This window comes from Brachycentrus maculatus, unplaced genomic scaffold (assembly GCF_059751285.1).
Source record: "Brachycentrus maculatus isolate JH-2025_06_01 unplaced genomic scaffold, ASM5975128v1 h1tg000404l, whole genome shotgun sequence".
Classification (NCBI taxonomy): domain Eukaryota; kingdom Metazoa; phylum Arthropoda; class Insecta; order Trichoptera; family Brachycentridae; genus Brachycentrus; species Brachycentrus maculatus.
In genome coordinates this window covers 37404-109492 of record NW_028281153.1, presented here as the reverse complement: position 1 = coordinate 109492, position 72089 = coordinate 37404, and the positions used below count along the sequence as shown (strand labels likewise).

General features: G+C 33.5%; 4 protein-coding genes and 1 long non-coding RNA gene across 19 annotated transcripts in view; 2 read left to right on the top strand and 3 right to left on the bottom strand.

Annotated features, from left to right (window-relative positions):
• The window catches only part of LOC148302866 (uncharacterized), a 34302-nt gene extending 19194 nt beyond the window's left edge, over positions 1–15108 (top strand). For 6 of the 7 annotated variants that reach the window (XM_088270921.1, XM_088270919.1, XM_088270922.1 and 3 more), the window contains 10 exons: positions 283–526; positions 1847–1945; positions 3486–3668; positions 4287–4521; positions 6027–6208; positions 7130–13192; positions 13494–13615; positions 14108–14235; positions 14445–14502; positions 14901–15108. In XM_088270921.1, coding sequence (XP_088127047.1) covers positions 283–526; positions 1847–1945; positions 3486–3668; positions 4287–4521; positions 6027–6208; positions 7130–7228 — 1042 coding nt within the window. In that variant the 3' untranslated portion in view covers positions 7229–13192; positions 13494–13615; positions 14108–14235; positions 14445–14502; positions 14901–15108. The remainder of the gene's footprint in view (positions 1–282; positions 527–1846; positions 1946–3485; positions 3669–4286; positions 4522–6026; positions 6209–7129; positions 13193–13493; positions 13616–14107; positions 14236–14444; positions 14503–14900) is intronic. The other variant, XM_088270920.1, reaches the window with a different exon arrangement.
• Positions 15109–18900: 3792 nt separating this feature from the next.
• LOC148302865 (regulation of nuclear pre-mRNA domain-containing protein 1B-like) lies at positions 18901–30635 on the bottom strand. Of its 5 annotated transcripts, none has more exons than XR_015838567.1 (8): positions 30377–30635; positions 29059–29295; positions 27316–27393; positions 23597–23808; positions 22341–22449; positions 21074–21249; positions 19853–20093; positions 18901–19382 (listed from the first exon to the last, which is right to left on the bottom strand). XR_015838567.1 is itself a non-coding variant. In XM_088270928.1 (7 exons), the coding sequence occupies exons 1-7, from the start codon at positions 30525–30527 to the stop codon at positions 19938–19940; spliced, it is 1119 nt and encodes a 372-aa protein (XP_088127054.1). In that variant the 5' UTR covers positions 30528–30635; the 3' UTR covers positions 18901–19937. The 5 variants fall into 5 exon arrangements, 2 of the variants coding, with proteins under 2 accessions (XP_088127054.1, XP_088127055.1); XR_015838568.1 differs by having other exon boundaries at positions 18901–19286; XR_015838569.1 differs by lacking the exon at positions 27316–27393.
• Positions 30636–32589: 1954 nt separating this feature from the next.
• On the bottom strand, positions 32590–34684 carry LOC148302864 (uncharacterized). The gene is made up of 6 exons (XR_015838570.1): positions 34546–34684; positions 34387–34467; positions 33878–34100; positions 33055–33144; positions 32867–32955; positions 32590–32722 (listed from the first exon to the last, which is right to left on the bottom strand). It is a non-coding gene; the product is annotated as an uncharacterized LOC148302864 (long non-coding RNA).
• Positions 34685–38497: 3813 nt separating this feature from the next.
• LOC148302863 (uncharacterized) lies at positions 38498–45489 on the bottom strand. Of its 3 annotated transcripts, none has more exons than XR_015838572.1 (5): positions 43517–43750; positions 43296–43428; positions 41699–41866; positions 39034–39605; positions 38498–38721 (listed from the first exon to the last, which is right to left on the bottom strand). XR_015838572.1 is itself a non-coding variant. In XM_088270933.1 (5 exons), exons 2-5 carry the CDS (start codon positions 43570–43572, stop codon positions 39180–39182), a joined length of 783 nt encoding a protein of 260 aa, XP_088127059.1. In that variant the 5' UTR covers position 43573; positions 45355–45489; the 3' UTR covers positions 38498–39179. The 3 variants fall into 3 exon arrangements, 1 of the variants encoding a protein (XP_088127059.1); XR_015838571.1 differs by having other exon boundaries at positions 38498–38900; positions 43517–43744; XM_088270933.1 differs by adding an exon at positions 45355–45489 and having other exon boundaries at positions 38498–39605; positions 43517–43573.
• Positions 44873–55670, top strand: LOC148302862 (glycerol kinase-like). 3 transcript variants are annotated; one of them, XM_088270930.1, is made up of 9 exons: positions 44873–44925; positions 45760–46000; positions 46330–46500; positions 46864–47011; positions 48610–48746; positions 50539–50787; positions 52553–52722; positions 53465–53600; positions 54318–55670. In XM_088270930.1, exons 1-9 carry the CDS (start codon positions 44912–44914, stop codon positions 54597–54599), a joined length of 1548 nt encoding a protein of 515 aa, XP_088127056.1. In that variant the 5' UTR covers positions 44873–44911; the 3' UTR covers positions 54600–55670. The 3 variants fall into 3 exon arrangements, with proteins under 3 accessions (XP_088127056.1, XP_088127057.1, XP_088127058.1); XM_088270931.1 differs by lacking the exon at positions 44873–44925 and adding an exon at positions 45063–45279; XM_088270932.1 differs by lacking the exon at positions 44873–44925 and adding an exon at positions 45399–45521.
• The last annotated feature ends 16419 nt before the right edge of the window (positions 55671–72089 follow it).

Here is a 72089-nt window from a genome sequence, read left to right as displayed (position 1 = left end):
CCCATAGGTTGGAAAAGTGTGCCCATAGGTCAGCAAAATCTCTTTGGCCTTCTGAGAGCGGCTCCGGCACAAATATCCACGGGAAAGCTCTTCCGCTCCACGTATTCATGCTAACAATTTTTTCATGCATGAACCGTATTAAAAGGAAACTGAAAAATCGTCTTACTGACAAAAACAAAAGCTTTAAAGAACAGGGATTATTCAAAGAGGGATTTTTGCCAGTATACCCAGGAATAATGAATGCGTAGTGGACGAGTGTGTCAGTGAGGTGTCTCTCTCCAGGGTGGAGCTCATCAGGGAGTTCTCGGTGCTGGCGCCGACTGCGCGCTGCCCGCGGGCGGAACGCGGCGCGGACTGCGCGCCCCCCGCTCCCGCGCCCGGCGCACCCCTGGAGCCGGCCAGCGTGCTGCGCGCCCTGCGCGGGGGCCACGCGGGCGGGGACAGCTTCCGCGTGGACGGCCGGCAGGAGGACGCCGAGGAGTTCCTCGGCTGCCTGCTTAACGGGCTCAACGATGAGATGCTCGAGGTATGCCACATTTCCCCACATTTCTAATTTTTTTTTATTTATTTAGTATACCCTAGAACGGGTCTACTTGAACTTTGATATGTTACTTGAGCCCAGTACAAAAAAAAATCTATATTTGCCCGGAATTAAAGTTTTCCCCTTAATTGCGTGTTATTATTTCAGTCCCGATATACTTCAGTACATTTATTACCCGCTTTTACGTTTTTTTCTCCAATTTACGTCTTAAATATTTAAAATATGCGAGTTACGCGCGCTTGACAGTGAGTCTGCGCAGTAGACACATTACTTCGGCCGCGATTGGTCGGCGAGCGACGTTGTGATTGGTCGGCGTACGGCACGCAACGTGGTGATTGGCCGATGTCTTTCAATTTTGACCGTTAAAAAGCTATGATGGTTGTTCTGTCATTCGGTTTTCGACTCAGTTTGTGACGCTTCTTTCTTTTTTACATCATTCGCGATCAAACAAACTTATAATTTTAATTTTGCTGCGCTTCTCTAAAAAAGAGACTGAGCTCTTGTGCTTGGAGAGGGACGTACACTCAAGGTTGATTGTTTTATTTGATTAATGGTATAATTGTCTTTTTCTTTTATTTTATATAATTTTTTTTTTTTTAAATATAATATCTAAGTTAAACCAGAAAAAGGCTTTATTTTTAGAGCCTCCTTTGCAGGTAGGATAGAGAGGGTAAATGTGAAGACAAACACCCAGACCAATTGATTTTATATAAATCTTTCTTGAATTTATTTTGCAATTTCCGATCGAACTCGCAACGCCAGTTTCGCAGTCAGGCGTCTTGAACATAGCTTCTTTCTGTGGTCTCAATCCTGTGGATTATTTTTACACACTGGAAAACGCCTGACATGATTTTTAATTTTTATTCCACTTATAATTTGACCGGATTATTTTATTCACCGTATTCTTGGGGGTCCCAAATCCTTGTTCACAATCTGGGTGTCTCCACTTGAGAGTTATTTTAGTTTTTCAATCAAATCAATGAATTAACTAAAAAACGTGGTCTTTTACGAGTATTTTATTTTTATATTTAAATAATCTAGTGAACACACCCTTCTATGTGTAATGCATAGGAATATAGAATAAATTATAGAGCATTTTTGAGGCTGCAAGATTAAATTTCCTTTGAAGTAGTATCCAGAACGAACAATTAACAGCAGCTTGGTAGTAGAAAAAGTGTAAACCGTTGCCCTGAAACATAATGAAATTGCTATCGGTGGTGTCCACTTTTCTGATTTGTATGCAGATTTTTTCCATTCAATTGTCAAAAGGGTAATTTGAATAATTTGATTTGTTTTTTTCAACAGTTAATCAAACTGGTAGAGCCAGAAGAACCTAAAGATCTCCCCGTTATACCCAATGGAAATGATGTCTCTCCGGAATCTGACGACGATGACGAGTGGAAGGTAACTAACAGCACAATTCAATGCTCAACCACTAACTTCTCAGTCCATATAATAATTGTCTGCGCAAAATTTTGATTCCATCTCATCATGTGTATGAGAAATTTGTGTATTTTAAATTTATTAGAGATTATTAGAGTATTGTCCGCCTCCGTGGTGTAATGGTGTGGCACCGTGTTAAGCTACCGTGCTGGAGGTCCCGAGTTCGATTCCCAGGGGGGTGAAAATAAATATTAGCGATTTTAACTGTAATATTTATTTAATATTACCCTGGACTGGTTCCTGAAGCGCAAGAGTGATCACCTTGCCTTCATGTAAGTGATGATCAAGATAACACTGCGTCAATTTGATGCAGTGCCCTATGCACCATTGGGTGCGGATAAGGGTTATAAGTAAGTAAGTATTAGAGTATAAAGTATAAAGTCATTAATGTTTATTTCCACCACCCCCTGAGAATCGAACTTGGGACCACTAGCACCGGTAGCTAAACGCGCTAACCATTACACCACGTAGGTGGACAAAATTTAATTGATAATTTCACTATAGAAATTGTTTGGATAGCAATAGATCTATACTTAACATTACCTTAGACTTGTCATTGACTGGTTTAAGTGATTACTATACTTGATTTTACTAATGTGCAAAGGCAAAACGCCCCAAGTTAAATACAGTTGTTTCAAAACAACTTTTTTTCTCGTTTCTCTCAACTCGTTTCTCTCAAGAGAAACGAGTTTATAGTTTGTTTTTTAAACTTAAAATTATGTTTTTTTGACAAAACATGTATCAAATTAATACAATTTTGCGGCTATTTGGATAATGAATATCTCGGTAAAGGAAAGAGAAAGAACAAAATCTTAGATTGTATATGATAGAGGCCAGTTATAAGAATGCTTTGAGCCGTGTTACGCTAAACGGCTGCAACCCTAGTTATGGCTAGTTGCCTTTACACATCAGTTTATTGTGTCATAAAATATTTTATATTTTTAAAAATTTGGCACATAAGTCGCTCACTCCTTTCAACAACGTCAAATATCAAAAAACTTGATTTTTCAGGAGATCATATTTAAAGTTTAAGAAAATATAATGAAATGTATTAAAAATAAATATCAAGCCACTTATTGAACTTTTTACTGTGCAACAGATCTTTAAAGGTAAAACCTGAAGGTTTTTTCTCCATTTGAAAAATATTTAGTATATTTAAAAAAAAATTAAGCAACACCTTTTCTTCAAAATGCAAAAACAACACTTTCCGCCCTATAGCGGGTAAATATTAAGTTAAAAATATGCCACTTTTGCTGGGATATAGTACATTTTCTGGGCATTCCGAAAACATGCATAACTGAAAATCGTTAATTTTTTATATAAATGACGTTGTTGAAAGGAGTGAGCTATGCGTCAAATGTCCATGCAAAATGATGAAAAACTCAAGGAGCCGAAACAAGCAGTGTGGCCCATTGATAGTAGACCTGACAGCGTTCGGTCGGCGCGTGGTGCGTGCGAGTCCGTTGCGAGGTGACTCACGCCGGTGGTTGTGTGCCCGCAGGTGATGGGGCCCAAGAACAAGGGGTCGGTGGAGCGGCGCTGCCTGGCGGGGCGCACGCCGCTGTCGGACATCTTCCGCGGGCAGCTGCGCTCGCGCCTGCACCGCCTGCCCGCGCCCGACTCGCCGCAGCCCGAGACGACGCACTGCGTGCAGCCATTCTTCACGCTGCCGCTCGACATTGAGGTATGCGACGTTCATTCCTTCCACTCTGTTTTACATGTCTCACTGAAGCTTTACCATAACTTTAACCCTTTTAATGCCTGGAGGTATTGTATCGGTAAATTGTAATGTTTAAGTATTTCTTGATCCGAATGTTTTTGTTTTGTCCGCCTCCGTAGTGTAATGGTCAGCACGCTCGGCTATCGTACTGGAGGTCCTGGGTTCGATTTCCAGGGGAGGGTCAAATAAATAAGTGATTTTTTCACTCTAATATTTATTCAATATTACCCTGGACTGGTGCCTGAAGCGGAGGGCTGATCACCTTTCCTTCTTGTGTCAACTAACGATCAAGATAACACTGCGTTTATATGATGCAGTGCCCTATGCACCATCGGGTGCGGATAAGGGTTAGGAGAAGAAGATTTCTTGATCTTCGTAATTAATGTTCATATTTATTCTAATTTTAAAATATTGCAATTGGATTTGATATTGGCTCGCAACATGTTCAAACGAGAGCGCTCATTTTTGTATGGCTGGCCTGGGAAGCACGGAATTGGAGAGCGCGTTAATGCGCTTGTGGCAGCGCACCGGTTAAACAAAGAGAGTAGAAGTAGTCTGACGCGTGTGTGGGTGCGCTTGCAGAAGTCGGGGTCGGTGCGCGAGGCGCTGGAGAAGGTGGCGGGGCGCGAGCGCATGGAGGGAGTGAGGTGCCGCGAGCGCGGGCGCCCAGTGGACGCGTGGACGCAGAGCCTGCTGGAGCGCCTGCCCGCCGCGCTGCTGCTGCACCTCAAGTGCTTCCAGTGCCGCCCGCAGGACAACTCCACCGCCAAGATACTCAAGACCATCGACTACCCCATCGACCTCAAGATTGACCCCAGTATGTATACTACCCGATTATTGCTAATAAATAACTATCAGCCCTTTGGGGCAGAATGAGAGAGAGAGCAAGGACTGATGTTTTTAGTTTAGCGGCTTCTAATTTTAAAATATCGTAGCATATTCACATGTATAACGCTACTAGTGTTATTTAGACACGTGAAGATCATATTTATTGTAACTGCAGGCAGTTGGTAGAATTCCAAATTGAATTGTTGGGTAATATATCCAAAATAAAACAAGTTTTGTTGGATTGAATTCTACATTTATTTATGTATATGTTAAAACGTGGCGCGTTTCGTCTTCTTAGGACATTATCAACTGACATTTTGAAACACTGACTGATGTGTTGATAATGTCCTAAGAAGACGAAACGCGTCACGTATTAACATATACATAAATAAATGTAGAATTCAATCCAACAAACCTTGTTTTATTTTGGATATATTACCCAAAAATGGAAAGATCAATTTAAACACAATAAAAAAAATAAAAAATGAGGTCAATTAGCTGCTTTATTTGATTTTTTTATTTGAAAAACTTGAGCAGGAAAGAAATGCGAACCTAGAAAAAGTAACAGTTACACTTTAGTTACACCTCTACTGTTTGAATTTGGGTTGTAGTATTTGAGTAGTTCCCCTTTTTGTACATTTTTTAATTACTTTAGATGATTTGTCCAGTTAAGTACTTAATATAGAAAAAAATTATTCAAAAGGCCATATTTATGGGTAGGTTTAAAACTGTGAGCTAAAACACACATGTCGCCCACTCCTTTCAAGAACGTCATAAATCAATAAACTTGATATTTCAGGAGAACGTTTTTAAAGTTTAAAAATAAAACACAATGTATTAAAAATAAATATCAAGCCACTTATTGAACTTTTTGCTGTACAACAGATCTTTTTAGGTAAAACCTGGAGGTTTTTTCTCCATTTGAAAAATATTTAATATATTTGAAAAAATAATTAAACAATACCTTTTCCTCATAATGCAAAAATAACATTTTCTGCCCTGTGGCGGTTAAATATTAAGTTAAAAATATGCCGCTTTTGCTGGGATATAGTACATTTTCTGGGCATTCCGAAAACATACATAACTGAAAATTGTCGATTTTTGATTTATGACGTTCTTGAAAGGAGTGAGCGATGTGTTAAACTAGAAATTGTTTTAAAAACGGACATATTAGTCAGTTAAAGACTAGAGACAAATTTCTAGAATAACACGTTTATTTAGCTCACAATTTTAAACTTAAATACGACTTTCTGAATTATTTTTTTCTAAAATGTATACAAACTCACAGAATTATTATTAAAATATTAAAAATCTCTCAAAACAAGGAAGTCAATTTGGTCCTATTATCTCATTAGCAATCAAATGATGTTCAAAATTATTTTTCGTCATCCGAAAGAAGATGCGGACGCAAACGATTCTGACAATCCCCCGGGATTCAGTGCGCTAGGTCGGTGCGCGGCCGACCTGATCTGACTTGCGTGTGTGGTGTTGCAGAGATCATCACGTCCAAGATGAAGTACAGCCCGAAGCAGCGCTCGTACAAGCTGTTTGCGGTGGTGTACCACGAGGGCGCGGAGCTGGAGAAGGGGCACTACCTGGCGGACGCTTACCACGCCGGCAGCGGGGGCTGGCTGCGCTACGATGACTCCGTCGTGACGGCCGTCACCGAGCAACAGGTAATTTTTTTTTTTTTTTATCTATTTGACCATATTACGTCTATTGTGACCTCCCTCTGTGTCATAGGTCACTCTCAAGACTCGTGTGAGTCATGTAGCTCACGACCTATCTTGGTGGTAAGAGCTTCACCTTCTCGGAGTTTTTTTTACTATTATCACTACGACCACGTTAGGTCTATTGTGACCTTCCTCTGTATCATGGCTCACTCTCAAGGCCCACACGAGTCGTGTAGCTCACGACCTTTCTTGGTGGTAAGAGCTTCACCTTCTCGGAGTCTCGTAGTGGCCCTTCAAGGATGTGACTTAGTTTGCGAGCGAGTGTGTCACAATTATAGAGAATGTGGATTTTGAAGTTTTGAGAGATAATTTGTAATTATCATACTTGAATTTAAGCCTGTATAATATTAACATTTTTTTTTTTAAATACATTTGACCGGATTTTTGTATTTTATATTGAGGTTTTACTGCATTACTTTTTGCCAATAACAAGAGTCTTGCTGGAACGGATTTTCCAATAGTTCTAGCAGAACCCTCTTCAGGTGGTATTCTATGAAAATGCCGCTATCCAAAATGACTATAATTTTTAACCCTTGGAGTGCGAACCGTCAATAGATGGACTCTATTAATGCGTATAAAGTGTGGAGCGTCGGAATACCGACTATTGCGCAATTTGATTTAGGTATCGACCTGTACGGACGTGTCTTAGCGCGCGCATGTACAACGTTTTTAATAAGTTAAAAACATTTATAAATAATCATTTAAAACTATTTTGCTGTGAATTTAACATTGATTTTAGTATTTTATTAAGTAAAATTTTTTTAATTCTACCTACAAAAGTAGTGATGATGAAAAGCAATTAGCAATTTATGCAAAATATGTGAAAATAAGCTCAGCACTATAAGGGTTTATCCACATTCTCAGGTTCTCCACCCGCGCCTGCCGCGCACGCCCTACCTGCTGCTGTACCGGCGCCAGGACACGATGCAGCCGCCCTCGGCGCGCCACGCCGCCGCCAACTGAGCTCGCCGTCGCACCCCGCGCCATCTACTTCAAAACAAAATTATAAGACTGACCCCCCTTCTGACCACTGGACTAAATTGTAAATAGTGTAGATACTCCAATAGCCATTCTACCGCACTATGGCAAGATTGTATAGAAAATGCTTTATTCGATTGAACCTTTCGCCATTCGCATTTTTGATTTTTCGGCAGCGTAATACTAAACTTATATGTTTTTATTAAGTTCCATTTGTAAGTAAATTACAAACCATTTAGATTGTAAATTATCTAATATGATTTGAAAAATATGACATTTGTAATATTGTCTATGTTTACTGTAAAATGATTACAGTGGTTCTCTCTCACTCATGAACATAAAGTGCTCATGTTACCATTGCGGTATTATTGTCTATGATTACTGTAAAACAAGCATTTTTACAGTGGGTCTCTCTCACTGGGTTACTATCGCGACATGCTGCGCGAGCGAGATGCAGATGTGTTTTACCCGATTATGGTATTCATCTGCTGTTCATGAACATAGCCCAATTTTATCACGTGACCGTATGATAGAATACTTGGGGATTATTTCCACAAATGTTTACAGTGTGAAGAATATACTAAGTTTTTAGCAAAAAAATATTACAACATTGACCTTTAGTCCCGAGATATTAAGGTTTGATCCCCCTATTGTGGCACTGTGTGCGAAACGCACAATGGGCATACCAACAGTAAGAACTAAGATTTGGAACAATAATAAAAACAAAACAATTATATCACTTTTATCACAGTAGAGTAACGATTTGGCATATTTTAGCAATTAAAATATCGTGCAGTCAAGCGTTATCTCAAAGTAATATCTATATATTGACACATTTATTATCGAAACAATTTCAAATAAATAAATATTCATTGTTTAGTATTGCAAAGGCAGAAAAATTAATACAATGTGATTGGATGTATTATTCAATTGAATAATATGTATGATTTCTTTACTATAACATGTGTGTACGGCAAGATGGCTTATTATTTTTAACCCGGTTTTAGAAAGTGTAACGCACCGTCGGTGATACAGCTCATCTGTTGAATACGGCCTCCGATTTGAAACATTGCTTAGTTTTACGTGTACATAGATATTAAATGTTGACTATTGAACGGATCACTGGTGATCGCTTGTGTTGTTATATATAAGAAGTGTAAACATACAATGATCAAACTGTCTTAACTGTCTTGCGTCTAAAATAGATTTAGGTCTTGTGTATATATATCGGAGTGAAAGATGTGGTATATTGCCGCCAGCAATGAGTGGTTGGGATGGTTTCCTGAAATTAATCGTTTAATTTCATCTCGAAAGACTGATTTGGTATTTTGTTTGTTTTTTATGCTATGATAATATGAACACTAATTATGTCTAAATTAGTTGGAATTCCTTTTGAAAGTCTATTTTCATAACCGCACGCGAGGAGAGTGTCAGACGCTCCCGTTTATAAATGAATTACGCAATTTGCTTCATAAATTAGAAGTCTGTCTTGTACTGTCAAATTGCATGATCGCCTTCTTGGTTGGCTAGATTTTTGACATATTTTAGACGACACGGTGTTGTGTTGATCGCTAATAATGGTGAACGCTTGCTCTCCTGGGACATGGGTAACGTCAAATAATATAAGTAACAAATATATGTATTTATTTTGATCACCTGTGAATCATGTAGGACAGTGGTTCCCAATTTAGTTTTTTCTGCATACCACTTCAAGAAAAACCTCAATCTCGCATATTACTTATCGCAGGAATGATAAATAATAAATTAAAAAAACAAAATCAGTTTTTTTTTTTAACACTTATTACCATCAAAATACAGTTGTAATGATGGTAAAAATTAATTTAAAATGACGAATGTGCAGGTTTTTTTTGCACAACTCTCGAAAGTTGCTTTTTGGTCAGCTTCAATCTCAAATCATCTTGGAGTTAAAAGTCTGTGATGATGTTTAGTTTTTGTGTTTTTACTGATTATATTATTTTAGATTGCTGTGTGTACTCCCGGGGGTACGCATACCACTAACTGGGAAACACTGGTTTAGGTCCACCGGCACATTAGCCAAACTAGCTAACCACAATGCCAAGAAAGCAGGTCTGACACACTGCTTTCAATGTTAATAAAAAATATTAATATTAGAGTAGCTTTCAAATCCATTTTGTCACTTTAAAAATTCCATATTTATATCTCTGTAATAAAAATAAAATAAAAATGTAACAAATATTTTTGTGGGTAAAAATGGGTTCAGTGGTGTGTAAATTGTATTTTTTTGTTGTTTAAATAAGGGTTGGGACATGGTCCCATTGTTAATGTCGTATACTTTGCTGCTTAGCATAGACTTAAGTGTAATTTATTGTTCATGTTGCGGAACTTTCCCAACAGTCAAAAAAGTAGTGACATACAGTTAAGATTAGTCACATTGGTTGACATCTTTGGATATTTTTCTGTATCGATGGCGAGATTCTATTGACACCTCGACAGAGATGAAGATTTCCTATTGAGATGGGAATTGGAAGTCGGAACTAAGATTTAGCATTGAAAATGTTGTGAAATTACAGCAATTTATTACTGTTGCGTCACTTTATCTTATTAGTTTGCGAGCTAAGAAATGGACAAAGTTTTGCGACATTGTCCGGATACGCTATGTTTGCGCTCTCATAAATTAAACCTCGAGTGGAATTAGCCACTGAAATTAACCTTTTACGTTTGTCAGTTTGTATATTTTGATATATATAAGTAGGATACGAGATGGCCAACTGGGTAAGAGGCATGTTGATGGAGTTAGCTCGACTATTTGCGTAGTTGTAAGTCTGTATCCGTGTGTTTTTAACGAAGTAAGTTTGGTTCCTCAAAGGTTTACGGCATTGTTGAATGGTTTCTGTTATCCTTTAAATTTGTAATCCTAGTGTAAATATTAAATTGGTTATTTAGTGAATAGGAAGATGGTATAAATGCAACTCGGGAATTTAAGCCCATTTCAGATATATTTTTAAAAGTTTCGTAATAGATTGCTGCGTGATTTAATATGAATATCCGAGTGCATAAATAAAATTGAATTAAATAATATTTGTATAGGATTAGTTCCGTGTTTAGTTTGTAAAGTGTTTTCAGTTTAATTTTTCTCAAATATTACTATTTGTATTTAATTTTAATTTTTCAACATCTTTTTAATTTATATAGTTGATATTTTTTTTTAATTGTGGGAAAATGATATTCTACCGCTACAATTGTAATCATTCTTGTGTTTTAATCGTAAGGGCCTTTTGCGATATACATTTTTGTAGGTTATGAAATTATTACGTCGACTAAGTTCACTGTTCGTTTCTATCGTTTAAATGTCATCATGTCTTACGGCGTGCTTGCATGAAGTGCTAAACTATATGTGCCGAGTGTTTACAGATTATTGTACGTTTTTATAATGCTAAGCATAATGGAACTTGAAGGTATATACGAGCGGTACATATTAATTGCGTGATGTAAACCGATTGATTTTTTTGTAATTGAAATTTACAGCGAAAGGTTTTTGATTCAAATTTTACCATAGTTAAAAAAATCTAAAAATATTTCCTTGTCCGCCTCCGTAGTGTAATGGTCAGCGCACTCGGCTACCGTTCTGGAGGTCCCGGGTTCGATTCCCAAGAGGGGTAAAATAAATATAAGTGATTTTTTCACAGTCATATTTATTCAATATTACCCTAGACTGGTACCTGAAGCGGAGGGCTGATCACCTTTCCTTCATGTGTAAACCATCCAGATAACACTGCGTTTATATGACGCAGTGCCCTATGCACCATTGGGGTGCGGATAAGGGTTTTATTATTATTTTTTTATTAAAAAATATTTCCTTAGAAATTTGAAAAGATTTGTCATTATAAGTTTTTACTAATTTTTTCAAGTGTTGGTCTCTTCAGTCAGAGGGTCATTACCCTTTTATGATGTCCGTGTTCCCCCAAGTATTGTTGAGGAAGGCCCGCTGTAATTATCCGCCAGCGCACTTAGTTTTAAGTATTCCAATTGTAAATTATGAATAATTAACATTCACATATTGTATTTGATTGTGAGAATGTTTCGATGTAAAACCAGCCGAAGCTGCCATGTCTGTTTGTCTTATAGCTAATATCGCATTTAGTGTATATATTGTAGAGTAAGGGTGAGCGGACCTACGGAGCAGAGTATTTCTATGGTAGAAGGATGAGAATCAAATAGAGCTATCAATATTTTTATTACTACATAGAATAGTAAAAAAAAAAACTATATTATACATTATACGAAAAGCATAATCTCCAAATTTTAAATTTTATAAAACCGAGTTTTATACCTTTCATTTCTATACGGTTTGCTTTTTTTGTTCTTAATCATGTACAGATGTAAATGAATTAAAAAATTGGCAGCTCACATGATAAAATGTAAGTTGTCCGCCTGATTATTGATGTGTATGTATACTGAAATATACTCCATCGCTCTTAAATCCATAAAACTCAGTGTCGTTTTTTTTTATATAAAGCATAATATATATATATATATATATATTTATATACGATGGAATTATTTGAAAGTCCTATTTAAAATATTGTTGTAAGGGGAAGATCTCTCGCTAGTCTGGGGACAGTATGTTTTGCCTATATTTCTTTCACGCAACAAACTATGTAACAGATCCGCTGTATAAAGTTAATTTAAGTTCTTTCTAATGAAGTGCACTTACGGCTTTTATCGGTAGTTAGTTGGATTAGGGAAGAATGCGTGTGGGTGGCAGGAAGAAATGTGCGGAAGACGACAATGCACACTTTATCCTTAGTTAATTACCAAACAATCATCCGCTGTATCGTTTCCCGTTTCCCCACTCGACTAAGGTATAATATTTTATCATTCATTGACACTCCCGCGCTCTGTACAAAATGTGTGTTTCTTCCTGTGAATAAAAAATAAATGAAAACTGTTAATTCTGCGTGTTATTCCAAGTAGTTCTCAATAGGTCAATTGTATCTTACTATCGGAAATGTTCCCATTCACGAAGGCTAAACCACATCTACGGAAGGGTGAGTTTTTTCTCTTTTATTTGTATCAATTTACGAACTTTAATATTTTCTAAACACAGTCAAACCTGGATATAAGAGAGTCTGATGGAATGGGACATGTTTCGCTTCCAATGAAGTCTCTTATACATAGGGGTAAAATAACGGGACCTTAAGCCAGCTCTGTTTTACAGGGGTTTCACTTTTATCTTGATTTGACTGCATAAATAAGAAAGTATTTAATTTTTCAGGAAATTGAAAATTTGGACTGTTGTAAATGAGCATATTCTCCAAACATTCTATTAGTTTAATGAAAAATCTAAAACAAAAATGATTAAATGGATCCTTTCTTTCTTATTTCCTAGTCTTGTACATTTAAAATCAGGTTTTTTTTCTAGTAAATTACCACCACTCTGTACCCCTAATGTATTTTTATAAACCAAGCCTTTATATCTTCACAAATGTATATTTTCAATGTTATGTTTGATTTCATTGTAACGTCAACTTTTGCAATTTCTAGTCTACAATGCAAGAATGCCTTATTTATATTTTTCATCTCTAACCTTTTGTCAGAAATACGGTAAAGAATAACAATTAAACAATACATACTGTTAGTGACATTTATCAAATGTTGAAAGTACTAAAATAGGATAGTATTAGAAAATATTTAACAGAACAATGATCATTTTATGTAGATTGCAGGAGGAAAGGTCCTAGTCAATATCATTTTAGAAACTTAACAGGATTTGTAAATCAAGGGTTTCTTGCTGTTTATTTTTTGCCCTGACATTTAAATGGTAATAAAATTATTTGCTAGAAAATAGGAATATTCACTAATATGTGACTATTTTGTTTTTCAGTCACATCTTCAGCTGCCCACAAAATTAGCAAAAGTCTTATAAAAAGATTATTTTAAATATTTGGAAAAATCATTTCGATGAAGGTAAATAATTTTTATTTAATTTATCATCCGTCTCAGTAAATCTATGTTTATTTTGTCAATATTATTGTTATTTGTATTTAATATCCAAAGAAAACTTTTTCAATCTGGTTTAAATATGAAGAACAAAAATTACTGTTTATTTTTAATACTTTTAAATTCATGTTTTTTTTTACGATGATGCCTTTATTTTTCGTCTCTGAATACATCATGTTGCTAAAACAATCTGAGTTTTAGATATACAATTCAGTTTTATTTTGATGCGATTACTTTTATTAACATGAATATAAATTTTGTATTCCAGAAAACCTTAAATGATTTTTGTGATGATTGAGTAAGCAAATACTGGGTTAAATCTCCGAGGGATTGCCGTTTACAAGCAAAATTTATGGTGATTTTGAAAGGAGTCAATTCTACACAAGAAATGTAAGATATATTTTTTGTCAATAATCCATAGGTTCATAAGTATTATCAAATGTATCACAGTTTGATAATACTTATGGACCTTTCTAGTATAGTATAAACATTATAATTTGTCCCTAATTGACGAAGACCATGACCGTTCACCATGAGTTAAGTAAGGGTTGCCATAAAATATGTTCCGACGTACTGAGATCAATGGCTACCTTATACCGTGAGAATACTGCAAAAACTGTCCCAAGTCAAAATAAGTATTTATATTTGAAGCAGTTACTTTGCGATTTTCCATTTTATAATTAAAATATAACTTTGTTTTAAAATCACTATAAATATTTTATTATAACTTGATAAATTTGTTATTTAAATGATGTTCAAAAATATTTTTCGTCATCCAACCAAAGATGCGGATAACATTTATCTGATAAAAGTTTGTTATATTTCTCTATTGCAAAATTGATTCGTGCTACGTTATTTAAGACAAACTGTTTTACTTTACAGGAAAGACTCGCACTTGTAAAAGTATTCAGGAAGGAGAAAGTGGATTCTTGCCGAATTAGCCAGAACTGCATTTCCTTTTGAGCCGCGGAATAGCCACAACTAATTGCCTGTGGGAATCAATAAAAAGGGTAAAAATATTTTTATAAATCAATAAAATAATGAATGCCACATTTGTTTTATGTGTTCTATAGTTTAATCTAGAATCATAAACATGATGCTGTTTTTATTTTTCGTCTCTGAATATAATGTGTCGAAAACAAATTCTGAACATAATTTATCAAAATATTTGAGAAAAATTATCAATTGACTTTAGACTAATATATATTTTTTTTTTCAGGAAAGGCAACAAGAACAGATCAGCAAGTTCCAGCATATTTATAACTGAATTGGAAAAAGTATGAATACTGTTTTTTTATCATTTATTATATCTGAATATTCATTATTTTTAATTCAATCCCTACACCTCTGTTACTCTAAATTAGTATATTTTTTATTTCATTTACTTAGTTTTTTTAAACAATCTTTATCATAATTATTTTCATTAGAATATTATTGTTGTATTTCTTTGCTTTTGAAAGAAATTAAAGTTTTTTATGAGACTGCCATGACTGACCTCTTGTGATCATTGAGATAACTAGTTGCATAAACAATATGATTTCCATTAAAATGATGCTGTTTTATTTTTCGTCTCTGAATCTTTTTTGTAGAGAAAAAAATACTGATTTCCATCATTTTACTGCAAATTAATTAAGTCTCACATATTTTTCTAATTCATTGTTTTATTTAATTACAGATCTGCCTGAGACATCAATGTTCTTCTGATCAAAGAAACTAGTTGTGTAATAATATTTCATATTTCTTGGAGATGGATAAAAAACATACTGGAGGAGTTTTCTTGCTAAAAAATTAGACACCGTGAAAAGTTTTTATTTTTAATTTCATTGAAATTTTCATACCTTGTTAAAATTATGTTTGGAAATAAAATAAAAATATGTTTTTCAAAAAATCCTTTTCTTTATTTACACATAATATACACACTAATCAACGCATTTTTTGGTAAAAATCCTATTACATTCATATATATTACACTAGATAACAATTTATTTTTTTATATACACAGTTACATAGGAATTTAAAATTTACTTATTTAATCACAAGATACACATTATAATAAATCAGCAGTTTAGTCAACTTAGCCACATTATATACTTTACATAGCGTGATGACATGATTTCGATTAATGCCAACGTTAAGCCTGCGGGGATCCCTGGTATGAAGAGCCATAGCTCATCTTGATATGTATTAAACAATAAATTTGTATGAAAAGAGTGAAAATGTGGAGGTTTCCATTTTTTTACTGAAGGTTTTTTTTTTTGCAAATAAACCATTACTTTTTTTTAAATAATATTTTTACCAGATCTTAAAAAAAAAAACAGTTATCAAAAGAGAGTAATGTAAGTGTAATATTTTCAATATTAAAAAACAAACAATGCATGTATGGAAGTAAAATGACAAATAGAAAAAAACTGTCATGGATTGAAACAAATTATTTTATTGATAATGTATTGTAAATTAAATATTTTATGAACATGAAAAACTTCCCCGCAGGCTGCTAAGGGTTGGCGCAAATGTGCAGTCAATCTAAAACGGTGTCAAAATGACTGATTAAATTGTGTCAACCGTGTGCACAAAAACCATACATATTGCATTTTAATTTTGGTAATGGTCCAAAATATTTTTTTTTATCAATGATAAATTCCTAAATGAAAATTCATTGTAACATTGAAAAATTTATTTTAAAAAGTTATTATCGGCGAAAAAACACTGCCAGATGGCAAGCACCAGATCACATTTGAGATTTTGAAAAATTTAATTTAATTCTTTCCCGAAGGAGATAAGAAACATTTTCACCCTAAAAATATTGAGTCATTTTTATCACCTTGTACTGGGAGCTGAAGCGCAGGGCTGATCACCATTCCTTTATGTATTTGACAATCAAGATAACACTGCTTCTATACGATACAGTGCCCTATGCACCATTCGGTGTGGATAAGGGTTAGAGAAATTATTGTTATAATTCTTTAACATGTTCACTGCCAATAGGATTTTCATAAAATGTTCAAGAGTGTTTTATGGTTTTCCATTAAATAGATATAAATACGATAGTTGCATTTGATATAATTTAATGGCAAATTATTGGGTTTTTTTTTAATCGGACTGAGATTACTGACATAACGCAATTAGAAGACCTTGTCAATGATTGTGTCCCCTCAGAATAGCAATTAATGAATTTATACAGCGGGCGTGTTTGAGAGCTCGAAAAATTAAGCCAAAATAAGATACAGTGGTACCTCGACATACGAGTGCCCCAACATACGAGTTTTTCGAGATACGAGCCGACGAGCAAGTGATTTTTTGCTTTTAGTTACGAGCGAAATTCGAGATACGAGTTCGGTTCGGTAGTAACACGCAGTCGCGCCATCACGATCAGTTAGCAGCGTGCTTCCGCTGTGATCAGTTGTGTAGTTGTGTTCGCGTTTTGTGTTGCGTTTACATTTACAGTTTTAATTTATTTACTTTTATAACCATGAACGAGCTCATCGAGGAGCACACCCAGGATCTGACGACTGAGGAGATACAAGAGTTACAGTCACAGCAGCATACTGAGGTTATGCAAGAAATTGGTTTTGAGGAGTCAGAGGAGGAGGTTATTTCTACAAGTGAGATAAAGGAGATCTTAGGAATGTGGGAGAGAGTTTCACAGTTCGTGGAAAAAAAACACCCAGAAAAAGTTGCAACAGGTCGTGCATCTGACCTTTTTAATGACACTTGCCTAACTCATTTCCGGAACATTCTGAGAGGGAGGAAGAAACAAACCTCCTTGGACATGTTTTTTTCTAAACGGCCTACAGGTGAAAGCGAGAAAAATGTAGCGAAAAAGGCAAAGACCAGTGAGGATATCTAATTTATTTCTTTACATTCTCTTTTTTGTTTTTGTGCAATAAATATTTGATATTTATAAATACGTTTTTATTATTCAAAACCACGTAACAAAAATAACTGGGGGTGACATTTTGGAGGTTGGAACGGATTAATGGTAGTTCAATTGTTTTGTATGGGGAAATTTGCTTTGATATATCGCTCACTCCTTTCAAGAACGTCATAAATCAAAAATCGTCAATTTTCAGTTTTGCCTATTTTTGGAATGCCCAGGAAATGTACTATATTCCAGCAAAAGAGGCATATTTTTAACTAAATATTTACCTGCTACAGGGCAGAAAGTGTTGTTTTTGCATTTTGAGGAAAAAGTATTGTTTAATTATTTTTTTAAATATACTAAATATTTTTCAAATGGAGAAAAAACCTTAAGGTTTTACCTAAAATGATCTGTTGCACAGTAAAAAGTTCAGTAAGTGGCTTGATATTTATTTTTGATACATTGTGTTATATTTTTAAACTTTAAAAACGTTCTCCTGAAAAATCAAGTTTTTTGATTTATGACGTTTTTGAAAGGAGTGAGCGATATGAGTAATTCAAGATACGAGCAAGGTTGCGGAACGAATTAAACTCGTATGTCGAGGTACCACTGTATATGTATTGTGTCAGCCACCGGTGGCCGACAAGGTGCAATTGGAATGTCTTGTGTCAGCTTCTGTTGGCTAACATGGCAGTCAATATGTTAAAAAAATACCATATTTATGAATAAATAACGAATATTAATCATTTCCCTTGATCCCAATGGTTGCTAAAATACTAGCAGAACAAGTCACATCGGATGTTACTTTATAAAATAAAATAATATGATACAAACATTTTACATTTAAAGGTGGAGACTGACCGGAGTGTTTCGTCGTAACGTAAAACAATGTTACAACGTTTTGTTATGACGAAATGCTCCGGTCAGTCTCCACCTTAAGAGTTCAAAATGTATGCAAAGTGTACCCAAAAATATGTTGTTTATAATATATCATCAATAATTTCATTTAAATAAAACATTTGAAAGTATGTAAGAATGTCTAGGTTAAACTTTTCTCCTGTGCATTAACTCCATTATCTGAGAACTTATTTTTATAACAAACATATTTACGTAATACAAAATGAATAAAGATAATACAATAATTAGACATTGGCTTTCCATCTGACAGTATTAAATGTGAAAAATTATTAATAGATACTTTAAAATGGACATTAACAAAAGTTTAGGTCACAGACCAGGTTGACATAGTAACAAATACTTAGTAAATTAAACCTAATACATATATACATGCTACATATTTGAATTGTAGATGTCAATTATTGTCTGGCCTGGGAAAGTGGGAGGTTCTAGACATGTACAAAGCAAAACTTTGTATTTTAGCTAAATATACTTGTCAGGCTTGAAATAAAATAATAACAATAAATGTACGGAATAATTAACGTACTGCGGAGGTTGGTATTGCATGTATATAATCTCGGCGCCGTATCAGCAATGCCTTGCTTTAAAGCTTGCGGCGCCTTGGAAAATTTAAATCCAAATACTGAGTCCGTAATATTTAAATAACACAATGGTGATGACAAAAATCACAGTTACAAGCAAAAAAATCTTACACTCAATTAAAGTGAATTATCTGCCCAAGAAAACATTAATGAATTAAAATTTCAAATTTATATACTTTTTTATTTTATTATTTTATAACTTGTCAATTTTTACTTGCGATAAAAATACAAGAGCGAGGAATTGTAAAAAATAATACCCATAATTATATTCTTAAATCTACCTAGCCACTCAAATTGTCTGAATAAATCACTTGTAGTTTGTTTTTTTTTTTTTGAAAAACAATTTTTGTACTCTTATACCATATGCACAAATATTTACGTTTTGTCAACTGAATGTGCTAATAATAAAAGTTAATAACTTACCAGGTGTACGAGTCTGAAATATGGATTTCTCTTGTGATGGAGTATGTTCACACCACAAGCTTCTCTAAGTAATTGGTGTGATTCATCTTGAACCTCTTTAAAATAAAAATAATGCTGTCCGCGAGTGCTCTTTATTTGGCACAAATTTTGGCATATTCTATACAGCAAAACAATATTATACAAACACTTTTTTTAACTAATGGCTTGTGCACATTGACTCTTGTTGACGGCAGAAAATGCAGGGTGTTTCTCTACACTGCATTGGCGTGCCATGTGTTGCCTGAAATCCACACTTCATACTTGTACACCTGGTACATATAGAGGACCATTTGCGTTAAATATTACCTCAAGGGTGCTTATTTCCATGTATACAACACTGTAAAGTGTAAAAATTGTATTTTAGTAGAAGGCAAGAGTAGGAGGCAAGTTGTGATGCAGTGGAGGATACAACTGCGGAACCACAATCCGATTCAAGATTATCATAAAACAGTTTTTACTTACATCATTTTTTTGACATGCATATATTTGTTTCTTATTAAAATAATCCACACATTAAAATCACATGTGCTATCTTTTACTTTTGTGATAGGGAGATTCTCTTAAAGAAGATACAACAAAAAATATTCCCTCAATAAACAGTCAAGATATGTTTTTTTTTCAATCGTTCAACATTTAATAATTTGAGTTTATAGCAGTCAATTTAAAAAATTAACTTTCAAGGGCATTTTATTAATTTTTTAATCAAAACATGATTCCTAAATAAAATACTTTTAAAATGTGATGCTAAATATATGAAATTTAATAATTAAACACAAAATGTGAATTAGCAATGGTGGAAAGGGTTACCGTGCTTCGTCCCGAGTAAATGTCTTTTGAAAAGAAGCAAGTTGAGGTGGTGGGGGGGTTGGTGTGGCCCCCGCAGCAGCTGCCGTCAGCGGTGGTGCAGGCTGAACAGGTCCCCGGCCGAGGGCAGGGGGGCGAGCCCGCTCGTCACGTCGGGGAGCTGCGTCACGTCCGGCAAGCTCTCCAGATGCGATTTGATCTCCGTTCTAACGGCGTAGATTTTTTGTAGCTTCTCATTGTATTCCTGAAATATTTGCACTGATACACTTAGTACATGATAATAATAAAAAAAAACTAAGCATCACCCACCGCAGGGGTAGGCAGAGAGAAGCGGAAAGCAGATGCTGCTTTCTGAAATTCGATATCCTTCAGTATCCTTGGAAATTTTGATGATTACATCCCAACTGCAGAGACCTTACAAAGGGAAAAATATTACAACATATAATAGAGAAAAAAAAAGGTGTATGTGTTCAAAACATGGCACTGAAAACGGATCCTAAACTTTTCCTGGAATGTAAGATTTGTAAACCTCTCCATTCTCGGGGAACTATCAGTAATTGTAACATTCTACAGAAATTCAGAAAGGGATCCTCTCCGCTTTGATCGTGTTGACATAAAGAGCAAGAGGCCAGTCAGGAGCAAGCCTAATAGATCTAACACTCCCCTCACCATTCTAGTATTGGAGGTATGGAAGCGCATTATACTCCAGAATACCACGACATTCGACATTAAGCAAGATTTTTTTTTTTTTTTTATCTATTTCTTCAGTTAGCTTATTTAATACAAACTAATTATTCTTTTTCAAACCCTTATCCACACCCACAGCGGCACTGTATCGTATAAACGCAGTGTTATCTTAGTCGTTAACACATGAAGGAAAAGTGATCAGCCCTCCCCTTCAGATACCAGTCCAGGAAAATATTGAACAAATACTAGAGTGAAAAAACGACTTATATTTATTGGCCACCCTGGGAATCAAACCCGAGACCTCCAGTACGGTAGCCGAGCTTGCTGACCATTACACTACGGAGGTGAACTAACTAATATTTATTATACTTAATTTAACATCATATAGATTTACATTTTCTTACAATAAACATAAGAATTTTTTTTAATTTCTCCTCATTCTTCATACATTTAGGCCTCTCATCATAAGATGAGAAAGAAATACACCACAAAGAACAAACCTCCAAGTTTAAGGAATACAGCGAATGGTAGATATACCTCGAGTTGCTCCTCAGACTGCCGGGTGAGATCCTTTTGCGCCTGCGTGAAGTCTTGCAGCGCCGCGGCCAGCTTGCGGCGCCGCTCCAGCTCCGCCGACAACCGCGCGTTGTAGTCCGCCAACAGCTCCACGGCCGCCGACACCAGCGCAGACAGCTTCAAGGCTGATTCTTTATCTGACACATCAAAGGCATTCGTTGAAACTTCAATTATTTTGGTTGGAATTTATTTCATATATTTACTATATTCATATATATCTACATCTCTCTAAATTTATTTTTTTTTTTTTTTTTCACTTTCTTATTTGTTTATTATTTTTAATTTCATTGTATAAAAAAATATGTTGCTAAACATATATGGCTGACTAAGTATTGCACCCACCACTTAGTCAAGCTGGAGTAAAGAGTTATTATTATTATTACTACGAATAATCGAAGAAAGACGGCACTTTCTTGCGACTATCTCGAAGAGACACGCCGAATGGATCGGTCACATGCTGAGACAGGAGGGTTTTCTGCTCCTGGTAATAGAGGGAGAAAACGCCAGAAGACGATTACGCAGCGAATATCTTTGCAACTCATTTGAGGACATGGGCTGTTCAACGTATGAGGAGCTGAAGAGGGTTTCTTAAAATAGACCGGAGTGACGAAGGAGGTGTCATTTGTTACTGCAGACCGATCCACAAGATTGAGACCACAGAAAATTTGCTCACCCCAAAAGATTCATGGCTAAACCCTAAAGTTGAAACACGCATAGGAACTGATCATGGGGTACTCGCAGAAATTCACCACAGAAGCTCTAAAGCTTAGCAAAAAACAAATAAGGATCGTAACCAGGATCTTGACAGGACACTGCAGACCGAGGAAACACATGACAAAATTGGACTTCATGACTCCCCAGTATGCAGATTTTCTATGGAGGATAACAAAACGCCAATCCACATTCTCTATAATTGTGACGCACTCGCTCGCAAACGAAGTCATATCCTTGGAGGACCTCTACTGGACTCCGAGAAGGTGAAGCTCCTACCACAAAGACAGGTCGTGAGTTACATGACTCACGTAGGTCTTGGGAGTGAGCTGCGATACAGAGGGAGGTCACAATAGACCTAATATGGTCGCAGTGACATAAGGGATGCAAGATCCTTTGACCTCAAAAAATAAATACCGTAAGGAACTGAACATTTATGGCTGAACCCTAAATTTAAAAATTCTATAATGAACTAAACATCACTGAGTGTGTTGCTGACGAGTGAGGATATACATACCTTCAAGCTTAGCGAGAAGTTGGACTTCGGACACCTCTGGAGGAAGGGAGGCTATTCGTTCTCTAACGGCTGCGTCACTAGAAGCGCTGTTTTCCAGTTCTAGGAGAGCCTGTCATTTGAAAAATTAAATTAAATAAATAAAAACTAAAATTCAATATTGACCGTTGCGAGTACCGAGAATCGATATGACTCTGGTTGCCTAAAGTGCGGCCTGCCCGACATACCGAAAATGATACAGTGTATTTTGGCGGTCGAGCTGAGAGGGTATCTCGCAGTGTACGCCTTTATTCATCAATAATATTCACAAATAAACAAATTTAAATAATTTTTAGTGAAAAATTTAAATACATTTTTTGTAAAAACTTATTGTTTTCACCCTTACAATGTCGAATTCGTCCAATATTAATGTTGAAAGTCATTGTTATACTCAAAGTAGTGATAGTTCCAATGAAATTAGAATATTTATCAATTGGAGGATGCTCATCGATAGTATAAACTCAGAGTGCAAGCAAATTTCACACAACCTTGACACATTCTTGTGAAATAATATATATATAATTTTTTTCTCAAATTGCATTTATTTTTAAATAGTATATACAAGTATGTTTATTACAAAATCCTGTAAAAGAAATACTAAAATCAATCAATATTTGACACAAATATTACTGATTTTATACACACCTAATAAAAAAGGACCATTTTTCCAACAAAAAAAACTCTTCAGCAATTTTAGCATACACATAAGAAAAATCTCAGCACTAAAATGGTAAAATTTTAAAATAAATACAATTCTTTCATTGTGGTGACAAAAGTATGCAGTTTTGTAGGTCAAACAACACCAAAATATTGGTTTGTTTGACCCCCAACTGGTCCTGATGAATCATAGTGTGCCACATGATCAATCCGGTGATAACTCGGCTATTGATTATGCTTTTACAAGCTTGTGTAATTTAAACACAACGCGTTGATTCCTTTTTTATAATTTAAGTTTCACACGGTAAATACCACTATGTATTTCTTAAAATGTATTGTGACACGTATCTCGATGCATTCAACCGGGTTTCGTCGTAACCGACATCATCAAACTGGTGCTGTAACGAAACCCGGTTGCTGGTTTAAAAAAATTAATGAATTTAAGAAAAAATTACATAGTTGTTATTTTATCATATTATTCAAGTCTTTATAAGTGCCCTTGTGGTAGTATTTTACGAAAATGGCGCTATACAAATTATCCAAATAATAATTATTAGTATTACCTTGACTAGTTCCTCTGGCTCCGGAGGGTCGCCAGGCGGGGTCTTGGGGCTGAGCGTCACGTGCGTCTCTATGAGCCCGTCCACCTCCACTTTGGTCTCGCTGAAGGTGCGCTCCCTCTCGCCGTTCTTGGACCGCTTGTCGTTGTTGTTTTCAAACACATCCCCCCCCTTCCGTTTCTTCGGCTTGGCAGCGGAAGCCGCTTCCGGATCCACTGAAAAAAATAACAGACAATGATATCGTAGTCATACAGGAGAAAGTGACCGAGTGCATTGTTTTACAAAAACGTGATCATTGACTATTTGATATCTTACTAGCTTAATATCGCCCTGAAAAAATCCCAAAGGATTTTAAACTTGGAAGTATAATATATTGACAAGTTAAACATGACTAACTGCATTCATGTTTATTTTCTTGCCAAGCAAAGGTGACTTAAATGGCCCTCCTGAACATTTTACGTTTTGGTGGTTGGTCACTTTCTCCTGTACGACTAAGATATTATGTTATTCGATCAAAGCAGGGTTGTCAAAATAGCTAAATAGATTGGAGGGCTGCAGAAACAAATACTTAAACTTTTCAAAGAATAAATAAAAATACAGGGACGTTAACAACATTTTGAGTGTGTCCAAATACTTGTATATTATTTTTGGATGACGTCCCTGTATATTATTTTTTGACATCTCATCAAAGATGAAGAAGAATATGGAAGTCTGGGCATTTACGGGGCTGACGACCGTCATACTATTCTTCATCTTTGATGAAGAATAATATGACGGTCGTCAAGAGATGTCAAAAAATAATATGCAGGGACGTCATCATATTATAATGTAATAATTTTTTTAGAATAAATAATTAATTAATTTCTTTGGGATGCCATAAAAATAAAACACCTCCGCCCGCCTCCGTAGTGTAATGGTCAGCACGCTTGGCTACCATATTGGAGGTCCCAGGTTCAATTCCCAGGAGGGATTCAAATAAATATAAGTGATTTTTTCACTCTAATATTCATTCAATATTTCCCTGGACTGGTATATGAAGCGGAGAGCTGATCACCTTTTCTTCATGTTTTAACGATCAAGATAACAGCACTGTGTTTATACGATACACTGCCTTATGCACCATCGGGTGTGGATGAGGGTTTGAATTTTTGTTGAAAAATATATATTTAATTTATTTATTTGGGATGCTATAAAAACAAAACAATATTCTACAAAACAAGTTATATAAAAGGAAAATATTTCATATTTGCGGTAGATCAAAAACACGTCGCGTGCCGCATAATTATAAGCTGCGCTTTGGACAACCCTGGATTGAGATCCCCAAAATTCCATAAAAAAATTGCTTCAAAATTAAAGTGTCTTATAATCCCTAGCATCTTATAGTCTGTAAAATACGGCGTTCTTTTATTTTTCGAAAACTGTATATCCGCACAAAAAGTAAAAGTCTGTAGAATAATTGCCGCAAACCAAAAAGAAGCATTAAGTGACTGTGCATTGAAAATAAAATACTTTCCATAAACGTCGTTAAAAACATGCAGATAAATCAAATAAGTAAATTACGTAATTGCATGCCGAATGGTTGAATCCATCTTTTGACAATTGACAAAACATAAAATTTGTTAACACACTCTTTATCATTCATCGTTCACATTGAGTAATGCCTCTTTAAATGTGTTAAATAAAATACCACTTTAAAGTAGTATTACACAAAGTGAACGATGAATGATAAGGAGAGTGTTATATTACCATATCACAAAGTTAACAAAGCTTTTAACCCTTAATTACTATCACGAAGAAATTACATAACTGCTTATTATTTATTAAATGTATAAGATAATAAAACTTGCTTATGATTAAAGTGCTTTATTGATTTTATCATATTTAAAAGAAATAACATGAACTAAATATCAAATGCGAAGCAGAAAATGCTTAATTTTTTTATGCGAAGTTGCTTTGACCCCAAGCGACTAATTAAGGGTTAATATACAAAATTTATAATTTGTTTGAATTCATCCTCCTGCCTTCACATTCTACTTGAAAGCATTTCACATGAGTTAATAACCTACATTCATAAGTGTGTAACACAATACATATTCAAAAACTCACCTGCTTTTATAAATGCAGAGAATTTAAGGTTTAGCAATTAACCCCATAATTTATTAATAACAGTCTGTAATCAAACCACTTGTTAAGGCCCAGCATTCTTTTAGTCGCAACTTAATTTTCTCTAAATCCAGGTAACATTTTACGTAATTGATCTTTCTCAAAACACCGTTTTCACATTTAAAAAATAAGTATTTCTTCGAAATAATTATAGGGTTTTCAAAAGAAAATAATTATTAAAAAATAAGGAGTTAAAAAAAATATATTAAAATATTTCATCGATACATATTCTAAAAAACTAATAAATATCTAATGTACATTCTCTAAAAAAAATTAGCGTGAATACACGTGCAGCCCTGAGCGCATTCTGATTTGAACGCTTGAGACAAGCTTGAGATCTCAGCCTTAAAATAATAATATGGCATCCAGTAATATTTCTTCTCCATATGTATGTGTAATATTTCATATGTGAAATAAAATATTTTTAATATAAATAATTGACAAAATAAGCTGGTGAAATCTAAACAATGTATAAATTCATACAACAACAAAAAAGCAGCTTGTATAACTTTAAAATACAACACAATACAATCTGATAGTACCACCAAAACTTCTTAACCTTTCCGGGAGAACAATAATTTATGTTCGGCTTTCCCTAGCGAGTGGGATTGTTTTACATGAAAAAAAAAATTTTTTTCACGTGATATGTATTATCAAGAAAATAAATTATGTAAAAATAAAATTAAAAAAATAACATATCAAGGTTATATTTTATGACAAAATTACATACAAATATCCACCGATGTCATTGCTACACAAGTTACATCATACCAACTGGCAGACAAACTTTTGACGTTCATAAACATCGATACTCCTTTCAGGAAAATTCGCACCGACGTTCATTTACGTCCATACTCCCGGCAAAGTTAATCACAATAAAAAAATTCATTTCAAATATTAAATAATGCTAATTAAACCATGACTTTTGACATGTCAGAATCTTGTACACTAAAGTAGGAAAATGAAAGAGGGGAAAAATATATTCAGCTAAGATACCACTCTCTTAGAAAACCAAGATATATGTCTTCTTTCTATGCTGTGTTGACCTTCCACTCTGCACCATTGGGTGCAGATAAGGGTTAGAAGAATTTTAGTATTACTAAAATAATCTATAAAACTTGCATATTTTAAGTCAATAATGCAATGAAGCTAGAATAAATTAGTACATAGTAAAATTAATGAATTTTATTTATATCAAGTCTATGAGCAACCTTGTAACCTTTACACAATTCGTGTCATGTCATGTTATCATGTTTTACACATAAAACTAATCAAAATGATAAAATAAAGACTTCTTACAACAGTTAAAACAGAGTCAAAACAACAAACAACAACAATGTATTGATCAAAACACATAACTTTCATTCAAAATTCATTAAACAAATCATGTAATTCACCAAACATGATTTGTCGATTATTTTATGAGACATTTCCAGTCAATCAGACTTTTATCTCGAGACAAGAAGCTAGCATAGCTTGGTGGTTCTATACATATGCTGTTTTATTTACATACAAAACATAAAAGAATAAAAATAAGTTAGAATATTAAAAATGTTTACAATGATTGGGTCTCCCGGCGGTAGCGGAAGACTCTATGGGGCCGGTTTCATTAATCCCAGCACTCAGTTCTATGTTCACTGAGGAAAAGTCATAGTTAGTTAGCACAAAAAAATGACAATTCACATATCGCTCACTCCTTTCAACAACGTCATATATCAAAAATCGACAATTTTCGGTTGTGCATGTTTTCGGAATGCCCAGAAAATGTACTATATCCCATCAAAAGCGGCATATTTTTAACTTAATATTTACTAGCTACAGGGCACAAAGTGTTTTTTTTTTGCATTTTGAAGAAAAGGTATCGTTTAATTATTTTTTTAAATAAACTAAATATTTTTTGAATGGAGAAAAAACATTCAGGTTTTACCTAAAAAGATCTGTTGCACAGTAAAAGTTGAATAAGTGGCTTGATATTTATTTTTAATACATTTTATTATATTCTTAAACTTTAAAAACTATCTCCTGAAAAATCAAGTTTTTTAATATGTGACGTTGTTGAAAGGAGTGAGCGATATCATCAATACAAAGCAATTCAGGTATCACACTAAACAATTTACAGTTGAATAAAATTACGTTCATCTTAACAATCACATAAACTCATTTGATTCAGCAAATATTTGACTAAATATCGGGACGTTTTTTTGCAGCGTCGGGACACCACGTCAATAATGAAGATAAACAATATAAAGACAAATGACAACCCAAAAATAGCTTAAAAATTTAAAAGTAATTATTGTATACAATCAAGTATAGTACAGTAGAACGGGGCTACTTGAACTTTGATGTGTTACTTGAGCCCAGTACAAAAATTAGATCGTGGTATCGTTCAAAGTATTGTGACAATAAGTGTCACCTGTCAGGGAAACAATGAATCATGTCGATACGTTCATTATTGTAGACCAAATACAGATTTAAATCCTTTTTTTTACTGGGCTCAAGCAACACATCAAAGTTCAAGTAGCCCCGTTCTACGGTACAATACAGTGGAACCACTTATAACGAGCATTATTCGTTCCAGAATCTTTATTTGTTTTGACTGGTGCGAAAGTCTTGACTCACAAGAAGTTTTCGTGAAAAGGGAACTTGCCCTTCCTCTATAATGTGCGAAATATCGCTCAATAAGGGAGCATCTTTTTCACTTTTTTTTGCTTGCTATGCGAATTACTCATTATGAGAGGCCCCACTGTACTCCCATCATTGAAAATTTTATAAAATAGTGATGATTTTTTACCCCTTTTCTAGGCAAGTCTTCAAATGCTAGAATGAAAAAATTTACTTGTATTGATTTCAATCTCACCAGGCATGCATCAGCATCCGAAACTGGGCATAACATCCCAAAAATATGCAAAACTGAAAATCAGTCAAGTTGAACAATTTACAACATTTTGAGTGTGTCCAAATACTTGTTCACAAAATGTGGATTATCTCCAATTACAGGAGTTATTTTCACATTATTTTTTGACATCTCATCAAAGATTAAGAAGAATATGGAAGTCATAGGCTGTCGTCAGCCCCATAAAAATAAATTATCTGATAAAATTATAAGCTTAAATAATAAAAATGAAAATGGTGTTTTCTAACGTTTCTCATGTGTGTGATTGTATAATCCAGGATTCGGACCTCACATACGAGTTTCTGCTTAATAAAAAGCTTCTTTACATCTCACCAATAGATGTCTCTAGTGAAGTTCTAGTGATTCAAGAACGAGGTTTCTAAATTGGTGACAAGGTTTCAAAACTCACCGGCGATTTTGAATTCTTCTATTTGTTTTCCCGTATAGACGCCCCTCTCTCCCCAAATGTTGAGGATCCTCCCCAGAGTGTTTCTGGTTTTCTCGTTCATCCCCGTGGCGGCCATATGCTCAAACGCCCTCTTTAACACGTCGCCAAACTCTTTGCCATACTCCGGGCCTTTCTTCTTACTGTTCTGTATCACGTCGTTGGCAAGATACATGAACGTCAACTGTTTTCCATCTTTGACTGAAATAAAAATATTTTAAAAATCAACAACCGTGAATTGAATTTTATTTTTAAACATAAATTGATGGTGCAATGTCTAAAACAGCGTTTCTCAATTCGTGCAAGTAGAATTTTTATCTGGTCACCTGAAAAAAACCTTCATATTGGTGTTTTCTGCTTTTTAAATAACTTTGGATTGGATTACTCAAACATTGAATATTCTTCTTCTTCTTCAAACCCTTATCTGCACCCCAATTGTGCATAGGGCACTGCATTATATAATCTCAGTGTTATCTTGATCCGTTAACATATAATGGAAAGGTGAACAGCCCTCCGCTTCAGGTACCAGTCCAGGGTAATATTGAATAAATATGAGTGAAAAAAAAACTTATGTTTATTTGACCCCCCCCCCCCTGGTAATCGAACCCGAGACCTCCAGTGCGGTAGTCGAGCGTGCTGACCATTACACTACGGAGGCGGACAATAATAAATAATATGATTAATAAAGATGAACTACATATAAGTGTGAAGCAAGCTTTTTATGTTAAAGATATTTCTTAATAAAATTCATGTGTTTATCTTCAAACTTTAAGTATTTAGTTTACATGAAACAGAATAACATAATATGTTGATAAATTATTTGATTTTTTCATCCAAGTTTTTAAAGGTTAAATATTTATAAAATGTTTATGTACTAAAGCTATGTTAAAATTTCTTTTATTTTCTTCTAATAAAGAATACGTTATATTTTACCTTAGTGAAAAACCGAATGAATAAATCAAATAAATGTTGAATAAATTGCGCAAAAACTAAAATTAATTTCCTCCATAAATCACATAACATACGATAAATACGAAATAAGGGTCCCGGTTTTGAAAAATAAAAACAATTATTCAATTCATAACTAAATTAACGTTTGCTGAGCAACATTGCATCATTGTTAATCATTTTTTTCGAGTTTTTATTTTATTTCTTACTAACCTCAAATGTACTGCCACAAAAAAACCTATTCAAATGAGAGAAATTTGTTTAAAAGTACATTTTTAACGCAAACAATATACATATCAATGAAAGAGACTACATAAAATGGTTTGATACTAACTTTTGAGAAGCTCTTTAAACCAAATTTTGACCGCAGTAGCGTGATGTTTCCTGTGATGTATGAGCCATAACGATAACGTTTGGATACTTTGTTGACTAGAATTCAGATCATGCAGTTTTTTTATAAGAGCACTCTCCGTAAATCCAGACATTATTATAAAGAAATAATCCAAGTTTCGTGGTCGGCGGTACCTTCGTCCGGAAAAAAACAAGCGACAAACGAAGAACGACCAACCCGACGAAACGACAGAAAAAAACCCACCAGAAAACGCTGATAACAAAATCAAAATCAGATAGAAATACTGTATCCAGAAAATGAATATCCAGCATTGACAAAAAATACACCATAAGCACATGAACCAAAGATTATATACTAGTAAAGATTGATCTCTCAGTCAAATTAGTATGGTAAATGATTATACATGTTGAAAAAAATCAAGAAAATTAAATATTCTCACTATTCACACTAAAAAATAACCTACGCAGAAAAATCAGCTGATCGATGCACTCGACAGCCTTATAGAGACAAAAAGGAAGAAGAAGCTCAAATGTCAAAATCAAAATAACCTAAAAATGCCATCGACATGAAACTCTGTAAAATGCGTTTCGTCATTTTCCCGCCTTTTCAGGAAAATGGGAAAATACGCATTTTACAGAGTTTTATGTTGATGACATATTTAGGCTATATTGATTTTGACATTGTTCAATGAAATTGAAAAATGAAAAAATCATTTAGCTGGTAAAAAGGTTTATTATATCCATACTTTGACTGAACCGGAAGGTGAACCAATTACATACTCGAGTTCTCTTAAACCTATAACCTTCTGGATCAAATCAAAGAAAATTACAATATTACAGGAATATATAAAATTATTATTGTACTTAAAATTACACACACAAAGGGCACTTGTCCACTACCCAGAATTTTACCCTCCGGCAGTCAGGTTTTGAAAAGTGAAAGCGACTACGACAGTGTAGCGTGATCGAATTTACGCGCATCGTGTTCACGCACTGATCAAGAGCTCCGATCCGAAGAAAGATGGAGAAAAGCACAAGCCAATCGTCGTTTGAAAACGCTAAATGACGTGCCGGACGGTAAAATTCCGTGTAGTGGACAAACGCCCTAAGGGCGCTTGTGCACTACACGGAATTTTACTGTTCGGCAGTCCGGTTATTGCAAATAAAAATGATTTCAACGGTTTAGCTTTAGTGATCGAGTTCATGCTCACCATGATCGTGCACCGATCGAGCGCACCGATCCGGAGAAAGACGGACAAGTGCACAAGCCAATCATCCGTTTTTTCATGCTAACCTGACTGCCGGACAGTAAAATTCTGTGTAGTGCTCAAACTAGGTCCCAAAAAGCCTTCTTGTTTACAACTAATGTGCATTACTTTAAGTAGTGCTTAAGGCATTACCAAATATTGTATTTATGTTTTATATCAATAAAGAAATATTGTTAAATACATATATCGAATTGTAGTCACCAGGAATACTGAAGAGTTTTCTTGGACCTATATATTATAGAAATGTACTTTTAGATATAAATAAATAAGATCGGCCTCATTTAAACAATTTTAGAATAACACAGTGGTACCTTGATCACACACAATAGCTATAGGCTTAAGGCCAAATAAAATAAATTTCTTTGTAGTTAGAACAATACCCTTCAGATCTGCATGTTTAGCACCACTTTCAAAAAAAGAAAAATATTGAGGTTGCTTGTAAGGTGTGTAAAGCCCTTTTATCCTAATAGTTAATGTGTGATCGGAAAACATTGCACTTTGATAAATCCATTTCGTAAATTGAAATTTACATGATTTCATAAAATATAACAATTACAAGTTTTTACTGATCTATCATTAGTATGATATATCATAATAATAATATATAATTTTATATTTTTTTGTTTTTAAATTGTTAAATAATATGTCATTAATGCCGGATTTCAGCCTAATTAAGTAAAGTTATTTTTTAATGGTTACTGGAGAAGGCAAAGCAGAGTTTAGCCAGTAACCTGTAGCCCTTAGGTCCTTCTGTATATAAAGCGATAGCAAGAGCTTTATCTTTTCAGGTATATCATCTACCTTTTATGGCGATGCGATTGTTTGATCTGACATTAAATAAATCTATAAGGCATCAGATTTAACAACGAAAGGTATTGTACTAATACTTTCCCCTCTTTATATCTACGAGCAGCCATGTGCCATTGTTCAAATGTTGTCGATTTCTTTTGAACATATCGAAGTTGCTTCTTCGTCTTCATCGCCCATGTTCAGCTTTTGATTCCTTAGAGTCAGATTAGAAACTCTCGATTCTCCAATAAAATTGACAAAACGGGTGGCTCCTAAAATAAAATATATTGCATCAAATGTAAAGTAGTAAAATATTTTAACATAGAATTCCACAGAAACGTGTATAATATTAAAAGGTGTGTATGAGAACGAATGAATAAGAAATTTGATAATTACATTAATGGGAAGATACATACCACAGGGTTCAGTAGCTAATAAAAAGGGTCTGCTAGCTGCCGATTCCATTGGAAAGCTCTGCTAGTACTCGGTAACACAGAATAAAGAGCTGAAAAATTTAACTTAATTAATACCGAGACATAATACATTGATTTAAAAATATTATTGAAGTAAAATAAATGATTCCACAAAGGAAAAAGATACATACACTGGGGTTCAAGAGTAAACAAAGAGGCTCTGCTAGCTGGTCATAATAATTAGAGAGCTCCGCTAGCACTAGATAACTCGGAACGGAGAGCTGTAAGAATATAATTAAATTAATATTGGGTATGTAATATGTAGAGCCACAAGAATCTATATACATGTATATGAGAAATAAAACCTTGATAAAATGGACTAATTGGAGAGAATAGGTTAGAAAATAGGTTTAAAATAAAGATTTTTTTCTTGTTCAAAATATGAACACTGTATTTAGATATAAATAAACAATGCAAAACTCAAAAAAAAAATTGTCTTCGAACACTCGTCGTGAAGTGATGTTGCTGTTTGATATCGATACCCTTTCAGTAATCCTGCTTTGAAATGTTTTGTTTGCACTCTTTCAAAAAACAACAATTTCTTTTTATAATCAACCCTCTAAATTTACGAAAATGCGTACAATATAGTAGAACTTCATTATCTGACAAGTAGTTGATAAATGTTATTAGATCATCGAGATGCGATCTTAACACTGAAAACTTAATTTTTTTGCAGTGTTGTTTCTTCTTCGCTTTTATCCTCTCTTCTAAGGTTCACTTTTTCTGCTATTTCACTTTCAATCATGATACAAGTAGAAGTACTTCTTGATGACTGCAACTACCCATTGTAAAACATCCTCCTCACTACTTCGGCATTGTTATGTATTGTCCTATAGAAATCAGGTACTTCAAACCCTTCTAAATCTGTCATTGTATATATATTGCGTGTAACATAGTACAAAAAAAATAGGTAATAAAATAAGCATAATAAACATCAGCAGATAATTAACTTACGTCGTATTTCGTTGCTAAAGAATTCTCGTTTAGCAGAGGCAGGTTGAGGAAGGATCCAATAAGTGATAAATTAAAATCTAGCGCACTGATATTAAGTAACATCCCTTCGTTCGTTCGTTCACAGGGAAAATGTATATCTCAAACATCAATTCTTGATTTGGATTCTCGAAACAAATGATTCGTTTTGTTATATAATGCCTGATTGAAATCTTATCCATACACCCTGAAATAAAATAGAGATTTGTAAAAACCATAACAATTAAAATATAATAACATAAATATGTAATATTTTGAATAATTTTAAAATTAACCGGAGAAAACAAGTGCGTAGTAAAATGGCCGTCTAAATTCGGTTGAATTCAAGATTAAATATACGAAGATTATTTCAATGTATAGTTACATACAAACTATAAATAATAATTTTAAAAAAAACATTAGTTTAACGTTACACAACATAATGAAAGTGATAATGCAGAAATGATAAACATCAGCAAATAATTTAAACTTACGTTTCTTGCACAATATATGTTTGGCAGTGAAACATTGATTCCTTTTGGATTGATATAGAATGCCTAGTTGAAATCTTACACCTGAAACAAAACAGAGATGATATAAACTAATAATATTTGTATAAACCATTTTATTTCAAATGATTCCAAAAAAAATACCCGTGATAATGGAATGGTCCGCAAGCCGACGGGAAAACGGCCATCTTGGTGAAGTTTTGTTTACCTACCGAAATCATATGTTTTGATGGTTGGGGAGGGGGTAAACCACAGTTGAAATGATAGAAGGTATTTTTAAACTCGTCTTGTTCTGCGCATGACGTCATAATTTAGCCCATTCAGGTCCTGGGATACGTCATTCGGTAAATAGCTACTGCGCAAGGTCTATCGAAAAATTTATTTTTTTCCCCTTCATACCCTTCTTGCTGCAGGAATCAAAGATGGCCGCGAGATATCACAGGCTGACATGAACCTACTAGTAGGTACCTACCTACATTTATTCACATTTCGATATTGAGGCGGGGTTTGTTGTTAATTTCATTAGAAAATCATATGGATAGCGGTGGGATGGAGAAAATAATGGAATCGTCAGAGATTCTCTTGGAGGCGGCGAATTCGAATTCCGGACAATATGGAAACAATCTGTATCTCTGTGGACCGAGAGGTCACGGGAACATCCGGGGATTGGGAACTCGATATTACCCCTTGGATACCGAGTATGCGAGAGATGAAGGAAAAACAACTTTGCCGTTGTTGTTTGGGATTCGCCATGTTTACCTCTATATTAATATTAGCACTGATAATATACCTAACTTAATGAATTTAATATGCCCGGAAGAAAGAAAGAAATGAACTTGACTTACGTCTAACATGAAAATGATTGAAAGGAAACATAATTTAAAAACTTGAATGTTTCATGTACCTGATTTTATTTGTTAATTAAACATATTGAAAAATGACTTTCCTTATTACATATGCGAAAAGAAAAACTAAAGACCAAATGTCTTTAAAAACAGTCCGATGTCACTATTACTCAAGTCTTACTCGGATTTTTCTATTGACGGGGCACCATACGAAGATTTGAGGGTGGTCCATGGTTAGAGCCTTGGACGGCTCTCAGGGTTGGCCCCGTTGACGACAACCAGCTGGTAGACTAGGCGATCGTTCCGTAGATAATTCCGTGATTGGAACCTTAGGCGGTTCCCGGGGTTCGGTCCCGTGTGGGATGACGGCCAGCAACTTGAAGGCTGGGTGGTCCTTGAGATGCAGGAATCTGGCGTTTCTGGGTGGACGACGGACGTCCTAGATGTGGCGGTTCCTTCGTGGCTGGAGGGATTGGGTGGCCATGGTCGGTACCACTGGCGGCGCAGGAATCTGGCGTTCCTTGATGGGGATGATGATGAAGGCGGCACCTTCGCGACTAAAAGGCGGCTAGGTGGTTAAATGGCTATGTAGCGCTGGCTACCTCGTGTCTTGGCGACGACACTATCACTTTCACTTGCGACATCTTTTTTGACATTTTACAAAATAAAATATTGGACATTGCTTACTGCGCAGAAAAAATAGAAGAATTTATAAAAATTTTGGAAAATGAGAGAAATAATTTTGATGAATTATGGACTATATTGAGCCAAGAAAATTTATCTCATAAGGAAAGCGGAAGACCTGGACATGACATGACGGCTGCTGATAGACGATCACTATACAGGCAAAAATTTATCGAAATAATGAATGTTTTGATAAACCACACCAGAAAGCGATTCAAAGATTTTGATAATTTGATTTTTATGGAATTATTAGATGTGTCAAAATCCAAAACCTACGCCAAAGGGTTTCCAGAAAATTGTTTCAAATGTTTGAAAAATAATTATGGTAATTTTTTTGATTTTTCGAAACTGAAGGGCGAACTAATTTACATTTACGCTTCTCCAGAATTTAAGCTTAGAAATTTGATGGACCTAAAAGAAACTCTAAAAGATAATGAGTTGAATGACATTCTTCCTGAAATAAACAATTTAATGAACTTAATTTTGACAATTCCCATGACGAATGCTTCGGGGAAAAAGTCGTCCACAATGAAGCGAATCAGAACATATAGTCACAGTACGGTGAGTGAAGAAAGTCTCCCATCTTGGGCGATTATTTCAGTAGAAAGGGCATTATTGCTGGAGTTGAAAGAGAAGGAAAAATTTCACGATCGTGTCATTGACGATTTTTCAAAGAAAGAACATCAAATTGAACTTCAGTTCAAAAGTATGAAAAAATCCGAGGTAATAAATACACTTTTATTTTCTGCTTTCATGTTTATTCCGTTAATTCTAGTTAATATAAAAGTATACTTTCGTCAGCCACTTAGATCGTACTATAAAACACGATTCCAATTTAACGCTTATATCGGTAGTGGTATATCTGCAAAGGGGTATATCTGTCTCGGACCAAATTTTACAGGAGAGCAAAACAAAACTTGTGCAATGAAATAACTCACTTGTTTTATGTATTTTTATATGTACATATCTTAATAAAACTAAATAAGTATTGCAACTACAACTATATCCTTTTGCCAGATTATGGAATACACTATTTTAGACATTTTGTGGAACAAACATAGAAAATGGAAAAATTTACAGATTGTACGGGTTCCCATTACGCCATTACACTACCAATATATGTGTATGTTTGTAAATTTACATTTTTTAATGTTGTATTACGGCATTACTATAACTATAACACATGCATATATACACCATTAAAAAAAATACTTAATTTTATTTTTGTCAGCATTCCCTGAACGAACTCACTTGATTTTAACCTCCCCCTGGACCCAAATGCGCCAATCACTACACTACGGAGGCAGACTGATACCTGTGGCAGGCCTATTAATGATCAATGTTACATTGTGTCATTGCCATCCGGTGCCCTGCACCATTTGGTGCAGATTATTTTGAAATTTTGACACAACATTGCATTCAAATACGGGTGTTTTCTATACCATTCACAGGATCAGTGAGTGTGATCAATAAAACAGTAAAAATAAAATATGATATAAAAAATACGTTTTGATAAAATACCGGCTAATAGCATTAAGAAGAAGATAATTTAAAGTACATTTTAAGACATGTATTTATAATTGAAATAAAACTTTGTTTTACAATCACTGCAAATATTTTATTATAACTTAATTATAAGGTCTACTACGTTACTAATCTTGAAAATCAAGTACATATTGAAAAAGAAGCGGTTAGTTTCGAAACCGGTAGACATTATAATTAAGTTATAATAAAATATTTATAGTGATTTTAAAACAAAGTTATATTTTAATTATAAAATGGAAAATCACAAAGTTAGTGCTTCAAATATAAATTATACATAGGTATATTTTTTTACGTGATTAAAAAATTTATGTGATCTCCAGAGTATTTATATTTGTAGAGTATAAAAGAACAAGGATCCGAGGAACAGATGGAGCTCCCTTCGGCTGAACCGGAAGGTGTAGAAGGGGCGCTACTCGAGAGTTACTCTAGGATAAATTACCCAGAATATCCAATAGTCAAGGTGGAACCGGAAAGTGATGATGATACTATGCACACCGAGGAGGAAGTAATATATCCCCATATGACCGATTCGGGGTCCAGCACTGAAGTACAGTGCAAAGCAGAACCTAGCGATATCGCAATCTTTACTAAAGTAGAAATAAATCTTCCTGACATCAAAGAAGAGTGCCCGAGCTATCACGAAAACCACTGGATATGCTTTTGAATAAATATTAATCTTTTAATTTTGTACTTAGTTTCTATATTCTCAATATTATTGATATTTAAGTTATTTAAACTATTTTTGCAGTTTCTTTTCGAAATACAGTGGAACCTCTCGTAACAAGCATAATTCTTTCAAGGTTCTTACTCGTTAAGCGAATTATTTTTTGAAAAGTCCCGGATCACAAGTAAAGTTGTGAAAAAGGGAAAAACCCTTTCTCTGTAATTCGTTATAGGAGCAACTTTTTCAGTTTTTTTCCTTGCTATGCGAATGACTTATTATGAAAGGTTCCAATATACATATACCAAATAAGGAAATATTATCTTATTCAATTTAAATAATAATAAAAAAATTTGTGAAATAGAGGCAAAAATTTATCAACAAATTAACAATAACAGGTGGACTAATTTAGAAGGCAGATACAATTAAAAATCATGTTTTATGTACCATACATAGTATGAATATTCAAACAAACTCATCATTTTCTTTTTTACGTCTGAAAGATCGCATTTCGACTGCATTCTGTTTAATTTCATCCTTCTTTTGCTACCTCCATGCTTCACTTCCATACATTAGGGTTGGTACCTGTAGACCAGTGGCATGCCCAGGGCTTACCAGCAAGGCAAGCCCATTATTTTTCAGAATAAAATCTTCTTCTCCGTCTTATTCCTCATTGCTGAGGGTTGTGACCCTTGCAGAAGCAATGACTCTTCTCCAGTTATCCCTTGACTACGCTGCACGTAGCGCATCAACCATTGAAGTGCCTGCTGCTGCCTTAATTTGATCGGTCCATCGTGTGGGGATCTTCCTCACTCTCATTTCCCTCCAGGCTACCGATCACAACTAGTCGTTCCAGGCTATCCTCGTTGCCACGCAACGGTAGGGTAGGTCCGCCACTGCTGTAGACTATCATAATTTAAAAATATAATTTAAATGTACATAACAATTATGTCTCTGTCACCTTTATCTAAGATGTTTATTTTTCTAAGCTGTAGGAGTAGTTCTATTATGTAAATGATTCTCAATACTTAATAACATCACTGCTACCTCGAATTGTTGCATAATTTTATAAGGTGTGGCAAGCTCTGTTCCATTAGCCCTAAGAGTCTCTCGAAATTTTCATTTTTTTTCTCCTCTAAATCCAGCCTTCGCAACTCTCTCCGGTGGTAATTTTCCTCTTTTAAAGTGTCTATTTTCAATCGATTTCTTTGCATTTCAATAAAGCTTTTTGTTACTTTATTAGAAGACATGTTTTCTTTCCTTTTAAATCTGTGACGAGATGCGTGTGATTCCTTCATGGAAGGCGGCTGTGGGGATGGATATGTCGGTGTCTGAGGAGCCGGCTGTAGAGAAGAGTGGTGTGGTGCTTTTGTACATTGCTGATGAGGTTGTGGAGAAGGTATCGGAGATGGTTCAGGATCTTCGTGGAGCATTTCATATCCATCATCCAATGATGCGGGTTCAAATTCCTAGAAAAAAAGTGAATTTATATTTAAAAAAAGACAGTAGTACATATTCTATTAGCATAAACATAGGATTTCTTGAATGTTTTCCGCAGATACTTTGTGGCACATTTTATAATATCTTTACAATATTAATTAACTTTGTTTTCACCACTTTTTTATTAATTAATACAGTAGTTATTTAGGGTTGCTATGCAATGAATAATAAAAATAACATTTAGGATTTTAATGGAGTGTGTGGAAGTTTTTGGTGAGAGTGTTTTAATGCTTTTGATTTAAAATAAACCTTGATGACGACAAGGTATTGTCGAAACCGGTAGGATAAATTGTATTAATAAAAAAAGTGCTGAAAACAAAGTTAATTAATTTTATAAAGATACATATTATAAACATAGGATACTGAAACTCAAAATTTCAATGTCTTTGATATCAGATAATAGTCCTTGGAGTTTTCAATATTGAAACACATCCTCCAATTGATTCATATTCTAATTTCATCGTCACTATCACTACTTTGAGTATAGCCAGGGCTTTTATTAAACAAGGTCTCGGAACTTACTTCCAAGCTCTTAACTATAAAAAAAATTAAATATTCATTACAATATCATATTTTATCATTTTGGTGTATTATATAAATATAGATTGCAATTATGTAAGCGTAAATATTGTTTCTTCTAACTGATTTTGAAATTTTAAATAAAAATCGTGAAAATAAGTGCCGGAACGCCCTTTCACCGCGTATAACAAACATTTTCGTGCGCTTTCAACATCACTATTGTAGGAATCCAATATTGTAAAATCAAACATTAACTTTTTACAAAAAAGTATTTCTATTTTTCACTAAAATCAGTTAAATTTGTTTATTTGTGCATATTATTGACAATAAGAAACTTTAGAAATACGCACACTGCAACAAAATGTTCCTGCTTAATTGCCAAAATACACTGGAGTCATCATAGGTTTATCGATGGCCATGCTTTTGGCAAAGTTACCAGAGTCGATATATCGATTCTCAGCACTCGACAAATAAAATAAACAAGACATGTAATTATTTTTTAACATCTCAATAAAGATGAAGAAGAATGTGGAAGTCTGGGCATTTACGGGGCTGACGACCGTCATAGGCTGGTTTAGGTGATCACTTTACACACGTGGAACATTCACCAATTCTACCCATGATTGACCACCACACTACTCAAATTCTTGGAACTTCTAATTAAATTGATTAAATATCGAAAAAAACTATTTGAATTAACTAGAATTTCACTGTAGACATCTATGATGGGATGAGAGAAGCTTTTTATTAATCAGAAACTCTTTTGTATGTGAGGTTCTAATCCTGGATTCATTTCAATACAAACACTTATCGCACCCCAATGGTGCATAAGGCATTATATAAACACAGTGTTACTTGATCGTCAACACGAAGGAAAAGTGATCAGCCATCCGCTTCAGGTACAAGTCCAGGGTAATATTGAATAAATAATAGATTGAAAAAATGACTTATATTTATTTGACCCCCCCTGGGAATCGAACCCGGAACCTCCAGAATGGTAGCCGAGCGTGCTGACCATTACACTACGGAGGCGGACCTAATCCTGGATAATATTCACTTACTCGAGAAACGGGAAAAAATATCCTTTTTTTTATTTATAGCTTATAATTTGTTACAAAGTTAATTTATTTACAACATATTTGGACACACTGACAAGTTAATTTATTTACAACATATTTGGACACACTGAAAATGTTGTAAAGACATACAATTTGGGTATCTCACAAAATTATTTGAAACTTTTTACAATGAGTGTTACATAAACATTGAAATAATTCTAAAACTAACTAACCATCACGCCGCTTCTCCACAGGGGTAGGCAGAGAGAATCGAACGCCACACCATTCTGTCTTTGCAAACATTCTTTGCCTCTTTTACATTCATGAACCTCCTCATACATACCCGACGATTATTACGACTCCTGACCCAAGTATTTGACATACCTGATGGTGCCAAGTTTTCCTCGGTCTTCCTCAGCTTCTTTTAATTATTTTGGAAATAATTATTTTAAAATAATTCTTTTCAATAATAATAAGATAAATACCTGGTCAAGCTCATTGTCCTCTTTTTTTTCAACGTCAGAAGGCCAAGAAGCCATCAGGGAAAGAATTCTGTCCTCCATGGAATTCAAATGCAAGTCGGACCTTGCGAGGCGAGACTGCAATATGACTGAAGCCTTTTTCTTTGCTTTGCTCTTTGAATCCGCCCAGACCTTCGGCAAACAGCATTCAAGAGAAATTATTATATTCTCAATATTATTAATATTTAAAGCAAGGGTGGCCAACCCGCCGGGTTTGCGGCCCGCGGAGCATTTCACATTTTTTTCAAGTGTGCACAAAACCACTAAAAGAACATTTCACCGTGCGTAGTTCGTATCATATTCCATATATTTCACTATCGTGACAATTTCAAGACCCATATAATGGCGGCGTCAAGTGGTAAAGACGTTGGACCAAAGAAGAGAAGAGTAACAGAAGAACTGAGAAGTTTTCTGATTATTTTTTGTATTGCCGACCACGGTGAGTATACTAATATTATTAACATTTTTGTAAAAAAAAATAAAAAAGTAGAAATTATTACTAAATGCAGTGTGGACAAAAATTTTAATGAAATAAAAAAAGAAATCTGAATTAATAGAAACTTTTAACACGTTAAAAGCCTAAACGCTAAAATTTGTCAATTTTGAAATTCACAAAAAAAACTTTTTGGTGAACTTCATTTCAATGTATTTCAATAATATAATGTATTTAGTTTATTTAATTTTTTTTATTTGATGATGGGTTCCATAGTTGAAGCATTTTGAATATAGATAGCTCTTGATTGAGGTCACTGGTACCCCCCATGACGTGTTAAAAAAGGTAAGTACATATTTACTATCAATTCTGTTATTTTTTCAACAGTCATCACTATTATTTTGTTTTGACCATATTGATTAATTGGTTCTAAAAAAACTTTGAGGACTGGTGAAAATTTGTACACTTTTGCACAAATATTACTAAGATTATCATAATCTTTTATGGTAAAAAATATACATTTTACAAATTAATTTTTTTTTACAATTCATTGGGATAGTGCGTTTCAAACTAAAAATATTTTTATTTGCCATACTGCCCCAGTTATAATGGAGATGTTTTTTATAAACTAAATATTTCGGCTTCGTTCAGGGTTACTCAGATAATTGTACTTTGATAAAGTGTTCTGCAAATTTTTTCTATTCACGGTACATCTACCAAATTAAGAAATTTCAGAGGTGCATATTTACCATATCAAGGTGGAGACTGACCGGAGCATTTCGTCGTAACATCGCTCGCGACGAGCATCACCGAGCATCCGAAACTATGGATGGGGCGCTCGGTGTACTGACTGCCTGAATGCTCGCATCGTAACGTGTTACGTTACGACGAAATGCTCCGGTCAGTCTCTGCCTTTATAGTTACATATTTAACATATTATGTTTAATGCAAATGTGAGCCTACTTAACTGAGCACAGGCAATCAAAGCGTGGAGCAATGGTGTTATTTTCAAAAATTAGACTTTTTTCCGCGGCACACCAACTAACCACCACGGTACACCCTTTGCGGAACAATGCTCTAATATATTATATCATGAAATTAATGTACAATTAAGGTAAAAATACGCACTTTCTTCCATTTTTCCGGCGTCTTCCTAGAGCCACTGGTGTCACTGTTGAGAATCGAGCTGAGATTCTTCCATTTCTGCCAGGATGCTTGACGGCCCAACAAGCCGTGGGAAGGTTTACTTAAATCGCCATTTCTAACAAATAATACAATATTAGCAAGGTATAAAATAACCTGTGTTTATATTTTATTCAAATGTTTTCAAGTATCTGAATTTTACAAACTTTTCCATGTATGCGATTAAGGTCTCTAACTGAGACAAGCTTGTCCGTTTTGACATCCTATAAGAAAAACAGGAACTATATTGTAAATGCTTATCGTGTGCAAAATCTTAACGACGCGATTTTTTTTTTAAACTCCTACATGTTAAAAAAAAACACGGGAAAAATATTGTTAAAACTAAACAATAATGACAATCAAGTGACCAAAGACTAACCAATTTGTATACAAGTGACAGTACTGACCACAGACAACAAGGTAGAAAAATACTGTCAACATGGTTAGAAAGAATATCGTTGGTGTGCCGTAGCAATGAGTTCTAAACAAGATTTTTTTGTAATCACCCAACCTCCTATTTCACAAAATTAATTTCAATGCTGGCAAAGATGTGACGCGGTGAAAGCATTTTTTTAAAATGACAAGTTAGGTACAATTGGTAAGTATTATGAGGAACAGCCATATGAAAAGTTAAATAGTCATAAAGCGCTCTACGTGAGGAAATACCCTGTTGGTTATCAAATACTAATTAAAAAATCATTAACCTCGATTTAGTTGCATATCGTATAATTGCATAAATTATCTCTCAAATTCCTCCATATCCTCTACAAATTCCACTCCTTTAAAATGTCCTGGAAAGCTCTTCAGATCACCCTGCCTTCATTTTATTAATTCCGCGTCGATCCAATGATGTGCTAGTATGAACCATTTGGATGTGAAAAGAGGATGATTTCATTTCTAATCTAATTATAACTGTACCAAATTATATTATGAAATCATTCATAAGTATCATTGTCATAAAAAAGTTAAATGTATAATTTTCGTTTATTTTTCAATATCACGTTTCTGGTCATGTTTTCCAACAAAACTCATTGAGGGATAAAATATCTTAATATTGGTTTTTGGTTTACGTAAAATGCCTTCTAATATTCTTTATAAACATTTGAACGTTCCATGTATTTTATTTGAACTTTGATGTCAAGAATCTTTCAAAACTTAATCCTCGTTTACGATAAGAGATTTCATTGATAAGACTTTAAAATATCAAGAGCCTTCACCAAAGTGTTTTAAAAGAGTTCATAAATTTATGATAAATCAAGGTATGTTATTTCATTAAATTAATGTATGAAATATTCTTCAACAAAATAATTATTTATAAAGTTCTCATTTGTAGGTTTTTACGTATTTGAGTATTGATTTTGTATGAATGAAAAAAATGCACACACTACTTTTTTAGTATTAATATCATGTTAGGCCATACTTATGAATTCAGTCGTAAAAATTATTTGCACATTTCTGAGTACATTATGCAACAAATGACAACTAAATAGTATTTTTTGATATTCAACTATGTAAGTACTTATCTCCAATTGACAAGTTAGCCCGTGACGTTTTGCGCAGAAATGAACAAGTATAGGTACAACAAGGAGTAGATAGAGCACAGTTTGAACCAGCATATTTATTAACCTGCTGGAAACCTGCTAAATTTGAGCGCCAAGTGCATAGTGCAAAGCTGTCAAAACATTGACACATTTTCGTAATGTCATTTGCCGTGTGCGCTGTATAAAATCGGCAGTTTTTATCCTTGATTGATTATTGAATTTAAATAAGAATTAATCAGTGATATAATATGGTGTTATATATGAAAATAAATTAACGGCGCGAACGTTGTATCTGTCAGTCAGAACTGATACATATTGTTGAAAAATAAAATTGTATTCCCAGCTATTAGATAAGTATTATCACCGGGTCTTTCGTTTCAAATCGTTATGTAAGTGATTTTGTTAATATTTACTAGCTGAATTCGTTGTTTTTTCGCTTTATTTAAAATAAAATTATTACTTACGTTAATTTTTCACAAGAATTTCTTGCTGACAAAGGGCATTATTGTGAATATTCAACTTTGGTTCAATTTATCTCGTTGAACCTTGGTACGGCGGAACAGTTCATACACTTAAAATTACAGAACCTTGAGAAAAGTCAATGTTAATGCACAAGCTTGAATGAATACAGGTATGGAACTTCGAGTACTCTAGCCATTGATGCTATTCTGTTTTTCTTTTAAAATATATTGCAATCTTAAATCTGAAATGCAGAACTGATCACCACATTTGTATAATAAACATTTTATACTGCATTATTTCAATGCAGTGCCCTCTATGAAGGCTTGGGTTGGGGAAGAAATATTTTTTAAATTTAGAATATATTTTGTAATAATCCATAGATAACAGATTTATAAATTTCATTTCAGATTTAAAATGTCATCCTTGGGGCCTCTTGTCGGTGCCATAGATGAAGGAACATCGAGTGCTAGGTTTATAATATTTAAAGTAGGATCATCCGAGGTAGTTACTTATCATCAGATAGAGTTAGCACAATTAAAGCCCCAGGAAGGATGGGTGGAACAAGATCCTATGCTGATTCTGTCAGTCGTAGAGGAGTGCATAAAAGGGGCTATGGAAAAACTGAAGGAGCTGGGAGGATCAGCCAAGGTACAATATTTATATTGGAATTTAGTAGATTGGGTTTTGCAGTGTAGTAAATTTTTAAGTAAAAATTGTAAAAAAAAATTAATAAAAATATTATTTTGTAAATTATGAATATTTTTATTCATTTATTATTTATATCCCTCATGGGGTATTTTTCTGAAATAAAAAAAGCATAATGTAAACAATACATATTTTAACTCCTTTGATGCTAGTATTGAAAATCTATGTACAGTCAATTCACTTGATAAAACTATGGACTTAATTTCAGTGCAATCATTTCATTTATTTCATTTCTTAAAAATATGTTTAATCTACTTCCATTGATATTTCAGGATATTGTAGCGATTGGCATCACTAATCAAAGAGAAACCACAATAGTTTGGGACAAGTACACTGGCAAACCCTTATATAATGCCATCTTGTGGCTAGACAATAGAACTACTTCTACCATAGATACCTTAATGTCTAAGGTGCCTCACAACAGCAATGAAAATTTCTTGAAGGTAAATAGAACTATATATTTATAAATATATCATCATATCTGGGCATGTGCTGAGAGGAGAGAAGTACGAGCTATTGCACCTAACCATAAAAGGCTAAATAGAGGGTCGATAAGGTGTGGGCAGAAGACAGATCTCCTGGCTCGGGAATATACGAGATTGGATGGGGGTCAACACCGTCGAGGCGCTGTTAAGAGCTGCCCGAGATAGGGACAATTACTCTCAAGTGATAGTCGACGTCAGGGGGACCTGACATGACACTAACAGAAGAAGACAAATAAATACTTTTTTTGTTGTTGTATAAACATGAGTATAAAACTCCTGGACAGGTTGTTGAATTATCAGTATTATTTTCTTTTTTTTTAGCCACTTTGCGGTCTGCGAATCGCAACATACTTCAGTGCTGTAAAACTAAATTGGCTAATGCAGAATGTTGCAGACGTGAGAAAGGCCGTTGAAGAAGACAGATGCTTGTTTGGAAATGTTGACGCGTGGTTATTATGGAATTTGACTGGTAAATTTTAATTTAGTTTTTACAAAACATATCTGTGATTATTTACCCCGGTATCTACAGTCTCTCAGACCGATGCCAAGCATCCTTCTTATATTAATTGGTCATCTAAAAAAATGCTTACAATAATGCTGAAAATGATTCACTGCCATGGAAATAATGTGGTCGACTTTTTGTCAAATATTTACTGTAGAAAAAGTTGGGAATGGATCTTTGTCAGACGGGAGGAATATTTAATTGAACATACTCAACCTATAAAGGATTGTATTAGACTCGTGCAGTGTTTATAATAGACGATATAATTAATATTTTTATTCATCATTTTCTTTTAGAAAATTTGCCTTCGAAAAAACGTTATTTTCGTAAGTTGGCAATGAATGACGTCACAGAAACGATGGAATTATTTTAATGTTGGTGTCATTGCTAAATTATTGGCGGCATTATTTGTTATGTATATGTCTATGGTCTACCCTCCCACCCCCCCTCCCCTCATATTTGTATAAAATAAATGGTAGTGTAGTGGTAAACAAACAATCCATACTACTATATTACAGCTTTACTCGATTGTATCTCCTTCTGTATTAACGACTTAATCCCGCATTCATTGTTTTCCCGCATTCACAGTTCATTTCAATAGGCTCCTTGAAAAACGATACATAGAAGTTTCACTGCATATATTTTTTTCATCATATTATCATATATACATTACATTAAGTGTATAATCCCTTTTATCCATACTAGAGATAAAAAAGATAACACATTTTCCATGATTAAGCTCTGTAATATAATATGTTAGCTATCTATTTAACGCTCATTAATTTAACATTGAGTGATAAGAGCTATCCAGATGTTGAAATAATTAAAGGGAAACACTTCAGGTTTCTAATATTAAAACACTTTATGGAAATACACATAGAACTTCAAGATCCAACACACAAAAACACATCAACAAAACTTAATACATACTGTAGAACGGGGCTGCTTGAACTTTGATGTGTTACTTAAGCCCAGTACAAAAAAAAAATAAATCTGTATTTAGTCTACAATAATGAACGTATCGTGACAAAGTTTCACCTGTCAGGGAAACAATGAATCATGTCGATACGATCATTATTGTAGACCAAATACCGATCTAAATATTTTTTTGTACTGGGCTGTAACACATTAATGTTCAAGTAGCCCCGTTCTACAGTATGTACCTTTTTTTGGTCAAATTATGCAATAAAGTTGTATAACTTGCTTCCATTATCCAAAGTCCTTAAAAAAAGATCCTTAGTATAATATAAATTTTGTCCGCATCCGTAGTGTAATGGTCAGCACACTCGGCTACCGTTCTGGCGGTCCCGGGTTCAATTTCCAGGGGGGGGTCAAATAAATATAAGTGATTTTTTCACTCTAATATTTATTCAATATGTATTACCCTGAACTGGTACCTGAAGTTTAGGGCTGATCGCCTTTCCTTCATGTGTGAACGATCAAGAATAACACTGTGTTTATGCTAATAATGCACCATTGGGGTGCTGATAAGGGTTTTGAAGTTGTAGTAATTATCCCACAATATATAATCTTATGTACTTTGCTCTAATGTTTGCAATTTTTAGGTAAGCATATCACCGATGTCACAAATGCGTCCAGGACAATGTTGATGAACATACAAACACTGAAGTGGGATAATAAACTTCTCGATTTTTTCGATGTACCACCCTCTCTACTTCCTGAGATACGTTCCAGTTCCGAGGTATGATATTATCATGCCTTGTACCATGTGACTATTGGTTAAGGTCCAACATACGTTAAATCGCAATTTACTTTTTTCTAAATCCAGGTAACATTTTACGCAATTATTTTTTTTCTTAAAACACCGATTTCGCAATGAAAAAATTAGTTTTTTCTTTCAAAATAATCATATGGTTTTGAATGAAAAGAGTTATTGAAAGGTAGGGAGGAAAAAAATATTTTTCTACATATATTGGAAATAACAATAAAATATCCAATATATTCTTTAAAAAAATTGAGAGTGAAGAGACATGTCACCTCGCGGTAGTCGCCGGGCGAATGAAGCGACTTCACGAATTCTGGGCCTTAAACAGTTCATTTTATGCTTTTTTGATTTACCAATTATTCAACGTCTGGGCAATATGAATGGAAAACATTGGTTGTGTACTGTGATGATGTTATGTCGCCTAAGGTCTGGGCACTGCTCACTGCCTGTGCATCTCTATAAGATAAAGTGTGTTACATCACACCATATTGCGAATGTGGACAAGATATAGGGGATGCTGTGTCAGTGTCCGCTCACAACAGAGAAGGAGAATTTTCTAAATAGCTTAGCACGGGCAGGAATCCAACTCCCCACCCAAGTATCCACCCTTCTTTCTGAACCTAATTTTAGAATTGCCGGCATAATTTCTAAAATAATAAAACTTAACACATTTAAACTATGAATGTTTTTTATTAATTATTATTATTATTTTCTATGATTAAAGAAAACACTTCGTTTTTTACCACTTGAGTTTTATTATAGACTACATGTTATTATACAGACCTGAATGATGGAAGTTTAACTTCTGAAACATGTAGTCTATAATAAAACTCAAGTGGTAAAAAACGAAGTGTTTTCTTTAATCATTGTAACATGTCTTACCACAAAGTTAATGCCGAAACAATAAATAAAATATTATTTTCTATTATTATTTTGTTTGTAAATAAAAATAATACTTGACACTATCAGAAACATCCTTTCACTGGGTGGCTGCCAAATAAATAAATAAATAAAAACCTACTGCTATGTGTAGTTTTAGTTGCTTGTTTTATGGCGGAGACTGACCGGAGTCATTTCTTCGTAATGTAACACGTTACGATGCGAGCATTCGTATAGTCAGTACAGCTGATTGACGAAATTTTCCTATCATTATAAACTGTCATTATCATTTTCATATTATAATCCTAATCTGTATAAGTGCCCTTGAGGTAGTATTTTACGAAAATGGCGCTATATAAATCATCCAAAATTATTATTATTACTATTATTACATCGTTTGGAGTGCTCCATCCATATTCAGATGGTCGCCGCGAGCGACGTTACGACACAATGCTCTTGTCAGTCCCCACCCTGAAGTGTTTCCTGCAAACAATGTATTAATTTTTATTGAAAGCTGTCCCACCGCATGCCCAGATCTGATACAGAAGCATCTAGGCTTCCTGACAAATCTGCTCTTGCAAAGCAATTTTTTTAAAAACTAAGTTGCAAATTTATTGAAAATGTGAAACAATATAAAATTGTACTGTGAATTTACATTTAAAAGCTTTTAATATACCTGTCACTGCCAATCTAAATAAATACAAGTTTGTAAATCCGTCACCAAATTTTCTAGAAGTTCCCCAGTGTAGGCAGTGAAAGGGATTAGTATTTAGTGACAGACGCGGAATAGTGCAAAGACATTTACAGAGAATAGTCAGTCATCGCATTTCTACTCGACCATTATTCATTGGCACTCTATTACAGAGTGTTAATGTGGACTTTTTCCCAGGTCTATGGTCCGATTTTGAGTGGTCCGTGCGAAGGTATCCCCGTCGCCGGGTGTCTGGGGGACCAGCAAGCCGCCCTGCTGGGGCAGCAGTGCATGAAGCCGGGGGAGGCCAAGGCCACCTACGGGACGGGCTGTTTCATCCTCTACAACATCGGCACCAGCCACCTGCTCAGCACGGACGAGCTGCTCACCACCGTGGCGTACCAGCTGGGGCCGCAGGTCCCGCCCTGCTATGCTCTAGAAGGATCGGTGAGGATATTCCATCATTTGATCATTAACCCTTTTTTTTTAAAGGAATAACCCGCAAAGCCTCTAATAGAGTCTTGTCTGCAGGTAGGATAATAAGAAAGTAAAATATCTTCTTCTTCTTCTTCTTTTTCTAGATCCTAAGGATCTGTTTGTGCCTCCGCTTGTAGCTTTTGGGATGTTGACTCCCAGCTTGTCTTTCCATCTTTTCGGAGGTCTGCCTGGGGGTCTACGTCCTTCAGGGTTGCCTTGGAGGGCAAAGTCTGTCTTCTGACATTCTGTTTATATGTTCCTTGCAGTATCGCCTTCGTTGTCATCCCCACCTCACGATATCCTCCGTCTTACACATGCTCCGGATGTCGGTATTTCTTACTCGGTCTCGCAATATGTTTCTGGTTATGGAACAGAGAGTATTCATCTCGGAGGTTAAAAGTAAAATATGATGATATGAATGGTAAATGTAGGAGGAAATGGAAGGTAAATGTGAAAAATATATCACAAACACACAGACTAATTTAAAATAAATCTTTCCTGAATTTATTTTGCACTTACCTGGAATTAAACCCGCAACGCCAGTTTCCCAGTTGAGTGTATACCCAACTATGCCACGGCGCCTGTCCGGGAGTTATCCATACATGGTCATCCAAACAAAACTTTCCTCAATTTCCTTGTATTTCTAAAATGGCACTTGTACTGCCATCTGTGGTTATATTTGAACACTAAACCCTCAATTTAGATCAGTGATCGCCACACGGTAGCTCATGAGCTAACAGTAGCTTGCTGAGGCTTTTTGGTGGCTCGCGTAGGATATTAAATTTGCCTAGTAAATTTTATTATGAAGTTTATTTTTAATCATACATATTTTCATTTATTGTTTTGTTTATAAATAAATATTTAAAGGACACATTTTATGTTTTATTGTTAATTTGATGTTTTAATTTATTAAAACTGATATGAAAATATTATGTGTGGTATATGAGCCGATAGAACCATAAAGAGGGAATTGGTATAGGTAACTCACCAGACAAGTTCAATTTTTTAATGTAGCTCATATCCTTATTGAGTTTGGAGACCACTGCTTTATATTATCTTTTTCATTTTATTTTTAACAATTTTTGTGTGACGTCATCATAATGATGCTGTCATAGAAAACTCATGAAATAAAACATGGATAATTTTGATATGAATCATGTTTACTGGTATATATATTTTTGAAATTTATTTAGGAAAATATGTTAACACAAAACAATTTTTTTTTAAAAATCACTCCCCAGATACATTTAAGCCCTCAGAAACTCAGGACCGAACACGTTAACAGTATTTTTGCCTACTTAATGATGGATTAGATCATTCGGCTATCACCATGAGACACCTTCTCCAGTTATCCCTTGACTGCGCTGCGCGTAGCGCTCCAACCACCGAGGTGCCTGTTGCTGCCTTAATTTGATTGGTCCATCGTGTGGAGATCTTCCTCTCCCTCTCTTCCCCTCCAGGCTACTGATCACAACCAGTCGTTCCAGGCTATCCTCGTTACATAACTGGAGAAGCCGTCGGGTACAGAAATTGGCCAGAATCAAGCCATCCAAGCGTAGTTTCTAGCGAATGGACTCATTGGTGCGTCTAGGTGTCCATGGAATTCGGAGCAAGCGCCTCCAACACCACATTTCGAAAGCGTCAATTTTTCTCTTTTCTGCTGTTTTTATGGTCCATGTTTCAGCAGCATAGAGAAAAATGGAGATAAAAGCTATGATATGTTTGCATATTTCAGGTGGCGGTTGCGGGCCTAGCGTTGGATTGGCTTCGGCTAAACTTGGAAATTCTCGATGACCTCGCCAACACCCAGGCCATCGTTGAAGAAACTAGCGAAGTTGGATCTGTGGTGTTTGTACCTGCGTTCAGCGGCCTGTTTGCACCATATTGGCAAAGTGATGCCCGCGGGTACAATTTTATCATTAATTTTTGTTTCTTTGTCGAAAATCCAAATTGTTTTATAACACACTTCGGACGAGGAAGATATTTCTACCCGTTCGGTCGATTGATGCTTAAGGTTGGGAAGGGTATTCTTACCTTCTGCGCCGGCCTCATTTCAAAGGCAGAAAAGAAGGAATATCCAACGTTTTTATATGAATATTATATACCAATATCTTTGTTAAGGTCTTAACCAAATATGCATAATTATCATATCCCGTCGCAGGCACTCCACAGGTGTAAAAAACACCCATCCAAAATGTGTTAATATACAGCAGTATTCCTTAGTATAAGCAAATTTAGTCAGATACGATTCGACAATTCTTTTAGATTTTATTTGATTGTATTTTTGTGTATACAGGGCTTTTTTAAAACAACAAAGGTTCCGGAACTCACCTACAAACTCCCGGAAAAGGTCCCAGAACTTAATAAAACAAGAATATTCAATTATAATTTAAATATTCATAACAATATGCATAAGCGGGATCAGACCCCCAGGAAGACCACCTAAACGATGGAGAGAAAAGTGCCATATCTCCAATATATACCAATATACCAATATCTCCACCGCGTTATATGGAAAAAAAGCCCTATGTATACATATTTATATACATTATATACTTCATACGTTTCATGTGTGAGTTTTAGGTAGCATTTATGGTTGATTCGAATAAAAAAAAAAACCTTCAGTTAATGTGTACTTTGATTGCAGAGTGATAGCGGGTATATCGGAAGACACGGAAGCTCGCCATATTGTGAAGGCTGCTCTGGAAGCCATCTGCTTCCAAGTCAAGGATATAATAGATGTCATGAGTGAACGCTGCGGTCTGAAAATCAACAGTTTGAAGGTAAACTAACCGTTCATATAAAGTTTTTTTTTTTTTGTTTTTTGTTTTTAATTTTGGTTTTACTTGTTAAATATCACTTTTTCTTAATTGAATTGTTGGGTAATATATCCAAAATAAAACAAAATAAAGGTTTGTTGGATTGAATTCTACATTTATTTATGTATATGTTAATACGTGACGCGTTTCGTCTTCTTAGGACATTATCAAACACTGACTAAAAATATTTACAAAATGTCCTTATATACTAACAATAATTGCTATTATTAAAATGATAAAATTTTGTCAGGAATGTATACAACAAGCATTGTTTTCATGGTTCTGTAGAAAAAAAAGGTGATTTTTTTTTAGTTTCTCGGAAATTTACCTGCAGGTAGGGCGGTTAAAATTTTTAAAAAGACTTTTATCTTATTTTTTGACATCTCATCAAAGATGAAGAAGAATATGGAAGTATGGGCATTTACAGGGCTGACGACTGTCATAGGGTGGTTTAAGTGATCACTTTACACACGTGTAACATTCACCAATTCTACCCATAATCGACAACCGCACTACTCAAATTCTTGGAAGTTCTATATATATGAACCAATTTTGAAACATTATTCTTGAATCACTAGATCTTCACTAGAGACATCTATTGGTGAGACGAAAAGTTAAAAATTAAAAAGACTTTTATCACCATGTTAAGTAATAATAGTCACAATGAAATGAAATTTCCAGGTGGACGGTGGAATGACCACCAATGACCTGCTCCTCAAGACCCAGGCCAACCTGGGCGGGTTCGACGTGGTGAAGGCGGGGCTCGCGCAGAGCACTGCGCTCGGGGCCGCCATGGCCGCCCAGTGGGCCGTGGGCCACGGGGACCCCTCGCAGACCTTCATCATCAAGGAGGGGCGGACCTTCACCCCCAGAACGACCCTGGCCATGCGGAACGTCAAGTACAGCCAGTGGAAGAAGGCGCTCAAGAGGTCCATGGGATGGAGCATCAGCAACAACTCATAATGCGTCTCGTTGCGGAGAATTCAATAAATTATAAATAAAGCACATGTTTTTACCACTTGAGTATGTATTATATTATATTTTTAGGAATAGTTTAGAAAGCTACAGATGCTCCCATCTACGGGTTTGAATATAAACTTCATATCGTAGTCGTACAGGAGAAAGTGACCAAGTGCATTGTTTTACAAAGACGTGATCATTGCTATTTGATATCTTACTAGCTTAATATGGCCCTGAAAAAATCCCAAACGATTTTAAACTTGGAAGTATGACATATTGACTTGTTAAAAATGACAATTATACATATTGACTTGTTAAAAATGTACGATTACGATATATTCAAACCCGTACATGGAAACAAACACTCACTCTCTTTCTCTCTCTCTCATTCTCTTAACCCTCATCTGGACCCGATGGTGCATAGGGCAACGGGGTGTTATCTTGATCGTTAACACATGAAGGAAAGATGATCAGCCCTCCGCTTCAGGTACCAGTCCAGGATAATATTAAATAAATATTAGACTGAAAAAATCACTTATTTTTGTTTTAACACCCCTGGAAATCAAATCTGGGACCTCCAGTACGGTAGCCGAGCGTGCTGACCATTACACCATGGAGGCTTCCGAAAATAGTGAAATTAGTACTTAAATGGTAAAAAACAAGTATTTTATTTATAATTTAATCATGTCTTACCACAGAGTGAATGCCGAAACAATAAATAGTGTAGAATTCCATTAAAGGAAGAATCCATGTTAGAATGCAACAGAAAAAGTGATATTCTAAAAATTTTCGTCTGACCATAGTATACTACTAGCTTAGCTTTTAAATCGTGTTTGAAAATAGTGGTTTATTATTAAAGTAGGCTCTCGATTTTCCGGCATGGATGGTAATAAAAGTAATATAAAAAAATGCACAATATTGTAAATATGTACCCATTTTCTATGCGAATGAAAAAAAACTTCAATACAAACATCTATCCTAAAAATGTGATTCATTACTTATTTGATATTGAATCTAGAGATAATTTATCACATAATAAACAAATCATGAACCTATTGTAAAAAAAAGGAAAAATGTGCCATTGCAGGATTTAAATGGTTTTTATGGGCATTTCCAATGCCTCCTAGATAGTATAACCCTAGTCGCGCCACAGAGAAATGTCACAACATCATTCTACTAGTGTCGGCTCTTCTTTACAATGTTGCCTGGTTAAAAAATATTTCAATGATGATATTTCATCCTAAAAAATATCCTATGTAGGATTTTTTGTTCATGTGTGCACCAAATATCATTTTATTTGAATAATAAAGGTGCCAAAACTATGTACAAATGAATCACATTATAGATAAGAGGTTCACTATTCAATATTGCTTCTGTTTCCATAACAAGAAATATATAATTTAGATTTATATAATCTTGATAGGGCCCCTGCGTTGACAATTATGTATGTGGGTGCTAAAGAAAGAGAAACGCGTGTGTAATATTGACGAAAGACTAATCTAAGCATACTTTATTATTTATTGATGAATCATTCCTCGTTATTAATATTTTCAAAACAAAAATGATTTCTGAAATTTGTTGTATGTTGTGTGATTATTTCAATTCTACACTAGTCACAAATATGTATACTATTTCGAACATTCCAGCATGTCGTATTTGTGCAATATTATTTATTTGATATTTGGAATCTTTGGCTGTACACTGTTATTATTTTATAAAATTTTGCTGAATTTTTAAATTATTATAAATTTTTATTTGTTTTATTATTATTTATTATGAAATGCTGATAATTGAAAATTTGCATAAAGGAGGTGGTTTTGTTGTATTGAATAAAAAATCATCAACCGTAAGAATGTTGAGAAACGATATATTGATTCTGATATATCGCTCACTTCTTTTGAGAACGTCATAAATCAAAAATTGTCAATTTTCAGTTTTGCGTGTTTTCAGAATGCCCAGTAAATGTACTATATCCCAGCAAAAGCGGCATATTTTTAACTTAATATTTACCCGCTACAGGGCAGAAAGTGTTGTTTTTGCATTTTGAAGAAAAGGTATTGTTTAATTATTTTTTTAAATATGCAAAAAAAAAATCTAATGGAGATAAAACCTTCAGGTTTACCTAAAAAGATTTGTTGCATAGTTAAAAGTTCAAGGAGTGGCTTGTTATTTATTTTTTATATATTGTATTATATTTTTAAACTTAAAAAGCGTTCTCCTGAGAAATCAAGTTTTCTTTATTTATGACGTTCTTGAAAGGAGTGAGCGATATGCCAAAAGCGCAGCCGTTGAAATACCGATGATGACACTGATGGTTCTATTTTAGAGTTTTATTTTAGGCTTGTCTGCAGTTAGGATAGTGAGGTAAGGGAAGGTAGAAAAGTGTGAAAAATACATCACAAACACCCATACCAATTGAAAATAAATATTTCTTGAATTCGCTTTGCAATTGGTGGGAATCGAACCTGCTACACCAGTGTCGCAGTCGAGCCTGTCTTCTGGCTCCTTTCTATACATTGATGCATAGGGTACATCATTGCATCGTATTTATGCGGTGTTTACTATAAGTATTTCCCAAATAGTAACCCGTTATTCAAATTACCATTTTTACGTTTTATTTAATTTTTGGTTCATTATTGAGTACATACTTTGTTATTATTGTATCTACACACTAGAGTAGAATATGTTATATTGGTGACGGGTAAATGGTGAATGAGATATTTGTAAAATAGTATGTTTATATATAACAATTCGTCACCTGAATGCAGATCTATTCCATGTAGCATACAAGACAATTTGATTTTTACTCAAGTATTGCTATCTTTATGCTACTGATTTCGTTGTGCAAAAAGTTCTCAACTCAAAAAAAAGCAACTATTCAAACATAAATATTTAAAATAAAATACTACTAAATAATTGAGAGAACTCACTTTGGAAAGTTCAATTGCTTCACCTATGGAATTTTCTTAATGCAGTTAGGATAGTTCTATGTTCAGGTGACAATATTGTATTAGTTAAGTTTCTTGTGTTTTTTCTTCTTCTTCAAATATAACTTTAACACGCTCAATTTTTATGGTTGTTCAATTTTTTAAATATTTTTTTTATTTTAAAAATTATACATAAATGCCACTATCCATATTAAATACAGTGATGCCTGGCATAAAAAATATTGCGCACAACAAACTTTCTATTCGTCCATTACGCAACTCACACAGCGAACCTCGCTTCACACAACGGACTGTATTGTAGAAGAGCACCAAGCACTTTTAGTCCAGCAACATGATGAAGCTCAAAGGAGAAGGAGCAATGAAATCAACCAATCTTACTGCTGCCATCAAGGATATCCTGGTCCAACTGGGAGAGGTTCCGGAGTTTACCAACGCTATTATCCAAACTCAGCTGAGACCAACAGGATCAACGATCTCTACAATGTCACCCTTGCCTATTATTTCCGACAGGTGTTGACGAAGAGGGAGAAACAGATCATCTTATGTTTTTCAAGAAGCCAGCAGCCAAGAAGCAAAGGATAGAACGAGAGTATTGGACCCTACAGGCCTCGGTAGACTTTTCTTAACCCTTCCCTTGCGGTGTTAAAAACTCCCGTGTGCACGCGGGTTAACGCTTTTCACATAACGAACTTGCTCCTGGAACAAATTAAATACGCTATGCAAGACATCAGTATATTTGTATCCTTTATTAATAAATTATGACAGTATTATATGTGATGGATTGATACTATGTAATAGAAATAATATGTAATTATTTTCTACATGGTTTTTTTTTTCCTTACTTATCTATTCACAAGGATAATTAATTTAAAGAGAATGTGGAAACTCGATAAAAAATAAAGTTTATTTTCCTATTCCATCATATTACATATAAGATTATTTTTTAGTATAAACTGCAAAAATCAAGTAAAACTAGCAGATAACAGTCTGACTTGTGTGCTAGTCTTCATTCTATTTTCTAAAACCGTTTGTACAAACAATCTAGTACGAAGTGTGATCATTTTCTGTTTTATTAAGATATCAATCCTTTTTTTACTCGCACCACATATCGCATGCAGATTTGAATGAGTTAAAAGGTAGGAATATCAACAGTGTGCAATATCCACACAGAGAGCATCAAAACCCTTTACATTACCCCGACACCATAGACATTAAAGGAACAAAAATATTTCAGATTTTAATCCTTGCTACATTTAAAAATGTCTATCATTGTGATATTTAAAAATATATGAAGCTATTTAAAATTTATATTTTTAATAAGTTATATTGGATACCAAGTGGCCATATTGTTTTTTGTTATTTTTTTTTTTATTACAATGGAACTTTTTCCATAATATTTTTGTGACTTTGAATTATGTGGTATTACAATTTTTCATTTATAATATTTGCCATGTAAAAAAGACATTTTTTAAAATTATTTCTAAGGGAATTGTGTAATACGTACTTTATAAATATAACATTTTTTGCAAAATTGATATTACAAAACTATTATCTTTACTTATATTTTGTAATTTTTTGTACAATGTTTTATTGTGAACTAGGTTCTACCAAATAAATCTTAAAACCCCATGCTGTTTATTATTTAGCTGATTAACTTAAAGATTTTTACTATCTCAACACAGAAAACAAGTTTTCCCTTTGGTGTGGTTTAAATATTTTGATATACCGTAGAACTTGATGTGTTACTTGAGCCCAGTACAAAAACATAAATAAATCTGTATTTGGTCTACAATAATAAATGTATCGTGACAATAAGTGTCACCTGTCAGGGAAACAATGAATCATGTCAATACGTTCATTATTATAGACCAAATACAGATCTAAATATTTTTTCTGTACTGCGCTCAAGTAACACATCAAAGTTCTAGTAGCCCTGTTCTACGGTATCTTAATGTTTGTGCTCACAAATTCTTGACTTGTTTCCACTGATGAGTTATTTATATTGATGTCTCACATAGATGTAGAAGAAAAACATGTAAGTCCAGGCATTTAAAGGTAGGCTGGTTTAGAATGGTCAATGTTACACTTGCATAAAGTAATCACTTAAATTAGCTTATGACAGGTCGTAAGCGCTGATTTCGAAAGGTGTTACCATATACTTATCTTCTATCTGTAAACATAAGATAAAATACTACACATTTTACCGTGTCGCTCAAATTTTATCTATCGAAATTGCTTAAAAAGCACATCCATCTGCATAGAAATCCAAAAATTTGAGTGTACAACGAAGGTTAGAGGTCAAAATAAAAAATGGAACAAAGGCAAAATAAAGGAAAGGGTAAATGATCAAGATTTAATTGAATGAAACTGTTAAATAATTTATATTCTTAATTTTTTCCCTCTTTTTTGTGTGTATATTAGGTTAAAATGGATAAAAACAACAAAAAATGTATGTAAAAAGAACTCCACCGACAAGACACAGAAGGTGGCTTGGTGGATCTTTGCAAAAAATATTTTAAATATGTTTGTAATTGTTCTTTAAATAAATGTATACAATTTATGTAAAAAAAAAATTATGTAACGGAAATGATTTTTATTTACATTTTTAAAATTTTTTTGTTCAATATTTTTTTATTTGGGTTAACAACAGCACCATATGTAAAACAAAACAATTTAAAGATATACATAAACAAGCCAATTATAGTTAACCACAGAAACATAAGGATTAGTACAAAATATTTAGTGTATGTAGATCTAGCAAATTAATGAATGTGTGTATGTGTGTGATGTTGATTCTAGTAGGGACATACATACAATGCAGAGAAGCATGGTTTTTGAAGATCTTGAGAGGACAATATGCTCACCATTCGACTTTTCAACACAGATTTTCCGCAATTAATAATGTCAACTTGGCTAAAACATGAGTTGTACTCATTAGCCATTCGAAACATAGCTGAACATGAACTCCGCGCATAATTATAAACTTACAGACATGGGACTTCTGCTACAGGAACAGGATAGTCTGCCATTCATTTGTCTCAAATCATTTGTGTGTGTATCAGCCTTTTTTTTAACCTCTAAGCTGCTCGATTTCGAGTGTCAAACTTTCCGTCCCGTGCTGGATTATATTACATTACAATATTTTTGACAAAAAAAACATATTTTTGCCTATTTTTTGTAGTGAAACTTTCGGATATCCATCATAGATGTTCACAGTACACAATGCACTTTACTTATTATGTTTTTATGGTGTATTTACACAAAAACATTAACATTTACGGACTTTATAGAAGACGCGGCTGTAGTATCTGCGGAGCACGAGCCGACCGGAAGTATTCACAATAAAGTTGACACTAAATTATTTTATGACAATAAATCAAAGAGAACTAATTAATCCATGCCTCGAACCAAATTTAAGTGCAAAAAATTATCCATAGGTGTTGATATGAGTACGTAAAATTGAAAAACGACTATGCATGCGATCCGCAGTCAACGGTACTTCTATAAAAAAACGACAATAGATGCGATCCACAGCTTACGGGTTAAATGGGTGATAGCTGCTGTCTTTCATACATTATTATAGACTTGCGTAGGTACTTGATAAAATTTACATGTTTTAATCGCGTAGTGAAGGGAAACACCTCTGTGTCGTAATACGAGTATCATGTATGCAAACGTAAATAAAATTGCTACTAAATGGCCACCGTAAATTTGTACATATCATTAAGTTACGCAACTGTGAATGAAAAAAGGCCGCAGGCAGTTGTCGCTCTCGTATTTTTGACTAAATGCATTATAATGTTTCAAGCACCAAACTATACAAGTACTGATAGGTAGATGAATTAATTACGTATTTGAAAATCAGTAGCCAACCACTCGTATATTTTTCAAAGTGAGATAACAAATAAGTTCAAAATCAGAATATGAACATATTGATTGTAATGTCCGCCTCCGTGATGTAATGGTTAGCGTGTTTAGCTATCGTGCTGGAGGTCCTGGGTTCGATTCCCAGGGGAGGTCGAAAATAAATATTAGTGATTTTACACTAAAATATTTATTTAACATTACCCTAGGCTGGTCCCTGAAGCGCAGGAGTGATAACCTTGCCTTCATCTGTTAACGATCAAGATAAAACTGCGTCGATATGATGCAGTGCCCTATGCACCGTTGTGTGCGGATAGGGGTTAAAAAAGTAATGTTGACTAGTCTTGAGCCAAACATCTTCAAACGCTTCAAATGTATTGCTGCGAAACCGGTAGATATTACAACATGTATTATAATATAAGAATAGAAAACCACGAAGTTTCTCCCTTTCTTTGAGAACCCATCCGCATCCAAATGGTGCAAAGGGCACTGCATTAGATCGACGTAGTGTAAACCTGATCGTTTATTATAGGCAAGATTGGTCCTGCTCCTCGATCTAAGAGAGGAGTGAAATGTATTATGGAATGATGACGTAAGTGAAGGATATTATTGCTATTTGGGAAACGAAATCAAGGAGGATAACTGGATAGGAAAAGGGAGATAGACGCTACGGCTAGGGCAAAAATATTTATTATTTATTTTAATTTGTAATCGATTTTATTATTAAGACAAATATTTATTATTTATTTTATTTTGTAATCTTTTTTACAAATCTTGTAAAAGTTAATTTTTTATTCATTAAAAAGGAGCATATTTTGAATTTCGATCCCTCTCTGTTCGAAATTGGTTCTCTTGATATCTGAGTTTTTTTTCGTTTAAATTCCAATCTTTTATTTTGTCTATGCATTGTAATATTTTGGTCGTAATTTTCATTTGCGCGGTAAATAAACGCATCGGTTACAAACGACAATATCAATGATGTGTTTGCTTGAAAACCCTTTTCCTTAAAAAATACTACATTCTTAGGAGATTAATGTATGATTTTACCGCTCGGTCGCACGGGGACTACGCAGAATATTCGGTGTTTTTACTCCGAATATAAAACTGTGTGGCCGTGCGGACCTTGAATTTTTTATATATTTTAAAAAGCTCGCATGTATTTGTATTAAAAATCTGTATCCTGCCCTCATTCAGTTAAAACTATAATTTTTCCAGTAATTTACCAACGCCTGAATCCCATACGTTTAACGAAATTTCCAACGACAAATAGTAGAAATTTTGAAAAACTCTATATTGCTTGCATTTTATATATACTTTCGCTGATTCAAGAAATGCCACTTCGACAATTCTTTTGAAAATAATTAGTATAAATAACTTTTAAATATTTAACGAATGCGATTGTTTCAATACACCACTATGTATTTAAAACGTATAAAAATAAATACAATTTGATTGTCCAATAATGTGCAAAATGGTGAACGTTGTGCAATATATAATGTGATCAATTTAGCTAGCCAGAGCTAGGTCGCAAGCCCTGCAACGCTCTGAATTCTCTTCGTATAAAAATAAATGTTTCGTCTCCATTAAGACACGTATTACATCTTTTTTTTCGTTTATTTTTCATTTAATGTATATGTACGTGAGTTACTTTTTTCATCAACTGCCCAAGTGTGGGTAAAACATTTGAGAACACCTGGCTTCTTTCTAGAAAGTTGTTGACATACTTATAGGTCTGAGTACCCGCATATGCATACACTGGAAGAATTATAAAAAAATATTACGTACAAGACTACCATATGATTTAATATAATAAGCACTCGTACATTATTTAATATAATAGGTAGACGATGACGATGATATGTAAATCTCAACATCATCGTCTTATATTTTTCAAACAGTCTCAACAAGTCATAGCCCATTCAAATCTGAAGTATGATATTTGTTTAAAAAGCGTAAAGGTAGTGCCATTTCGTTAGTTTACTTTGAAATCATTCATTTGATTAATGGTTCCTATCAGTTTGACTCCGTGTGTAGTGGTGAGAGCGTTTGGCTGTCGTGTTGGAGGTCAAGGGTTCGATTCCAACGGTAGTAAGTGATTTATTCAATATTACCCTGGAACTGGAACTGATTACCTTGTCATCATGTAATTAATGATCAAAATAACACTGCTTTGAAACGGTACAGTGCCCTATGCAGTATTGAATGATTAAAAGGGTTTAAAAATATATAGAGTATGTTTATATTAGAACCATTTTTAAGTAATTTAATGTATGCTGTAAGTGCTAAGCAAGGATAGGAGTCAGAAGAAAAAAAAAATTCATATTTAAAATTAAAACATTTCTCTGGGATCTTTATAGTGGATTTTTTTATATCTCAAAATTTGTATAAAATTAAGTTATTTACGAGATAATAGGTTTAAATGACGGTGTATAACGTATTATTTAACTAGCTAATGAAAAAATCTATTTTTACTTTTAATGTTTAAATCGTGGACCAGATTTTAGTAAATTTAAGTTAATTAAGTCCTTTGAAATAAAACTTTTACCTGAGGTTGGCATAGAAGAGTATATATCTAATCTCAAATTCATTTAAAATCAAACTAATATCGCACTTATCTAATGTAACAAATACAATAATTTATAAAATTAAAGATTTGATGAAAATAAGGTACAAAAAATAATTATGAAATTTGAGTAATTTGAAATAAATTTTAATCACTTAATATTGTATAATTTTTATTCCGGTTCAAAGATAGGAAAATAGGATAATTAGCTATTTTTTACACTTTCTTTATTGTTGTGACAGCCTAAAATCATTTAAAAATTATGAATATAAATATCCAAATTGAAACAATTTTCCAGCGAAGATCGTTTAAAAGTTTCCTTTTTATTATATAACTGTAGCCGAGATGATAATATTATACGAAGCCACCTCTCCGATTAAACTGGGCAGAACGACTCGAGCTTCTTTCGATTTCATCGCAAGTTGTTTGGCCACAATTTAGTTTGTTGTTGGTTCGGCATCCACACGGAGTGGTCAGCTGTAAAGTGAAACTGCGTTGTAAACACGGCTTGTTCGCACAGCACGTGAATCGGCGGGAAACGAAAACGAAATCCTATCTGTCAAATTGAATTTAAAAACGCTTATATCGAGAGAAAATCAACAAGAAAATCTACTGTCAAATCGAACGTTATTTTTTTTAATCGCTAAATTCGGCGGGAAATTCGTACGAAAACTATCTGTCAAATCGAACTTGAAAGAAAAACATTTGAAAAAACCACTCAAATAGGCGGGAAATCACCCTGTCAAATCGAATACTTTTTAAATTGTGCCACAGAAAAAACATCGTGTATATTTTTATTAATAATCTATAATTCGACAACAATAATAAAAGTATAAAAAAAAACGGAACATCAATAATCTACATCAAGTGTAAAAATTAATTAATTTGTTACATCTTTTCTTGTGTTGTTTATTGTGAAATTTTAATTTATTCTTAACACTATGTTAAATTGATTTTTAAGAGCCGAATCTTCCGGATTTGTCGCATAAAATTAAAGAAAGTGGATATGCTCATTTGATTCGTTACATAAACTAGTGTTTTTAAAAAACGATTAAGTGATAGGAAAGTTTGATTTAAATACTGGGCGTTACGTCGATATTTCGTAATATTTTGTAATATTTAACGAAAATGTTCGCGAGGAGTAGCAGTTTACCGGGGATGTTTTTGGCATCTCTCATCCTTCTGACTGCGGGCCAGAGGACCTCCAACGTAAAGGACACCCCTGGTAGGTGGACTGAAATTTTATTTTTAGACATATTCAGCGTATTCGTCATTTTAGGGACGAACCGGTTTTACTCTCTGCATGATCGATTCTTGCGAAATAAAAAGTCAAAATTAATCCCTTACCTACCAGAATAAATATGCCCATATTTTGGTGTCGTAAAGGTTTCTAAAATATTTTATATGTAACAATGTTTTTGGATAATCCCATATTTCCTATTCTAATATGTCAATAATTGATGGTGGAAAGTAAGTCATTGGAATGACTTAATAATTTAAAAATAATTGAAATGAAAGGATAAATCGAATTGGTGTATTATTTTGATTCGTTGCATCCCATTACTCATAATAACATCGTCAGTAAAGAATCATTTTACGAATTTTTTTTAAATGAAAAATTGATATTAATACCATAGTACTTATTTTATATTACTTATTTTTAATACCATAGTATTAACAGAAAACTTTATACTGTGAATAAAAACGATTGTGCGGTTGATTTTTTTTAATCCCTATAATAAGCCGGATTTTTTTAAACATAACGTAAACGAAAATTTGATTAGACAATAATTCGAAAAAAGGCAATAACAGCAATAGTACTAAAGATAACTGTCAAAGCGACTTATCTTGAACGAGCGAGAGCGTAAGAATGGAAATTTTATTTTACGTAACATTGATTTTTTAAGCATGAATGTATAATGATTGTTATTTACTAGAAAAAATATGATTTTAAATTGATAAGTGAATAATATATGGAATTAAGATCGGTCTAATCTCTTTTTTATGGGCTTTTCGTGACAAGGCCAATCTTTTAAGAAGAACACTGAAAACTGCCACGGATATAAGGTGATCAAAAATGCATTTCAGGAATTATATTTTAAGTATCAATAAATAATTCGTTTTTAAACACTACGGATTTGAATATTTGTGTCGCCTACTTTTAAAATCCGCCAGATCCAATTTTATAATATTTTAAAATAAATACTCTATCGGAATGCCAACTGTGGGTTTTGTATTTCAAAATCCGCTATATTCATGAATCTTGCCTTCTGACCCATATCGGCCAATCAGAGAGCGGGGATAAGTCAAAAATTGAAATGACGTCATTATCGGTTTGTGTCTCGTGTTTTTTTTATAATACTGAAAAAAAAATGAAAAATGGGAAAATTCTCTATTTCATAATATTTTATCTAATGATAGACAAATCTTTGAAACAAAAATGTTTCCCGAAGAATTTGTATTTTTTGTAAAATCGACTTACATGGATCTGGTGGATTTTGAAAGTAGGCGACACATTTGTCTTCAATGCATTTTTTGATGTGTGAAGATATTAATAAAATACAAGACAAGATCATAATATCTTTTTCAACCTTCGAAACGAGAGTTTTGTATTTTATTTTTATAAACACGATAATTTATATGAAAACGTTTCCATTGAAATTTTTGAATAATTAATATTCGAATGCGTTACAAATGAAAGCAATTAATTATATACATACAAATATTTTAATAAATGCACGTCCATACAAAGTTCTTTAGTTTCATTGCAAACCAGATGTATCTTGCATTATGTAAATTAATAGATATTATTTTCAACGGTATCAACTTCGGGTATCGTAAATAACATATTGTATAGAGATAAGGTAAAACAAATTTATGAGGCGAATGTTAGTGGGAAAAGAAGCAGAGGAAGACCGAGAAAAACATGGCACGATCAGGTATGCCAAATACTTGAAAGTGGTAAGGTTAGGAGTCGTAACAATCGGCGGGTATGTATGAGGAGATGCATGAACGTGGAAGAGGCGAAGAATGTTTGCAAGGACAGAGTGGTGTGGCGCTCTATTCTCTCGGCCTACCCCTGCGGGGAAGCGGCGTGATGGTTAGTTAGTTAGTTTTTTTTATAGAGATAAATATAACAAAATTATAATCAATTACAAAATAAAAAATATTCTTCAAATGAAAAAAAATATGCCACCAAAAAACTAATTTTAAGGAAAATAATGATCCTTGAGGCCCAACGTGCGTTAAATCGTTAAATTTTTTTTTAAAACCTAGGTAACATGACGTAATTGAATGTTTTCCTTAAAAAACCCTTTAAGTATAAAGTTTTTCTTCGAAATAAATTATAAAAAGTTATTGAAAGGTAAGGAGTTAAAACAATTTATAAATTTTTTTTAATTATTAAATTTTATGAAATGGTACATACCTATAAGAAATGTGTGCTTTCTATTTTTTTAAATTTCTATCCATCTTACTAGATCAAGCGATAACAACGCCTGACTGGGTACAGGGTAGTATTATATCGCTCACTCCTTTCAAGAACGTCATAAATCAAAAAATTTGATTTTTCAGGAGAACGTTTTTAAAGTTAAAAAATATAATGCAATGTATTAAAAATAAATATCAAGCCACTTGTTGAACTTTTTATTGTACAATAGATCTTTTTAGGTAAAACCTGAAGATTTTTTCTCCATTTAAAAACTATTCAGTAAATTTAAAAATATAATTAAACAATACCTTTTCTTCAAAATGCGAAAACAATACTTTCTGCCCTGTAGCGAGTAAATATTGAGCTAAAAATATGCCTCTTTTGCTGGGATATAGTACATTTTCTGGGCATTCCGAAAACACGGACAACTGAAAATTGACGATTTTTGATTTATGACGTTCATGAAAGGAGTGAGCGATATGTACAATATTTTGTTAAATGTGCACGAATTTCAACACGGAAAATTCAATAGCATGTTACCAAAATACTTAAGACTTGTGTTTTAATATCTTTCGTTTCATTATCATTAATTTACGTTTAGTTTAAATGTAAAGCATTTATCACTGTGTTAAAAAATAAAAATCTCATCAATTATTCGTTTTTTTTAAAGACAATGTTACATCTATCATACAAAATTACATTCCGTTTCTTTTTGTTTAAAAAAAAACAACAAATTATCTTACTACGAAGTTTTTATCTCCATGTAACGTAATATGTCGTTACGGACGAGTTTGAAACAAAACCAAAATATGCTTTAATATAATGGCATTTATATTAATTAAGTTTCTTAGTTTAGTATTGTACATATTATTTGAAAAAAAGTAATTTGTTTTGCAACCATGAAAAAATGATCGTGATCGCATGAAATAAATAATAGAAAAACATAAATAAAAATTAATGAATACAATAATAGAGTTTTATTGAATACATTAATTGTTTTTTTTGTGTATGGTAGATGCACGATTCCAGACAAAAAATTGTAACAAAGTAAACGTATAATATATATATATATATATATATATATATATATATATATATATATATATATATATATATATATATATATATATATATATATATATATATATATATATATATATATATATATATATATATATACGCATAGTATTTTGAGTCAGTCCAAGACTTGTTCACAAATCGTGATTATCTCACATTAAGAGTTATTTTTTATAATTGTTTTTGATATCTCAACATAGAGGAAGAAGAATATGGAATCACGGATAGAATTGGTGAATGTTACACGCCTATGACGGTCGCAAGCCCTGTAAATGCCCAGAATTCCATATTCTTCTTCATCCACGTTGTGACGTCAACAATAATGTAATCAGTGTGTACATTTTTAAAACCCAATTTTATTTCTGGAGACAATAAACATAAAAAAAATTAAGAAAGTACCGTATTTTAAATTGCCCGTTACTGACCTGTATTTACATATTATAATCTTTAGCATATAAATTTTTAATATATTACTTAATGTTGTTGAAGGATCTGATATTTCAGTCCGTTACTGTATAAATGAACTTATTGCTTTTAAAAGTTGTTCAATTGTATTATTGCCTTAAGCGTTCAAGGATGATCCTACCCTAGAACAAGTAAACAAGTTTAATTTGTGCTCCTAAATAAACAACAAAAATAATAAAAAACAATTGGTTAAAAAATAACACGGAAAGGATGAACAACTAGGATGCATTTTTTTATCGATACGTTATTTATTATGTATTTATTCTTTAAAAAATGTATTAAAAAATATGTGAATAAAAGTAAGAGGTGAATACGCTGTATATCATATAAATATCATAATAAAAATGAAACAAGAAAACACTAATATTAACCGTTAGAGTGCTTAGAATCGATATATCGACTCTGGTATACTTGCGAAAGCGCGACCGTCGATATACCGACGATGAGGCTAGTGTATTTTGACGGTCTATCTAAGAAATTCGTCAAGAAAATGTACAAATATATTTTTTTTTACTATTTTTATGAGAAAAAAGGAAAAACATTTCATTTTGAACTATCGTTTTCGCCCTTAGGCCTTACTCGAAAACATAAAATTCGGTAGGCGACCGGCTGCGCAAGACGCCACACGTCTCTCCACACCCATTTTTTTTTGAAAATTCGAGAACCTGTATTGAATTAAAAATTTTTTTATTACATATTGTTTTTTTTAACACCATATATTTATATCGAAGAAAAAATTGAAAAAAGCAACGAAAAAAAAACGAAGCAATCTATGGCAACCATTTATTAGATTTAAGTTTTGTACTGACATTTCTTGGTGGAATCACATTTTATATAATAAATTAACTACTATATAGTTTTATTTCTCCATATTTATTATATTTGAACAGTGACTGGGTTTCGTTGTCACCGACATCATCACACTGGTTTGTCATTAAGTTGAGTTTATAGCACTATATACTATTAAAAGAGTTTAATAAAAATATATAAAAGGAATAATAGCTTTTAAAAAACTTATTAAATTTTCATAATTACACCTGAATTTCACGTTTTAAATGCTCAAAATTTAACATGTTCATTCCCACAAATTATTTTCATTTTGATTGCTTTTATGGTGAGTAAAAAAAAAACTAGTTTATTACAAAATTTAATTTGAACAGATCGATACAAAATACAATTAATTGCAATTTAAACATATTATTTCTCGCTAATAAATAGTTTATTTATGAAGAATTGTTATTATGTATTATATTCGCGTGTTTCGTTAATAATTAACAAAATGACCTGGGAAGGTCAGGAAAAATATGTTTTGGTGTTTTAGATAATTGGTAAAATAATATGTGAATAAAAAAATTGATCAGATAAACCTAATTATTGGATATTTGATATGGGAGTGCACGAATCATACAAATTATATTAATTTTAACTTAATACTGACATTTTAATTATTTTAAATGTTAATTGATGGCCTTAATTTTTGTTGTAATGCGTGTTACATTACAGATGAAAAAAATAATAATCACAATACAAATTTTGATACAACCAATGGTTTATTCAGGGAAAGGTTTTTCGCCTTTTTGTGTTATGTAATATTAGTTTGACTAATTGATTTTCCCATTACATTTTTAATGGGATGGTATTCGTTACTTTTTCTCAGTTAATATTTTTATTAGATTTATGTTTCGTACTGACATTTCTTGGTGGAACTGCATTTTATAGAATAAAATAGCAACTACTTATGTAGTTTTTTCCAAATTTATTTTTATATATTTTTTACAGCATGATGTTTTTATTTTTCTCCAGCATAAGTGTGCTCTCAAATATACAAAGTCAGTACGCGATCGGCTGCCCAAAAAGCCGCACTTGCTGTCCGCGATTTTTTAAATAAATATTTTTCATATATTTTCTTTAAATACACCTTTAATTTTTTAAACCATGTATTACTTTCGAAGATTAATTTCGACCGCCCATGTCTACTGTTTTATGTGCGTATTAAATTTGCAAAAAATAACTATTTACCGACCGTTTCTGGCCGTTATTATTTTCAGATAGTTTGACATTTTATACTTATTTGAAAGATAATAATTTAAAAGGCACTTACCGTTGATTTAATGAGTTACTGACAGAATTATCGGTTTTCCTAAAGACAATACAAAACCAATAACATTAAATCACAGAATATTGAGTCCGCCATTTAATAAACCGAATGGAGTAAAGTATCCTCTTGTTTTATTTTAAATAATAAAATTGACGTAGAATTTTATGAATAATAATAACTTACACGGTGATTTGTTTTCCTCCCAAATCATAATAATAGTTATTATCATAAAACCGCTCTTCGATTACTAATGACGCGCAGGTTATAATTTATGCGTTCAAGATGAAAAAAATATATAATTTAAGCTGTGGATCCTTGACATTTAAAAGCGAAGAATCCATGTACATCAGCCAAAGGAAAAGGTGATAAAAAAATCTCTTCAACTATAAATTAACCTGTGTGTATCGTTTCTCATATTGAAGGAAACAAACGATAAATTCGTATCCGTACAATGGACGTCGTTATGGGGAATCGACGAATCACTATAGAGTAGTAAGCGCAAATCAGAAATGCTTTGAAGAATAAATTAGCTCTAGGACAAGTGTATTATATCTAAGGGGGTATATTTTTAAAGATATTTGTTTATATAAATATATATATATATATATATATATAGATTGAAAGAATGTTTTAAGAGAACTTTTTTTGTTTGTTTTTATACCATATATATATGTATATATATATATATATATATATATATATATATATATATATATATATATATATATATATATATATATATATATATATAAATATATATATATAAATATATATATATAAATATATATATATATATATATATATATATATATATATATATATATATATATATATATATATATATATATATATATATATATATATATATATATATATATATATATATATATATATATATATATATATATATATATATATATATATATATATATATATATATATATATATATATATATATATATATATATATATATATATGTGTGTGTGTGTGTGTGTAATTCAACTGAGGTACGAAGAAGTCAGTAATCATGGTTTTGTAGCGCTTTCC

Excerpts from the sequence above, each read along its gene's own strand:
- LOC148302865 (XM_088270928.1), bottom strand. The coding sequence starts at position 30,527 with ATGTCTGGATTTACGGAGAGTGCTCTTATAAAAAAACTGCATGATCTG. Across the intron at positions 29,296-30,376 it reads GTTTAAAGAGCTTCTCAAAA|TCAAAGATGGAAAACAGTTG; the intron begins GTTAGTATCAAA and ends TTTTTATTTCAG. Across the intron at positions 22,450-23,596 it reads AGCCAGAGGAACTAGTCAAG|GCTCTCCTAGAACTGGAAAA; the intron begins GTAATACTAATA and ends TTCAAATGACAG.
- LOC148302862 (XM_088270930.1), top strand. Across the intron at positions 52,723-53,464 it reads TGGCAAAGTGATGCCCGCGG|AGTGATAGCGGGTATATCGG; the intron begins GTACAATTTTAT and ends CTTTGATTGCAG. Across the intron at positions 53,601-54,317 it reads TGAAAATCAACAGTTTGAAG|GTGGACGGTGGAATGACCAC; the intron begins GTAAACTAACCG and ends TGAAATTTCCAG.
- LOC148302863 (XM_088270933.1), bottom strand. The coding sequence starts at position 43,572 with ATGTCAAAACGGACAAGCTTGTCTCAGTTAGAGACCTTAATCGCATAC. Across the intron at positions 43,429-43,516 it reads TTAATCGCATACATGGAAAA|AAATGGCGATTTAAGTAAAC; the intron begins GTTTGTAAAATT and ends ATTATTTGTTAG. Across the intron at positions 41,867-43,295 it reads CGCCGGAAAAATGGAAGAAA|GTCTGGGCGGATTCAAAGAG; the intron begins GTGCGTATTTTT and ends TGTTTGCCGAAG.